This window comes from Palaemon carinicauda, chromosome 2 (assembly GCF_036898095.1).
Source record: "Palaemon carinicauda isolate YSFRI2023 chromosome 2, ASM3689809v2, whole genome shotgun sequence".
NCBI classification, from domain to species: Eukaryota; Metazoa; Arthropoda; class Malacostraca; order Decapoda; family Palaemonidae; genus Palaemon; species Palaemon carinicauda.
The window spans coordinates 59,546,353-59,609,923 of NC_090726.1; the positions used below are offsets into that span (position 1 = coordinate 59,546,353).

The 63,571-nt window shown below is 47.7% G+C and overlaps 1 protein-coding gene across 1 annotated transcript; it reads left to right on the forward strand.

The window, feature by feature from the left end:
- The first annotated feature begins 2,192 nt into the window (after positions 1–2,192).
- On the forward strand, positions 2,193–51,941 carry LOC137625365 (uncharacterized). Its single transcript, XM_068356229.1, has 3 exons — positions 2,193–2,384; positions 37,576–37,689; positions 48,817–51,941. Exons 2-3 carry the CDS (start codon positions 37,590–37,592, stop codon positions 51,612–51,614), a joined length of 2,898 nt encoding a protein of 965 aa, XP_068212330.1. The 5' UTR covers positions 2,193–2,384; positions 37,576–37,589; the 3' UTR covers positions 51,615–51,941.
- The last annotated feature ends 11,630 nt before the right edge of the window (positions 51,942–63,571 follow it).

Genomic DNA, 63,571 nt, shown 5'->3' on the forward strand with positions numbered 1-63,571 from the left:
CATGAGGACAGAGGAAAATCTGTAAAGAATAGGGCAGACTATTCGGTGTATGTGTAGGCAAAGTGAAAAATGAACAGTAACCAGAGAGAAGGATCCAATGTATTGCTGTCTGGCCTGTCAAAGGACCCCGTAAGTCTCTAGCAGAGCATCATCTCAACAATTCTAATCATCTAATATGGGATTTCCTCTTCCTTAAGCACTTAAACATAATTTCTCTTGGGATTCTATCATAAGCCTTCTCTAGATCTACAAAACCTCAGAAGAGCTACTGGTTTTCTCTATCCTCTTTTCCTGTCTCTCATCTAGTACCCTCTCTAAAACTTTCAAACCATGCTCTGTTAATTCATTCCCCTATAGTTACCACATTTTATAACCACCATTTTCCTTAATTATACAGTATATAACATTAAACATTCCTTCCAGTCTTTAGGCATTATTTTCTCTTCCCATATCACTCTTAAATAAATCCACTATCCATTCTTCCCCCTCTGTAGCTAGTATCTCTCTTCATCTCTTTATGCCTTCATCCCTATGCAATATATTTTCATCTATATCTTTGATGACTTCCAGTTGCCCCAAATCCAGTCTTTACCTTTTCCTCAAGTTTGAATTCTTGTAGATATTATTTTCTCCTTCCCTTGTTCTTAGCCTTTCATTCATTTGCTCTACTCTTCTTCCAAGCGGTATATACTTATTTACCTCTTGAAGTTTTATTTGATAAATGTTTATACTTACTGGATTGAATTACCTGTTGATTATTATAGAAAAATTAGGCTAATGACCATCTGCAACTAACAACTAGCAGTAATGGCCAGTTATAAACTTCATTATCATGTGACTAAGATGCGAACCACTTTGTACCAAAATTACTGAGTAGAAATTCTGCATTCTGTAGACTCACCCATGACTAGATTTTGGGCCAACAAAAATAATGGCTATTTAGCTTGTGACCTCTGGAAAAAAATGTGAAAAGTTAAAAATTATTTCCCTTAGCAAATGGACTTAATGAAAGATATACAGGCATGGTGTGTGTGTGTGTGTGTGTGTGTGTGTGTGTGTGTGTGTGTGTGTTTGTGTGTAGAAGTATGAAAGATTTAAAGAGAAAAATGTGGAAGTAAACCATAAGGTAGCTGAGGCAAAAAGGGTGGCTGACTGTTTGGTAATTTCAGTGTTGTCACGTGTATGAGGACAGAGGAGAATATGCAAAGAATATGTCAGACTACTTCTAAGACTTTTCTAAGGGACACAAAAAGAGCAACATGGATAGAAGAGCAAACTAAAGTAGATGATATTCTAACGCGTAAGTAAAATAAAGGAATATGGACAGGATATATAATGAGAATGACAGATAATAGAGGGTCATTAAGAATAAAAGAATGGGTACCTAAAGATTACGAAAAGGCAGGGAGAAGGAAGAGAAGGCGATGGATGGACAAAATAGGAAAATTTGCAGGTGTAGACTGGTATAGAAAAACCATAAACAGGGTAAGTGGAAGGACATTTGAGGCCTTTGCTCTAATGGCTGATGGAACACACACACACACGAACTTGTGAAGTCCCTTATAACTAGAAACAGGTCTAAATATATGGAACTTTATATTCAGGCCTTTCAGTAAAGAAAGTATGGATCATACATACACACCAATTCCCCTTTTCCTTCTTTCACCACTAAGAACTCTAAGTTTGGTAATTGCTGGTTCAATGGACTTAATAGTAACTCATACCAGTGCCAAATATACCTGCCAATACCTGCTAGTTCTGTTATGAAATAATAGGTTAGTATCTATTTTCCATAGATATGGATGAAGATGTTATTAAAAAATTCTATTCTATTAGGCTTGAAGGTGGGCTTTTAACTGCTTGACTAGATTTTGTTCAAAGTACAGAATGATTCTTTTACTTGTATAAATAGTTTTTTTTCGTCTACAAATTGAGATAATTTTTTTACTAAGAACGTATAAAGATAACCTTTTGAACATTGAAGTATTTGCAGATCTTAATGCAAGGAACTGAAATAACTAATTAACTGGCAATTCTTAAGTTACGCTTGTAACGGGAATAATGTTTAGGATGGTTTAACCATATCAATCGGTTTACACATCAACATGTCTCACACTTTCGCAACATTCCCATATTCTGACTTTCTGAGCTATCCATTCATTTTTATATTTCCCGTTTTATCCCGCAGCCAAGTTCAAGAAAACAGCTGACAGAAGAAGAAGCGTTCCCACTTCCCAATGTAAACAAACCTTGAGTCCAGGAACCCAGAATGTTATCATATCATAGAAGCTAACACGTTCAAAATAAATATTCACCAATTACCTACCTTGCTCTATGCTGAATGATTTACTCCCACATGTGTCAGCATGTTTAGCTTGTGAATTGTAAGTATGGGACGTTGATGTTTTTAAGCTAGGTCATAGTCTGTTTATTAACCGTCTTCTGTGTCTATTATCATGTTCTACAAATTGATATAAATTGTTTATTAAAACCATCGAAACAAACAAATAACAACAAAAAATGAGGCAATAAAGCCACTCCTTTTTGTGTTATGATAGGTTAACTATAGTCTATTTTTGCAAACTGTATTGTCATAACAATTTAGACCTTATTCATAACAGACCACAAAAGGGAAACAGTGATGTTCTTGGTGTATTGTTAGGTATTTTTAATGATTTTGATAAAGATAACTTTTGGAAACCAGCAATTTTAAAAGTTATGGATCCTTTGTATATCAGGAGCCAGTTCCTCCCATTTGGATTAAAAATTGACATCAAGTAACCTAAATTTTCCCCCCTAACCTAATCTACAAGCCGTGTCCTTACTTACTTACCTAACAGGCAGGCTAACGCCCCTTGCGACCCCCCTTCCACTGCCGTATTCCAAGTTAGAATACAACATACATACAGGTGGCCGCTATCATACATATACCCCAAAGTTATAAAGTGGCCTAACAAATATAGTTCTCTTGCACCAATGCCAGTAATCTTTGGATAGTTTGTAGCAGGTTGGGTGCATCATATAATTTCATTCACTTTTAGGTTAGGTCAAATTAATTTGGTTATTACTTATAACTGTGACTCAACCTCCTACAGGATCTCCCAATCTTATGTTTAAAGGCAGTTTTTCTGGTTGTGTTTTGATTACCGGTATATCTTTACTTGTGCATTGGCAATAACGACATTGATCCCCTGAGCTTTACTATCTTACAATCTAATGTGAGACACTGTCTATACTCGAGAGGGAAGGGTAGAAGATGGTTGGCCTTAATGTATCTTGTACTTTTCTTAGCTGACTTCAGATGCTGTTTTCTCACCCATCAAACATGCAAATACCTCTGAAGGGCATACACTAATGTTATACCAAGTTTAATTTGTTCATAACAAATTGAATAAGTATTCTGTAGGAAACGCTTTGTTAATTGAGTACATACCTCTAGATATTAGTGTAAGCTTATGTCTGATAACAATGAGAGCTACAGTGAAAAAGATTTTTTTGAGTGTCGATCATGAAAGCTATTGATTTAATTGGATTTATCCTAACCTTATTTTAAATCTCTGGCACTAGAACTTACTTGACTTGATCACTACTCAGATGGTAGGTCATTAGGGATCATTGATTATTTAATGAAATGCAAGTATGGTGCATCCTATCCTAGTCTTTCTTTGTATTGTGTACTGAATTAGTTTATAACAGACTTGGATGGATCCTCTTCGGGTTCATAATTCATACAGAAATATCTGCTTATCTCTCATGGTTAATTGTTGCCATTTCGTACCAGAACGTGTTGTCCTTGACTTCCACCAACCTTGTCCATGGTTTCCTGTGGTCACTATTATTGTTAGACAAAGGACTTGGTTTTAATCTGTAGATGCAGTATTTGTGACACACATAAATACTAATTCATCAATTCCCATATAAAAAATGCTGAATATCAAATTAGTAATGACATCACTACTGTATAAGCAGCTGTGCTGTCATTTCAAGGATCACTGTTAGTGTAATATTTGGGAAGACGATCAAGGAGAAATTCTGTACCAGATGAAATGATTGAATAAGAAACATTTCAATAAAAAAAACTGAATGCCAAATTGGTCAATAAAATGTGAACAAATTTAAGTTGAATGCTCTTTGTATTTAACAGTTATTTCTTTAATTAATTCTTATACATATTAATTTTTATAGTATGGATCAATATGGAAATATTTATGCGTCTTAATACTTGTTATTTTATGCTCTTTTGGAAATGGAAATTAGCCATGAGGCACTGGATGCACTATCTTGTGCATATTTATATTTTGTGAAATTTATATCTTTTGTTTTGCTATATTCACATAAATTGTTATCTTATTTGTATTCATAGACATTTTTATCCTATTTTATACTGCCTGGCTATTGATATCACCCAATGTTTCCAAGTTGAATAGACTGGCTTAAGTCTCTCTTCATAGTTTATACAGTATATGACATTTCAACATTATTACTGATCTCAAGATATTTTATATTCTTTGTTTTTAACTACTCATATAGTTTATTTATTCCCTTACGTCCTTTCCTCTCTGGGCTAGATTTTGATAGCAATAATATTACTTATTATTGCTGCTACTACTACTAGCAAGGCTATAACCCTAGTTGGAAATGCAAGATGCTCTAACAGGGAAAAGTAACCTAGTGAAAAAAGGAAACAAGGAAATAAATAAACTGCAAAAGAAGAATAAGCAATCAAAATAAAATTTTTTCCGTAACCGAAATACAAACCAGGCTATTTACATAGGGTTTACTTTCGGCGTAGCTGAAATTGACGAGCCAATAGAATTTTAACGAGGGTTAACTACCCCCGCGCTAGTTAGTAGGGGGTAGGAGAGGGGTAGATTGCTACCCCTCCCCCCTCACACACCGGTGAAATGTCTCACTTCACTTTTGGCTCGGACGATGAACAGACGTGTCTGTCTCTTCGTCCTCGTTATTGACAGCCTTAATCTGTTTTTTCTTTCTCTTCAGCTTGTGTGTTTTGGAAGTTGGCCTCATCCTTCATCGCTATCATGCGCAAATGCCCTGGACTCTCCGGCCGCCCCTGTGGAACATTCATGTCGGCGGTCGAGACGGATCCTCACACCCTTTGTCCGCAGTGCCGAGGCCAACGGTGTGATAGGGAGTTAAATTGCAGTGAGTGTAGGGAGTGGTCTGCCTCCCAGTGGGAGAAGTTCGGCCGGCGGCGTAAGAAGAAGTCCAAGAGAGACCGTTCCCCTTCAAGGGCTGCCTTGAAGAAGGAAGGCTCTAAGGACTCTTCTTCCGCTGCCCGAAGCTCCTCCGAAGCTCCCACTCGATCGGTCTCTCGTGAGAGGCCGTCGAGTGGTAGCGCAGGCCCTAGTCGTGTTTCCCGACCTCGGGGTGCGGGAGAGGGCGTTGCCTCCCATAGCGAGGCAGCTCCCCCTCCTCCTCCGGGGGAGGACATTATTGAATTCAATGAATATGATCAGACTGTTTCTAATAATGATTTATTTCAGCTTTGGGCTTCCTTGGGGCTTAAGGGCACACCCTCCAAGGAAGCCCTGTTTGACTTGCTCCAGTTGGGGGCAGCTGTCAAACAGTCGCCGGTAATACCAGAGGTTCTCCCTCTGTCTATTGTCGACACTGTTATGGCAGAGGCTTCCGACGGGTCTGGTCAAACCTATGCTGCTGCCGTTGCGGATGTTGCTGAAGGCTCTCCTTCCCCATCTGAACATCCTTCGAGGGGAAAGATGAGTCCCACGGTCTCTCCTGCGGGTGTGTATCTCCCTCGGGGGAGCGCACTGACAGAGACCCCTCTTCGGAGGACTGACGATCCTGATGCCCTTCCTCGAGGTCGCCTGCGCCGTAAGGCTCGACCTCCCCTTCGACGTAAGGTCTTGAGCTTGATGAGGCAACTCAACAGGTTCAAGGACCCGGAGACCGCCCCTCGAGAAGGCAAGGATACGGTCCTAGACCAAGTCTATGGTACCCAGAAACCCCCAAGGGCCAGTGCATCCTTGCCTTGGTCCCAGGGGGTGAAGAGTACCAGGGACAAGGTTGAAGCTCAGCTCGCAGAACTCGCCTCCTCCAGCCCTGTAAGGGGGTTAGGAGGCGCCTCTTTGGGTCGTCTCTGCCGTCGCCTTCCCCTGCAGAGGATTCTTCTCGTCGGCAGCAGACCGTCGCAGCCACGTCCTTGGACCTCTCCGCAGATCGCTCGCGATCTCCTACGCCTGCCAGACCTTCCAGCCCTTTCGGCCGCCCATCGCCCCTGGATGCAGTTGCACAGCAGGCGCCTTCTGATACCATCGCCCGACGGGCACCAGTCCCTTCGGGGCAAAGGGATGTCTCCCACGGTGTGGGTAAATCCCTTGTGCTCCAAACTGTGCGTTCGCGCGCAGTAGCGCACATGCGCTCTCCTGTGCAGCAGTCTCCTGACTCTCCAGGGCCCTCCTGTTCGTCAGCGCACTCCTGCTCGTCGGCGCTCTCCTGATCACCAGCGCTCTCCTGTTAGTCATCGCTCTCCTGATCGCAAGCGCTCTCCTGCTCGTCAGCGCCCTCTTGCTCGTCGGCGCTCTCCTGATCGCCAGCGCTCTCCTGCTCGCCAGTGCTCTCATGATCGCCAGCGCTCTCCTGCTCGTCAGCGCTCTCCTGCTTGCCAGCGCTCTCCTGATCGTCAGCGCTCTCCTGCTAGCCGTCAGCGCCCTCCTGTTCCTGCTGTGCGCCATGTGCGCCAGCAGTCTCCTGAGCGCACTAGATCTCCTGCTCATCAGCGCACACCTGCGCACTTGGTTCCTGATAAGCGCTTTGCGCGCCAACACACACCTACGCGCCCTAGATCTTCGGATCTGGACGCAGGCAAGGATATTTCTCCTTCGCCTCGCCCTCGCGCACTTGTGCGCCCATCGCCGCGCGCGCACTTCAAGAGCTCCTGCGCGCTCACGCGCACACGAGACACCGTCGGACCCTGACCGCGAGCGTTCACCTCTGCGTACTTCCTCGCCATCCGATCCTGCGCCCCAGATGACTGCGCATCGTCACCCTCCTGCACGTCAGCGATCTCCTACGCGCCCGCGCGATCCTCCGCCTGCGCGCAAGCGATCTCCCAATCGCCAACGCCCCCATACTTCGGATCACCACCGGTCTCCGACGCGCATACAGGCAAAATCGCCTGCGCACTGTCGGTCACCTGCACGCATTGCGCGTCATTGTTCGCCAACGCTCCATCATGAGCCGTTGCGCCAACATTCACCAACGCGGCAGCGATCACCAACGCGACAGCAATCGCCTGCTCGCCGTCGCTCGCCAAATCACTATCGCTCGCCAAATCACTATCGCTTGCCAAAGCCCCATCGATCTTCAGTGCGCCGTCGATCTCCTGCACAACTTCAGCGATTTCCCCTGCGCGCCCATTCACCTGCACGCCCACGCGCACCTTCTGCGTGCCCACGCGCACCTTCTGCGTGCCCACGCGCACCTTCTGCGTGCCCACGCGCACCTTCTGCGTGCCCACGCGCACCTTCTGCGTGCCCACGCGCACCTTCTGCGTGCCCACGCGCACTTTCACCTGCGCGCCCACGCGCCCCCTCGCCAGCGCGCCCACTCGCCAGTGCGCCCACTCCCCCACGCGCGTACATCTCCGCGCGACTGCGCGCCCGCGCTCCAGGTTTTGCCCACGCGCAACCCTCCGATGGCTACATCGCGTGAACTGCAGCGCAAGCCCCATCGCGATCCCCACCCTCGTCGGGATCCGCAGCGCGTGCTTCCGCCAGGGGTACGTACTTCCAGATCGCCTTCAGGATCGCCACCTCGCAAACGCAGGACTTTCATCCAGGACCAGGAAGAATCTCAGGAGAGGTCCAAGCAACATTCTTCCCTTTATTTTCAGGCAGGCCCCATTGCGTCCACTCCAAAGGATCAGGAGATCCCTTTCCCTCCAGCGGGAATTACTGACACTGCGTCAGTCACTCGTCAGTCTTGGTTTGGCCACCTGATGAAAGCGGTGGTGCAGGCTGTGAAGCCGGCCCTCGCTGATCTGGGGCTCAGACCAAAGACAGACTCGCCCTCGCTGAAGAGAAAGAGAGGAGTGGACTTCGTGGTAACTTCTCCCAGGGAAAAGTTGGCTCCTAAGAGGTCCGGCAGGAAGGCTCCATCCCCTTCGCAGTCGTTTTCTCCTTCCCCTGTGGACGAAGCCTTTCCGTCCTCAGGAGATTCCACCGAGGCGAGGGATTCTCCCACGGCACCAATGGGAGGAACCCCACCTCGGGGAGGAGAAACGTCTCGCGCGGAAGGTACCTTCCAGACCTCTTTGCTAGAGTCCTGTATCCCGCCCAGGAGGGAACCCAAGGACTCAGAGACGATCCCCAAATCGTCTTCAAGGATCCGACCAGAGCCAACCATTCCCCGGGAGAACGTCCACGCATCTCCCCAAGAAGAACCTTTGGGGACAGGAGACTTAGCTGCCAGCCCACAGGGAGGAGAGCAGCACGAGTCGGAGCATGCCTTCTGGCAGGTCTTGAGCTTGATGAGGCAACTCAACAGGTTCAAGGACCCGGAGACCGCCCCTCGAGAAGGCAAGGATACGGTCCTAGACCAAGTCTATGGTACCCAGAAACCCCCAAGGGCCAGTGCATCCTTGCCTTGGTCCCAGGGGGTGAAGAGTGCCAGGGACAAGGTTGAAGCTCATCTCGCAGAACTCGCCTCCTCCAGCCGTTCTACTGCCGGGAACAGACTCCTCCCACCTCCTCGTTTACAGCAGAGGAGGTGTTTTGAGATCATGGGGGAGTCCAGCATGGGCCTTCCCCTTCACCACTCTGTGGAAGAGCTCGCCAGGGGAACTCCTCTAGAGAAGCTCTCCTCCCGGCAGGTGACGTTCTCGGCTTCGGAGATCCTCAGCCAAGAAAAGGTCGCGAAGTGTGCCATGCAGGCCACTTCGTGGCTGGACGTTTGGCTAGGTTCTCTGGGCATCCTATTGCGCTCTGAGGATTTGTCTAAGGAGAGCAATAGGAAGGCCCTGGAGACCTTCCTCCTCTCGGGCACTCGTTCCATCGAGTTCCTGGCTCATCAGGTTACCAACCTTTGGGCCAACTCGATATTAAAGCGACGGGACGCGGTGACTGAGAGGTTCCATCCGAAGGTCCCCGCCGTGGACGTCAGCAGGCTCAGACACTCCTCCATCCTTGGGGGAGCTTTGTTTGATCCCAAGGGCATAGAACGGACAGCTGAGAGGTGGAGGAAGTCGAATCATGATTCGCTCCTCCAAAGGGCCCTCACATCTTGGCCCTACAAGCCTCCAGCTCCACAGCAACCTCAACAGCAGCCTCGCAGGACACCGAAGCAGGCTCCGGCAGCTAAGAAGGTGTCTAAACCACAGCCCTTTCCTGTCAAAGACAAGAGGGGCGGAAAGTCCTCCAGGGGAGGCAGAAATCCTAGAGGGAGCGGCCGCGGCCGCAAACACTAGGATTGGCAGTCCCCCTGCGTGTCCACCTGTGGGGGGATGCCTTCAAAGTTGCGTGCACAGGTGGCAGCAACATGGGGCCGATTCCTGGACGGTCTCTGTGATTGGCCAAGGATATCGCATCCCATTCACAACATCTCAACCTCCCCTGATAGCGAATCCAGTGTCGTTGAGCTCCTATGCCATGGGATCGGCAAAGGGGCTAGCCCTTCGGGCAGAAGTCGAGACCATGCTCAAGAAGGATGCTTTCCAAGAGGTCGTGGACGGCTCCCCAGGCTTCTTCGGTCGACTCTTTCTTGTAAAGAAGGCTTCTGGAGGCTGGAGACCCGTCATCGATCTCTCAGCCCTGAACAAGTTTGTCAGGCAAACTTCGTTCAGCATGGAGACAGCAGACACGGTCAGACTTGCAGTGAGACCACAAGACTTCTTGTGCACACTGGATGTGAAGGACGCGTACTTCCAGATCCCAATCCATCCGTCTTCCAGGAAGTACTTGAGATTCAGCCTAGACAGCAAGACCTACCAGTTCAAGGTACTGTGTTTCGGTCTCTCCACAGCACCTCAGGTGTTCACCAAAGTGTTCACCCTTATTTCGTCGTGGGCTCACAGGAAAGGCATCTGTCTCCTCCGCTATCTGGACGACTGGCTGATCCTGGCAGACTCGGAGTCGACCCTTCTTCGACACCGAGACAGGCTTCTGAGACTTTGCCAAGATCTGGGGATCATGGTAAATCTCGAGAAGTCCTCTCTGCAGCCTACGCAACGACTGGTTTACCTAAGTATGTTATTAGACACCAATCTCCACAAAGCCTTTCCATCAGACAACAGGATAGCAAGGCTGAGGAGGGTTGCAGAGCCCTTCCTCAGGCGGGAAGAGCTTCCAGCCCAATCATGGTTACGTCTTTTAGGTCACCTAGCCTCCCTGGCCCGTCTGGTCCCGAACGGCCGTCTCAGGATGAGATCCCTGCAATGGCGGCTCAAGTCCCGGTGGAATCAGGGCACCGATTCCCCGGACTCTCTGGTCCCTATAGGACCCTTGGAACAGACGGACCTGCGGTGGTGGCTGATGGACGAAAACCTACGAAAGGGAGTAGATCTTCTCGTCCCTCCCCCGGATTTGACACTGTTCTCGGACGTGTCAAAAGAAGGGTGGGGGGCCCCCATTCTAAACCAGAGGGTCTCAGGCCTTTGGTCAGAATCAGAAAAGTACCTGCACATCAACCTGCTAGAGATGAAGGCCGTGTTTCTGGCCCTTCAAAAGTTCCAACGGACCCTGGCGGGCCACTCCATAGTGGTGATGAGCGACAACACCACGGTAGTGGCTTATATTAACAAGCAGGGAGGTACCTTTTCACAACAGCTATCCCATCTTGCAGTAGAGATTCTGAGGTGGTCCGATGTCCACTCGATAACACTATCAGCTCGCTTCATTCCTGGCAAGAGAAATGTGCTTGCCGACAGTCTGAGCAGAGCATCCCAGATAGTGAGTACCTAGTGGTCTTTGGATCCTCAGATAGCCAACAAAGTCCTGACTTTGTGGGGTTCCCCGACAGTGGACCTGTTCGCGACAGCCTTGAATTTCAAGCTGCCTCTGTACTGCTCCCCAGTCCCGAACCCCAAGGCTCTCTGGCAAGATGCCTTCCAACAACGGTGGGACAACATCGACGTGTACGCCTTCCCACCGTTTTGTCTGATGAGAAGGGTGCTCAACAAGACCAGGCTATCAGTCAACCTTTCAATGACCTTAATAGCTCCGCTATGGCATCACGCGGAATAGTTCCCGGACCTTCTGCAACTCCTAACGGAACCTCCGCGAGAACTTCCCCCACGACACGAGCTACTCAGACAACCACATTGCAACATCTACCACAAAGCCGTAGCCTCGCTTCGGCTTCACGCCTGGAGACTATCCAGCATCTCCTCACGGAGAGAGGCTTTTCGCAGCAGGTTGCGGAGAGAATGTAGCAACACCTGCGAAAGTCCTCCGCGGGAGTCTACCAGGCGAAGTGGAGAGTCTTCTGTGGTTGGTGTCGTGGGAGGGGTATCTCTCCACTCGATGCCACTATTCTAGCAATAGCGGAGTTCCTTGTTTATTTGCGGGAAGAAATGCGCCTTTCAGTCTCGGCGGTGAAAGGCTATCTCTCAGCATTAAGCCTGGCTTTTAGGCTGAAAGGAGTGGACATTTCCTCCTTGCTAGAACTCTCTTTACTCATACGCAGCTATGAACTTACCTGCCCTCAGTCGGAAGTGAGACCTCCTCCATGGAACGTGGTTCGAGTCCTCAGGGCTCTTAAGAGACCTCCGATCGAACCATTACGCCAGGCCTCTGATCGCCACCTGACTTGGAAGACGGCTTTCCTACTCGCGTTGGCCTCGGCCAAACGAGTTAGTGAACTTCATGGTCTCTCGTATGACATCACCCATTCAAGGGGATGGGGGGAGGTAACGTTCAGATTCGTCCCTGAGTTTGTTGCCAAGACTCAGAACCCTGGAGTGCCGGACCTACGGTTCGACTCCTTCGGGGTCACGAGTCTCCGTTCTGTAACAAGTGACCCAGACCATCTGCTATTATGCCCAGTGAGGAGTCTGAGGCGTTACTTGAAAAGAACAGCTGCAGTCCGTCCCCGCGTGCAAGCGTTGTTTGTAAGCACGGGAAGGACTAAGAGGAGGGTCACCAAGAACACCATCTCAGCTTGGATTCGAAGGGTTATCCATCACGCCTTGAATCCTGACCCTCCTCCGTCACATCGCCCCAGAGCACATGACCTCAGGGGCATCGCTATGTCCCTGGCCTTTAAGAGAAACTTCTCTGTGACGCAGGTACTACAAGCTGGGGTCTGGAAGCGTCAAACGACCTTCACAGCCCACTACCTGCAGGACGTGACCCACAGGAGCCTCGATACGTTTTCTATCGGCCCTGTGGTGGCTGCACAACAGCTGGTCTAACCTCAGGCTCCTTATTGGATAGGTAGCAGAAGGTTGAGGGCATTGTTACCCGGTCTCAGTCTGCGTGAATGAAGGAGTATGTCTGGCCCTTACTTCTTTCTTCATCCTCCCCTCTCTTGGGGAAAGCAGCATCCTGGTCTCTGCATAGCTGACCTCAACCTCTGCAGGTAAACCATGCTCCCTTGTGTTCCTAGTATTAAGTTAATACTGTCGTGTCCCCCATACCCTGACGAGGTGGTATTGGGAACGTCCTAACCTAGATTTCCATCTAAAGATCTCCAGGTCAACTTCCTAGGACGAGTCACACTTTATTCCTTCACACACAAGCTTATGTAGGCCACACGTTCCTTGCAGAGCAAGGAACTTGTGAGGCGCAGGGACTCCTTTTCTCGAAGTGCTGCTCACTCGGATTCTGAGTCCCCGGGTAAAGCCAAAGCCAGTAAGGCTGGGGACTTTCCACCCATCCTAAGGGGTAAGTCACCCTATGTAAATAGCGTGGTTTGTATTTCGGTTACGGAACAAATGACAAATTCGGAGATAATTTGTATTTTTCTTAACCATACAAACCTTAGCTATTCACACATATTTACCCGCCAGCCCTGTCCCCCAAGACAAGTCCTACCTCTAAGTGAAGTGAGACATTTCACCGGTGTGTGAGGAGGGAGGGGTAGCAAACTACCCCTCCCCTACCCCCTGCTAACTAGCTAACCCTCGTTAAAATTCTAGTTAACCCTCGTTAAAATTCTATTGGCTCGTCAATTTCAGCTACGCCTAAAGTAAACCCTATGTAAATAGCTAAGGTTTGTATGGTTAGGAAAAATACAAATTATCTCCGAATTTGTCATATTTAAATTAAACCCTTCATATATACTTTATAAAACCTTAAAAATAAAACAAGAGGAAGAGAAATAAGATAGACCAAAGTGCCTGAGTGTACTCCCAAGCAAGAGATCTCTAATCCAAGGCAGTGGAATGCCTTGGTACAGAGGCTATAGCACTACCCAAGACCTGAGAACAATGGTTTGATTTTGGAATGACCTTTTACTGGAAGAGCTGCTTACTATAGTTAAAGAGTCTCTTCTACCCTTGCCAAGAGGAAAGTAACCACTGAACAGTTACATTGCAGTAGTTAACCCCATGAGCAAAGAAGAATTGTTAGTAATGTCAGTGGTGTCAAGTGTATGAGGGCAGAGGAGAATGAGGAAAGAATAGGACAGACTATTTGGTCTATGTGTAGGCAAAGACAAAATGAGCCATAACCAGAGAGAAGGATCCAATGTAGTATTGTCTGGCCAGTCAAATGACCCAATAACTCTCTAGCGATAGTATCTCCACTGGTGGCTGGTGCCCTGGCCAACCTACTACCTACAAATAATCATTTGTTCCGTAACCGAAATACAAACCACGCTATTTACAAAGGGTTTACTTTTAGCGCAGCTGAAATGACGAGCCAATAGTTTTTAACGAGGGTTAATTACCCCCGCGCTAGTTAGCGGGGGGTGGGGAAGGGTAGCTTGCTACCCCTCCCCCCTCCACACACCGGTGACTTGCTTCTCTTCACTTTTGGCTCGGCGGTGATCAGACGTGTCTGTTCATCGCCTTCGCTGACAGCCTTTAATTTTCTTCTTTTTCTTTACAGCTTGTGTGATTGGTTGGAAGTTGACCTTCAGTTATTTTCTTTTATTTAATATGCGGACATGCCCTGGAGTTGCCGGCCGTCCTTGTGGGACTTTCATGTCGGACGTGAGTACGGATCCTCACACCCTCTGCCCTCAATGTCGGGGCCGACGGTGCGACCAGGATAACATGTGCCGTGAGTGTAGGGAGTGGTCTGCCTCCCAGTGGGAGAGGTTTGGCCGTCGGCGTAAGAAGAAGTCCAAGAGAGACCGTTCTCCTCCGGGGTTAGCCTTGAAGGAGGAAGGTTCTCGGGACTCTTCTTCCGCCGCCCAAACCTCCTCCGAAGCTCCCCCTCGTCCGCCTCCTAAGGAGAGTCGTCCGAGTGGGAGCGCAGGCCCTTGTTCTGTTTCCCTACCTTCGGTGGGGGGAGAGGGCGTCGCCTCCCATAGCGAGGCGGTTCCCCCTCCTCCTCCGGGGGAGGTTATTGATAATAATACTTTATCCAGTGATGATCTGTTGCAGATTTGGTCGTCCCTGGGGCTTAAGGGCTTGCCCTCCAGGGTCGCTCTTATTGACCTTGTCTCGTTGGGGGCCGCTGTTAAACAGTCGCCGGTGGTAGCGGAGGTAGACCCTCTGTCTATTGTCGACGTCGTGGTGACAGAGGCCTCCGACGTGGCTGGGCCTTCCGACGCAGGTGCTGTTGCTGGTGATGGTGCTCTAGGCTCTCCTCCTCCTTCCGTGCATCCTTCGAAGGGGGAAGTGAGTCCTTCGGTCTCGACTGCTGCCCAGCTTCCTTCTGAGGGAAGTGTTTTGAAGGAGACTCCCCTTCGGAGGACCGATGGTCCCGACGATCTCCCCCGAGGCCGCCTCCGCCGTAAGGCTCACCGCCCTCTACGCCACAAGGGCCTCCCTTCCCCTTACAGGGGGACTAAGAGGCGCCTTTTTGGATCTTCGTCCTCCGGGGGGGACTCTCCTCGTCAGCCTCAACCGACTACTCCGCCCTCCTTGAACCTCTCTGCGGACCGCTCTCCATCTCCTGCCGGATCTTCGCCTTCTGGAGAACTCGTCACCCGACGGGCAACGGTCCCTTCGGGGCTAAGGGATTCTTCCCTTACGCGAGCAGGGCCAGCGCACAAGCGCTCTTCTGCTCGCCAGCGATCTCCTGCTCGTCGACGATCTCCTGCTCGCCAAGACTCTCCTGCTCGCCGACGCTCACCTGCTCGTCGGCTCTCTCCTGAGGTTCGCCCCCCTCGCCAGCGCTCTCCTGCTCGTCAGCTCTCTTCCGAGCGTCAGCGCTCATTTGAGGACCATCGCCCTGCGGTCTCTGACCACCCTTTAGTTCCTGCTGAACTCCCTGCTCACCATCGTGTGTCAGAAACACATGTTCGCCAACGCGCCAGCGATCTTCCCGTTCCTGCTCGTGAACCTATCCTCTCACAGGACACGCGTCGACCTTCTGCTCGCCAGCGATCACCAGCTCGCCAGCGATCACCAGCTCGCCAGCGATCACCAGCTCGCCAGCGATCACCAGCTCGCCAGCGATCACCAGTTCGCCAGCGATCACCTTCACATGCTGCCCGCCATCGCACGAACCTGCATGATCGCCCGCTTACGCATGCTGCTCCTCATCGCAATACCCTGAACGATCGCCCTCCTGCGGATGCTGATCACCATCGCACAACCCTGCACGATCGCCCGCTTACGCATGCTGCTCGCCATCGCACAACCCTGCACGATCGCCCGCTTTCGCATGCTGCTCCTCATCGCAATACCCTGAACGATCGCCCTCCTGCGGATGCTGATCACCATCGCACCCTTTCACGCGATCATTCACCTGCGCATGCTGCTCGCCATCGCACAACCCTGCACGATCGCCCGCTTACGCATGCTGCTCCTCATCGCACAACCCTGAACGATCGCCTTCCTGCGGATGCTGATCACCATCGCACCCTTTCACGCGATCATTCACCTGCGCATGCTGCTCGCCATCGCACAACCCTGAACGATCGCCCGCTTACGCATGCTGCTCCTCATCGCTCAACCCTGAACGACCGCCCTCTTGCGCGCAATCATTCACCTTCACATGCTGCTCGCCATCGCTTACCATCACGTGATCATTATCGCCAGCGATCTTCTTCACCTACGCGGCAGCACGATCCCTCGCCGTCGCGCCATCGCTTGCGTTCGTCGCCTCGGACACGTGTTCCTTTACCTGCCCACCCTCACGCCCACTCGCCTGCGCGCCCGCGCGATCGCTCGCCTGCGCGCCCGCGCGATCGCTCGCCTGCGCGCCCGCGCGATCGCTCGCCTGCGCGCCCGCGCGACCGCTCGCCTGCGCGCCCGCGCGACCGCTCGCCTGCGCGCCCGCGCGACCGCTCGCCTGTACGCCCGCGCGATCACCCACGCAACCATTCGCCTTTGCGCGACCGTTCACCCTCGCGCGACCATAGTTCGCGGCGAATTCCACAGCCGGTGGTAGCAGCAGGGACGCGTGCTCCTAGACGGCACTCGGGATCACCTCCATCCAAGCACAGGTTGGTATTGCAGGACGAGGACAGGTCATTACAGCATTCTTCCCCACCTTCTTTTCAGGCAGGTACCGTCGTGTCCACTCCAAAGGATCGCCCGATCCCTTTCACCTTAGCGAGGATTTCGGACTCTGTGTCCTTTGAGCAGCAGACTTGGTTTGGTCCGCTGGCACGGGCGTTAGTGAGGGTTATGAAACCAGCACTCGCCGGCCAGGGTAACAAACCAGCGGCTGTCTCTCCTTCGCTGAAGAGAAAGAGAGGAGTGGACTTCGTGGTGACTTCCCCCAGGGCGAAGTTGGTTCCCAAGAGGTCGGTCTCGAGGGTCCCCTCTCCTGCACGAGTACTCTCTCCTTCTCCCGTGGACGAGGCCTTTCCGTCCTCAGGTGAGTCCAGTGGACCGGTAGTCTTCCCCCCGGCACCAGGGGGGGAGACTTCGCTTCAGGCAGGAGAATTGTCTCGTGAGGAAGGGGCCCCTCGAACCTCGTTGTTGGGATCCTGTATCCCTCCTAGGAGGGAGCCCAAGGATTCCAAGACCATCCCTAAATCCTCTGCAAGGATTCGACAGGAACCCATGACTACCCAGGGGAATGTCCACGTATCACCCCAGGAAGAGATTCCTGGGGCAGGAGACTTAGCTGCCAGCCCACAGGGAGGAGAACAGCAAGAGTCCGAACATGCCTTCTGGCAGGTCCTAAGCCTGATAAGGCAACTTAACAGTCTTACGGATCCAGTCATCCCCCCCCGTGAAGGCAAAGACACAATTCTGGATGAAGTGTTCGACGTTCGGAAGGCCCCTAAGACCAGTGCAGCTCTGCCCTGGTCTCGGGGGCTGAAGAGTGCCAGAGCTAGGGCCAATGCTCAGCTCGCACTTCTTGCCTCCTCCAGTCGTTCCACTGCCGGGAACAAACTCATCCCTCCTCCTCGCCTTCAGCAGAGGAGGTATTTCGAGATCCTGGGTGAGCACAACCTCGCTCTTCCGCTCCATCACTCTGTGGAGGAGCTGGCGAAGGGAGTTCCCTTGGAGAAACTCTCTGCCCGGCAGGTGTCGTTCTCGGCGGCAGAGATCCTTAACCACGAGAAGGTCGCTAAGTGTGCCATGCAGGCCACTTCGTGGCTGGACTTCTGGTTAGGATCTCTGGGCATCCTATTGCGATCTGAGGACTTGTCCAAGGAGACCAATAGGAAGGCCCTAGAGACCTTCTTGCTCTCGGGCACCCGCTCCATCGAGTTCTTGGCGCACCAGGTTACCACCCTGTGGGCCAACTCGGTGTTGAAGCGTCGCGATGCTGTGTCCGAGAGATTCCATCCGAAGGTCCCCGCCGTAGATGTGTGTAGGCTCCGACATGCCTCCCTCCTGGGGGAGAGCCTGTTTGAGCCTCAAGACTTGGAGCGAACGGCTGAGAGGTGGAGGAAATCCAGCACGGACTCCCTCCTCCACAGGGCCCTTACAACTCGGCCCTATAAGCCTCCAGCCCCGCCACAACAGCAGCAACAGCCTCGTAAGGCTCCAAAACAGGCACCGGCAGCTAAGAAAGTGGTGTCTAAGCCCCAGCCCTTTCCAGCCAAGGTCAAGAGGGGTGGTAAGTCCTCCAGGGGAGGCAAGACTTCTAGGGGTGGCGGCCGCGGCCGCAAGCCCTAGGGGTGGCAGTCCCCCTGCGTGTCCACCTGTGGGGGGATGCCTTCAGCGTTGCGTCCGCAGGTGGCAACATCTCGGGGCCGATGCTTGGACGATCTCGGTGATCGGCCAAGGTTATCGCGTCCCGTTCACGTCATCTCAACCTCCCCTGACAGCGAATCCAGTGTCGTTGAGCTCCTATGCCATGGGATCGGCAAAGGGGCTGGCCCTTCAGGCCGAAGTCAAGACCATGTTCGAGAAGGGTGCTCTCCAGGAGGTCGTGGACGGCTCTCCAGGCTTCTTCAGTCGACTCTTTCTTGTAAAGAAGGCTACTGGAGACTGGAGACCCGTCATCGATCTCTCGGCTCTGAACAGGTTTGTCAAACAAACCCGGTTCAGCATGGAGACAGCAGACACAGTCAGACTTGCGGTGAGACCACAAGACTTCATGTGTACACTGGATCTAAAGGACGCGTACTTCCAGATCCCAATCCATCCGTCTTCCAGGAAGTACCTGAGATTCTGCCTAGACAACAAGATCTACCAGTTCAAGGTGCTGTGTTTCGGTCTCTCCACAGCTCCTCAGGTGTTCACCAGAGTGTTCACCCTGATTTCGACTTGGGCGCACAGGAACGGCATTCGTCTCCTTCGTTACCTAGACGATTGGCTGATCCTAGCAGACTCGGAGTCGACCCTTCTTCGACACCGAGACAGGCTTCTAGATCTTTGCCAGGATCTGGGGATCGTGGTAAACCTCGAGAAGTCCTCTCTGCAGCCGTCCCAGCGACTGGTTTATCTAGGCATGCTAATAGACACCAATCTCCACAAAGCCTTTCCATCAGACGACCGGATAGCAAGGCTGAGGAGGGTGGCGGAACCTTTCCTCAGGCGAAAAGAACTCCCCGCCCAATCGTGGTTGCGTCTCTTGGGCCACCTATCCTCCCTGGCCCGTCTGGTTCCAAACAGCCGCCTCAGGATGAGATCCCTTCAATGGCGGCTCAAGTCCCGGTGGAATCAAGGATCCGATTCCCCGGACACTCTGATCCCAATGGGGTCTCTGGAACAGACGGACTTGCGGTGGTGGCTGGCCGACGAGAACCTGCGAAAGGGAGTGAGTCTTCTCGTCCTTCCCCCGGAATTGACTCTGTTTTCGGACGCGTCAAAAGAAGGGTGGGGGGCGCACGTTCTGAACCAGAGGGCCTCAGGCCTTTGGTCAGAATCAGAAAAGTGCCTACACATCAACCTGCTAGAATTGAAGGCCGTCTTTCTGGCCCTTCAACAGTTCCAACGGTTCCTGGCGGGTCACTCCGTGGTGGTGATGAGCGACAACACCACGGTAGTGGCTTATATCAACAAGCAGGGAGGCACTTTTTCGCAACAGCTATCCCATCTTGCAGTAGAGACTCTGAGGTGGACCGAAACCCACTCGATAACACTATCAGCTCGCTTCATTCCTGGCAAGAGGAATGTGCTCGCCGACAGTCTGAGCAGGGCTTCGCAGATAGTGAGTACCGAGTGGTCTTTGGATCCTCAGATAGCCAACAAAGTCCTGACTTTGTGGGGTTCCCCGACGGTGGACTTGTTCGCGACAGCCTTGAACTTCAAGCTGCCCCTGTACTGCTCACCAGTCCCGGACCCCAAGGCACTCTGGCAAGATGCTTTCCAGCAACGGTGGGACAACATCGACGTGTACGCCTTCCCACCATTCTGTCTGATGAGAAGGGTGCTCAACAGGACCAGACTATCGGTCAACTGTTCCATGACTCTAGTAGCTCCGCTATGGCATCACGCGGAATGGTTTCCGGACCTTCTGCAACTCCTGACGGAACTCCCAAGGGAGCTTCCTCCACGACACGAGCTTCTCAGACAACCCCACTCCGGTGTCCCTCACAGGGCCGTAGCCTCGCTTCGGCTTCACGCCTGGAGACTATCCAGCGTCTCCTCGCGGAGAGAGGCTTTTCGCAACAGGTTGCGGAGAGAATGTCTCGGCACCTGCGAAGGTCCTCTGAGGGAGTCTACCAAGCGAAGTGGAGAGTCTTTTGTGGTTGGTGTCGTGGAAGGGGTATCTCTCCACTCGATGCCACTATTCCAGCAATAGCGGACTTCCTTGTGTATCTGCGAGAAGAAATGCGCCTTTCTGTCTCGGCAGTGAAAGGCTATCGCTCAGCCTTAAGCTTGGCCTTCAGATTGAAGGGCGTGGATATTTCTTCATCGCTAGAACTCTCTTTACTCATACGTAGCTATGAGCTTACCTGCCCCCAGTCGGAAGTGAGACCCCCTCCTTGGAACGTGGTTCGAGTTCTCAGGTCTCTCAAGAGACCTCCCTTCGAGCCATTACGCCAGGCCTCCGATCGCCACCTGTCTTGGAAGACGGCTTTCCTACTCGCCTTGGCCTCGGCCAAGCGAGTTAGTGAACTTCATGGTCTCTCGTACGACATCGCCCATTCAAGGGGATGGGGGGAGGTAACGTTCAGGTTCGTCCCTGAGTTTGTGGCCAAGACTCAGAATCCTGGAGTGCCGGATCCTCGGTTCGACTCTTTCAGGATCGCGAGTCTCCGTTCTGTAACAAACGACCCAGACCAGCTGCTACTATGCCCAGTGAGGTGTCTGAGGTACTACTTGAAGAGAACGGCTGCAGTCCGTCCTCATGTGCGAGCTTTGTTTGTGAGCACAGGCAGGACAAAGAGGAGGGTCACAAGGAACACCATCTCTGCTTGGATTCGAAGGGTTATCCACCATGCCCTGAATCCTGACCCTCCTCCGTCACGTCGCCCCCGGGCCCACGATGTCAGGGGTATTGCTACATCCCTGGCCTTCAAGAGAAACTTCTCTGTGACGCAGGTACTTCAAGCGGGGGTCTGGAAGCGTCAAACGACCTTCACAGCCCACTACCTGCAAGACGTGACCCACAGGAGCCTCGATACGTTCTCTATCGGCCCTGTGGTGGCTGCACAACAGCTGGTCTAACCTCAGGCTCCTTTTTGGACAAGTAGCAGTAGGTTGAGGGCGTTGTTACCCGGTCTTAGTCTGTGTGAATGAAAGAGTATGTCTGACCCTTACTTCTTTCTTCATTCTCCCCTCTCTTGGGGAAGCAGCATCCTGGTCCTCGCATAGCTGACCTCGACCTCTGCAGGTAACCCATGCTTCTTTGTGCTCCTAGTATTAAGCTTAATACTGTTGCGTCTCCCATACCCTGACGAGGTGGTATGGGGAACGTCCTATCCTAGAATTCCTATCTGAAGGTCTCAAGGTCAACTTCATAGGACGAGTCACACTCTCCTCCTCACACTACTTATGTAGGCCACTCGTTCCTAGCGATGCTAGGAACCTGTGAGGTACAGGGGCTCCCTCTCTCTAGTGCTGCTCACTAAGGGATCGAGCCCCCGGGCAAGCCGAAGTCAGTAAGGCTGGGGACTTTCCACCCTTCCTAAGGGGTAAGTCACCCTTTGTAAATAGCGTGGTTTGTATTTCGGTTACGGAACAAATGACAAATTCGAAGATAATTTGTATTTTTCCTAACCATACAAACCTTAGCTATTTACACATATGTGCCCGCCATCCCTGACCCCCAAGTCAAGTCCTACCTCTAAGTGAAGTGAAGCAAGTCACCGGTGTGTGGAGGGGGGAGGGGTAGCAAGCTACCCTTCCCCACCCCCCGCTAACTAGCGCGGGGGTAATTAACCCTCGTTAAAAACTATTGGCTCGTCATTTCAGCTGCGCTAAAAGTAAACCCTTTGTAAATAGCTAAGGTTTGTATGGTTAGGAAAAATACAAATTATCTTCGAATTTGTCATATTGATAATAATAAAAAAGATTTTTTGAGATTGATATACTATATTGCTTAATTTTTTATTGAAGAAAATTACTAGAGATTAAGTTTGACAGGGGCTTTTGGTAGATTGTCTTTTTTTTTTGTACCATAGTTAAAAAGGTTTGCAAAATTATCCCTAATCCTTTACATGATTTGGTTTCAGATGATAAGTACAGTACTACTGTTTCTGATAAATACTGCAATACTGTTAAGTACAAATTACTCTTTAACTGAAATGATGGTGTTCCTGTTTTACATCACAATAATTCTTGTTTGTTCCGTAACCTAATACAAACCACGCTATTTACATGGGGTATTATTTTGGCGGAGCTGAAATGATGAGCCATTAAATTTTAACGAGGGTTAACTACAGTACCCCCTCGCTAGTTAGCAGGGGGTAGGGAAGGGGTAGCTAGCTACCCCTCCCCCCCTCACACACTGTGAATAGCTCAATTCACTTTTGGCTCGGGTGATGATCAGATGTTTCTGCTCTCACCCTCGCTTGACAGCCTTTAATCTTTTTCTGCTTTCTCTTTAAACAGTTTGTGTGTGAAGTTGGCCTCGACTCTAACAATGCGTACTTGCCCTGGACTTCCTAATCGCCCGTGCGGGACTTTTATGTCCTCTATGGATACGGATCCTCACGCCCTTTGCCCCCTTTGCCGAGGTCAACGGTGTGACAAGGAAAATGTGTGCAGTGAGTGCAGGGAGTGGTCTGCCTCCCAGTGGGAGAAGTTTGCCGTAGGCGCAAGAAGAAGTCCAAGAGAGACCGATCTCCTTCGAAGGTGACTTTGAAGAAGTAGGTCTCTAAGGACTCCCCTTGCGCCGCCCGAACCTCCTCCGAAGGTCTCCCTCATCCGGCTTCACCTGTGAAACCGCCGAGTGAGATCGCAGGCCCTAGTGGTTTTTGCTAACCTCGAGGTGGTGGAGAGGGCGTGGCCTCCCTTAGCGAGGTTGTTCCCTCTCCTCCCCCGGGGGAGGATATTTTATATTTTGATGATTTTGACTGTACGGTATCTAACCATGGTTTATTTCAGCTTTGGGCTTCCTTGGGGCTTAAGGGCACTCCCTCCAAGGAAGGCCTGTTTGACTTGTTGCAGCTGGGGGCTGCAGTCAAACAGTCGCCAATAATTCCGGAGGTTTATCCTTCGGACATTGTCGACGCTGTTTTGACTGTCCCTTCTGACGTGACAAGTCAAACCCTTGATCCTGCTGCCTCGGATGTTGCTGAAGACTCACCTCTCCCTTCCACGCAGCCTTCGAAGGGGAAGGTGGGTCCTCCAGTCTCTCCTGCGAGCTCGTCTCCCCCCCGGGGGAGCGCGCTTTCAGAGACACCTCTTCGAAGGACTGATGACCCTGACTCCTTACCCAGGGGTCGCATTCGACGTAAGGCCCGTAGGCCTCTTCGAGAGAGGGGGCTCCCTTTTCCCTATAAAGGAGTGAAGAGGCGCCTCTTTGGGTCTCCTTCTCCTCCCCCTGCGGAGGAACTACCTCGTCAGGATAAGGTCATACCTGCAACATCCCTTGACCTCTCTGCGGATCGTTCACGATCCCCTACTCCTGCTAGATCTTCAGTGCTGCCGTCACCTGTAATCCTACAGGCACCGTCCCCTTCGGGGGAAAAGGACTCAGGGGTTAAGTCCCTGGCCCCTGCGCGCTTGCGTGCAGTTGAGCGTAGGTCATCTTCGTCACCTACTCGTCAACGATCTCCTGTTCGCCAGCGCTCTCCAACGCGCCAGCGATCTCCTGTGCGCCAGCGCTCTCCTGCTTGTCAGCGCGCCCCTGGGGATGATCAACGCTCCCCAACGCTCCAGGGATCTCCTGCTCGCCAGCGCCTTTCTGGGCGCGCTCTTCAGCCTGTGAAGGACCAACGCGCCAGTGATCTCCTGCGCGCCAGTGCTCTCCTGCGCGCCAGCGCTCTCCTGCGCGCCAGCGCTCTCCTGGACATCCAGAGAAGGTACAACGCCTTCCAACGCGCCAGCGATCTCCTTCTCGCCAGAGCTCCCCTGCTCGCCAGCGCTCCTTAAGGCGCCCCCAGCCTTAGAAGCAACAACTTCCTGATGGGCACACTGCGCGCCATCACTCTCCTGCGCGCGCGCAAGCACGCACTAGTGCCTGTGCCTGTTGCACGCCCTGCGCGCCCACGCTCGCCAGCGCCCTCAAGATCTTCTGATTCAGACGCTCGCAAGGGTTCACCTTTGCCTCACTCGTCGATTCCTGCACTCCCAGTTGCTCCTGCGCGCCCTTCGATTACTGAGCGCCTCTTAAGTTTGGCGCACCCACGCCCACGATCTCCTACAGCTCGCCCTTCACGCCAACACGCTGTGGGGCCTGCAGGCTCTAAAGAAGGGGCCTCTCCTCCATGCACCCCAATCACTGACAGATCTGCGCGCCACCAGTTGAGGGAGACCAAGTCTTCTAGGAGACATCTCTCTCCCTTCCACCATCACCAGCGCTCTCCTAAGAGGTCGCGCGACCACTCGCCAGCTCATTCTCTGGAACGTTCTCCTACGTGTTCATATGCACGCTCTCCTACTCGACCTCGTGCATACCCTCCTGCGCGCCATTCACCTGCGTGCTCCCACGCGCGTTCACCTGCGCACCAATCACCTGCGCGCCACCACGCGCGGTCCTATGGTCGCCATTCTCCTACGCGCGAACGCTCACCCACAGGACGCTCGCCTACGCGCCATCGCGCTACCTCGCCTGCGCGCCCTATCGCCACGCTCACGTGCGCCCTCGCTCCCTCACACGCCCTCGTGCCCGCGCGCGCCCACGCCCGCGCGCGAAACTTCTTTCACGAGCTCTCCCGGGCATCGTACCCGCCCGTGTGGGTCATACGGATCGCAAGGATCATCAGCAGGACGCTCCTCCTGGGAGGCGTTCCCAGGATTCACCTCCGCGCAAGAGGAGGACAACGGCAGAACAAGAAAGATCGGCAGAGAGGTCTAGGCAATCATCTTTTTCTTTTCAGGAAGGCCCCGTGGTGTCCACTCCTAAGGGTCGCAAGATCCCCTTTTCTCCAGCGGGGATTGCTGACACAGCGTCAGTTACCCGTCTACCATTGTTCCGCCACATGATCAATGCTGTGGTCCAGGCTATTAAGCCTTCCAGCACTGATCAGGGACGGGACCCTGTGACGAGTTCTCCACCGTTGAAGAAAAGGAAAGGAGTGGGCTTCGTGGTGACTCCTCCCCGGGAAAAGCTGGTCTCCAGGAACCCCATCAGGCGGACCCCTTCTCCCTCTCCAACCTCTGCAGCTCCACCCCCTCCTGTAGATAAGTTTATCTCGTCCTCGGGGGATTCCTCTAACTCGGAGAATTCTCCCTTGGCACCAAGGGGAGAATTTTCTCTGGATAGAGGAGGGGTTGCACGTGAGGAGGGTCCTCCTCGGGCGTCTTTGTTGGAGTCCTACTTCCCTCCCAGGAGGGAATCGAAGGACACCAAGACTGTTCCAAAATCTTCATCGAGGATTCGTCATGAGCCAGCTATCCCTGGGGAGGACGTCCACGTTTCTCCCCAAGAAGACCTCTTGGGGATGGGAGACTTAGCTGCCAGTCCACCAAGAGGAGAGCACAGCGAGTCAGAACATGCGTTCTGGCAGGTCCTTGGATTGATGAGGGAGCTCAACAAAATCAAGGACCCGGAGACAGCCCCTCGCGAGGGGAAAGACACCGTGCTTGACGAGGTCTTTGGTGTCCAGAAGCCCCCCAAGACTAGTGCGGCTTTGCCCTGGTCTAAAGGGGTGAAAGGCGCCAGAGACAAGGTCAAAGCTCAACTCTCCGGTCTGGCCTTCTCAGGACGTTCTTCTGCCGGGTTCAAACTCCTCCCACCTCCTCTAGTCCAACAGAGGAGGTATTTCGAGATCGACGGGGAGTCTTGCATGTCTCTTCCACTCCATCATTCCGTGGAAGAACTAGCAAAGGGAACTTCTTTCGAGAAGCTCTCTACCCGGCAGGTGACGTTTGCAGCGTCAGAGACCCAAAACCTGGAAAAAGTCGCGAAGAGTGCCATGCAGGCAACTTCGTGGCTTGATCTCTGGCTTGGGTCTCTGGGCATCCTATTGCGATCCGAGGATCTGTCCAAGGAGAGCAATAGGAAAGCTTTGGAGACCTTCCTCCTCTCGGGCACTCGCTCTATTGAGTTTCTAGCCCACCAGGTCACTAACCTGTGGGCCAACATGATCCATCCTCAAAAGACGCGATTCAGTGTCCGAGAGGTTCCATCCGAAGATCCCCACTGCAGACGTCAGCAGGCTCAGGCACTCCTCTATTTTTGGAGGGGAGTTACTGGAGCCTCGTGACATTGAGCAGACGGCTGAGAGGTGGAGGAGATCGAACCAGGACTCTCTCCTCCAAAGGGCCCTGACATCTCGGCCCTATAAACCTCCAGCCCGTCAACAACAACGTCAACAGCAGCCTCGCAAGACACATAAGCAGGCTCCGGCAGCTAAGACAAGCGTGTCTAAGCCGCAGTCCTTTCAGCCGAAAGACAAGAAACGCGGCAAGTCCTCTAAGGGAGGTAGAACTCCTAGAGGAAGCGGCAAAGGTCGCAAACACTAGGAGTGGCAGTTCCCCCGCGTGTCCACCTGTGGGGGGATGCCTAAAAAGTTGCGTGCAGAGGTGGCAGCAACTCGGGGCTGACCCTTGGACGGTCTCTGTGATCAGTCAAGGGTATCGCGTCCCGTTCACAACATCTCTACCTCCCCTGACAGCGAATCCAGTGTCGTTGAACTCCTATGCCTTGGGATTGGCAAAGGGGTTGGCCCTCCGGGCAGAAGTCGAGACCATGCTCAAGAAGGATGCTCTCCAGGAGGTCGACGACGGCTCCCCAGGCTTCTTCAGTCGACTCTTTCTTGTAAAGAAGGCGTCTGGAGGCTGGAGACCGGTCATCGACCTCTCAGCACGAAACAAGTTTGTCGTACAAACTCGTTTCAGTATGGAGACAGCGGACACGGTCAGACTTGCAGTGAGACCACAAGACTTTATGTGCACTCTGGATCTGAAGGACGCGTAGTTCCAGATCCCCATCCATCCGTCTTCCAGGAAGTACTTAAGATTCAGCCTAGACGACAAGACCTACCAGTTCAAGTTGCTGTGTTTCGGTCTCTCCACGGCACCACCCCAGGTGTTCACCAAGGTGTTCACTCTGATCTCGTCGTGGGCTCACAGGAACGGCATCCGTCTCCTTCGTTATCTGGACGACTGGCCAATCCTGGCAGACTCGGAGTCGACCCTTCTGCGACACCGAGACAGGCTTCTGGAAGTTTGCCAAGATATAGGGATCTTGGTAAGTCTCGAGAAGTCCTCTCTGCGCCCTACGAAGAAACTGGTATACCTAGGCATGAAACTAGACACGATTCTCCACAAAGCCTTTCCATCCGACGAAAGGATAGCAAGGCTGAGGAAGGTAGCAGAACCTTTCCTCAGACGAGAAGAGCTTCCAGCCCAACTGTGGTTACGTCTCTTAGGCCATCTATCATCTTTGGTTCGTCTTGTTCCAAACGGCCGCCTCAGGATGAGATCCCTTCAGTGTCGGCTGAAGTCACGATGGAATCAGGGAAACGATTCCCCGGACTTCCTAGTTCCCATAGGGCCTTCGGAACGGGCGGATCTTCGATGGTGGCTGGACGACGAGAACCTACGGAAGGGAGCAGATCTTCTCGTCCTCCCCCCAGATTTGACTCTGTTTACGGACGCGTCAAATCAAGGGTGGGGGGCCCACATTCTGAACCAAAGAGCCTCAGGCCTTTGGTCAGAATTGGAAAGGTGCCTCCACATCAACCTGCTAGAATTGAAGGCCGTTTTTCTGGCTCTTCAACAGTTCCAACAAACCCTGGCGGGCTACTCCGTGGTGGTGATGAGCGACAACACCACAGTAGTGGCTCATATCAACAAGCAGGGAGGTACCTTCTCGCAACAGCTATCCCATCTTGCAGTAGAGATTCTGAGATGGTCCGAAACCCGCTCGATCTCACTGTCAGCTCGCTTCATTCCTGGCAAGAGGAATGTCCTCGCCGACAGCCTCAGGAGGGCGATGCAGATAGTGAGTACCGAGTGGTCTTTGGATCCTCAGATAGCCAACAAAGTCCTGACTTTGTAGGGTTCCCCGACTGTAGACCTGTTTGCGACAGCCTTGAATTTCAGGCTGCCCCTTTACTGCTCTCCAGTCCCGGACCCCAAGGCTCTCTGGCAGGATGCATTTCAACACAGGTGGGACAACATGGACGTTTACGCCTTCCCACCTTTTTGTCTGATGAGAAGGGTGCTCAACAAGGCCAACCTATCGGTCAACCTCTCCATGATTCTCATAGCTCCGCTATGGCATCATGCGGAATGGTTCCCGGACCTTCTGCAACTCCTAACGGAACCCCCAAGAGAACTCCCTCCACGTCACGAGCTACTCAGACAACCACATTGCAACATCTTCCACAAGGCCGTAGCTTCGCTTCGGCTTCACGCCTGGAGACTATCCAGCGACTCCTCATGGAGAGAGGATTTTCTCAACAGGTTGCGGAGAGGATGTCTCGACACCTGCGAGAATCCTCTGCCAGCGTCTACCAGGCGAAGTGGAAAGTCTTTTGTGGTTGGTGTCGTGGAAGGGGTATCTCTCAGCTCGATGCCACTATTCCAACAATAGCGGAGTTCCTTGTATATTTTCGGGAGGAAATGCGCCTTTCGGTCTCGGCGGTGAAAGGCTATCGCTCAGCCTTAAGCTTAGCCTTCAGGCTGAAAGGAGTGGATATTTCCTCTTCATTGGAACTTTCTCTACTCATACGCAACTACGAGCTTACTTGCCCCCAGTCGGAAGTCAGACCCCCTCCTTGGAACGTGGTTCAAGTGCTCAGGGCTTTGAAAAGAGCTCCCTTTGAACCATTACGCCAGGCGTCTGATTGCCACCCAACGTGGAAGACGGTATTCCTACTCGCGTTGGCCTCGGCCAAACGAGTAAGTGAACTTCATGGTCTCTCCTACGACGTTGCCCATTCAAGGGGATGGGGGGAGGTAACGTTCAAGTTCGTCCCTGAGTTCATTGCTAAGACTCAAAACCCTGGGGTGTCAGATCCAAGATTCGACTCCTTCAAGGTAACGAGTCTACGTTCTGTAACAAGTGACCCAGACCATCTGTTACTGTGCCCAGTCAGGAGTGTGAGGCGCTACCTCAAAAAAACACCTGCAGCTCGTCCTCATGTGCAAGCTTTGTTTGTGAGCACAGGGAGGACAAAGAGGAGGGTCACCAAGAACACCATCTTTTCATGGATTTGCAAGGTGATAAGCAGCACCTTGAATCCCGACTCTCCTCCATCACGTCGTCCCAGAGCTCACGACGTCAGGGGTGTTGCTACTTCCCTGGCCTTCAAGAGAAACTTCTCTGTGACGCAGGTTCTACAAACTGGGGTCTGGAAACGTCAGACGATGTTCACAGCCCACTACCTGCAGGACGTGACCCACAGGAACCTCGATACGTTTCTCTATCGGTCCTGTGGTGGCTGCACAACAGCTGGTCTAACCTCAGGCTCCTTATTGGACAAGTAGCAGAAGGTTGAGGGCATTGTTACCCGGTTTTAGTCTGCGTGAATGAAAGAGTATGTCTGGCCCTTACTTCTTTCTTCATTCTCCCCTCTCTTGGGGATAGCAGCATCCAGGTCTTTGCGCAGCTGACCTCAACCTCTGCAGGTAAACCATGCTTCCTTGTGCTCCTAGTATTAGCCTTAATACTGTCGCGTCCCCCATACCCTGACGAGGTGGTATTGGGAACGTCCTAGCCTAGAGTTCCACATAAAGAACTCCAGGTCAACTTCCTAGGACGAGTCATGTTATTCTCCTTCACACACACATCCTAGTAGGCTGCACGATGGTCAAACATGACAACGTGCGAGGGTTAGGGACTCCCGTTCCTTGAGTTCTACAACTCGGAATTGGAGTCCCCGGGTAAAGCCGAAGCCAGAAGGCTGGGGACTTTCCGCCCTTCCTAAGGGTAAGTCACCCCATGTAAATAGCGTGGTTTGTATTAGGTTACGGAACAAATGACAAATTTTGTAGATAATTTGTATTTTTCCTACCATACAAACCTTAGCTATTTACGCAAATGTTACCCGCCAGCCCTGACCCCCAAGTCAAGTCCTACCTTTAAGTGAATTGAGCTATTCACAGTGGGTGAGGGGGGGGAGGGGTAGCTAGCTACCCCTTCCCTACCCCCCGCTAACTAGCGAGGGGGTAGTTAACCCTCGTTAAAATTTAATGGCTCGTCATTTCAGCTCCGCCAAAATAATACCCCATGTAAATAGCTAAGGTTTGTATGGTAGGAAAAATACAAATTATCTACGAAATTTGTCATTTTTCCAAATGATAGCTTTATAAAGGGCACATTATTGGAATATATGTATGAAGTATCGGCAAAAGAAATAAGAAAAATATTATACAGTACTGTATGCCAGTTATAAGGAATTCAAACTTAGGGATAGTTTTGTAAATGCAAACATGTGAAAGCATTAGAATTTTTCTACCAGAAATTTCATGTATATCTGCCTATTCTAATTTGCAATTGATAGTCAGGAATTTAACCAAAGTGTAAGTTGGAAAGTACCTGTAATAGAGGTGTTTTTTATTATTATTTGATAATGATAGAATAAATTGTTTTTAATTCATTAAATTTATCTTTGAAATCACAAATTAATTTCCTGGAAAATGTCAGGAGACGATCAGGGAACTTATTAAAAATTCTTTTTTATATCATTTAATTTCGATATACCTGTATATTTATATCCTTGTCAGTTTTCAGTTAGAACCCAAATATTTTCCCTATTAAAAGCAAAATGTAATATATATTAATTTTCAATATTAAACTTACCCGATAATCATGTAGCTGTCAACTCCGTTGCCCGACAGAATTCTACGGGAGGGATACACCAGCTATCACAATACTAGAAGGGGGTGTACTCACCAGCGCCACCTGTGGCCAGGTACTACAGTACTTCTTGTTGACACCTCCTCAATTTTTCCTCTGTCGTGCTTCCGGCAAGACGTTCTGGGATACGCTTATGATCTTGGAGTATTTTCACGGCTTTTGGTGAAGTATTTCTCTCAGATTTCGGCTGTCGCTTTACTGGAAAACTTCTATATTAGCTTAGATAGCTATTATTTAGTTCTGATTAATGGTTAACGATCTTTTTGCTTGATTTGGAATCCCCACTTGGCTAACTCTTTGATTCAAGATGTCTGACATTTCACAAGCCCCACCCCATAGACGATGTAGGTCTTGTAATAGGCGTATTCCGAAGGCCTCGGTAGATCCTCACACCGCTTGTTCTGACTGTAGGGAAAGACCCTGTCAGTTGGAAGATCGATGTGAGGAATGCGCCGGACTTTCGGAACTTGATTTTGTCCGATTTCTTAAGTATTCAACCAAGTTAGAGAGAGAGAGAGTTAGGAGGAGTTCTTCTCGCTCTTCACTTTTTTCCTCACCTCATGATCCCCTACCTTTTCCTCCCCCTGTAGTGGCTACCCCCGAACCTACTATTTGCCCTCAACCTGATATGTCTGTTGTTTTGCGTGCCATTCAGGCTTTAGGTGACAAAGTGGAGTCGGTGGTTAGTGATCATAAGTCTCTTATGGCCGAAGTCAAGGAACTTAAGGTCAAGAGTGCAGTGGGTGGTAATAGTGCCAGTGCTGTGACGAGTGCTAGTGTCAGTGCAGTGCCAAGTGCTAGTGTCAGTGTCAGTGTGGTGCGTGAGGGTACTTCTGTGCGTGCCAGTCGTCCTCCCAGTCCGGGACCTCTTGCAAGCTCCCAAGCCCAGGGGAGAAGCAATGTCGAAGGGCAAAAGGGTTCGGCAGGCCTTGATCGGCGCACAGAAGTATCCTCGGTGGTTGCGGGCGTGTCTTCCAGAGACCGTCACTCCCACCCGCAGACGATTGAGCCCGTCTTTTACTCGTCTGCTGAAGAATTGTCAGGGAGGAAACGTTGGACTCAGGTCTCAAGACCTCTCAAACGCAGAGTCCAGACCTCAAGAGCTCTACAACCTGGCTGCAGTCATTGGATCAGCTCTGACTCACCGCAGTCATCAGTTGAAGGCACTCCTCCTAAGAGGAGTAAGGTGCTGCCGCAACAGATCACTTCTGTTAAGGCTTTGCCTCAGCAGACCTTAGTGTCTGCCGACCCCAAGTTGACTCTACTGCAGTCCATGCAGTCACAACTTGCGGTCTTGATGCGTGAGTGTCAGGCTGAGAAGGTTACACCTCCTCCTGCGATCGCTCCGCCTAACCGCAGTCCTGCCTGCCAGGCGTACGATGTTGAGGCTCCTCAGGATACCTTACCACGTACTGAGTTACCAGTTTCCAGTGGTGTGCAGCTACCTCCGCCTTCCTTAAGGCAACCTCAGCAATGGGAACAGGAAGCTTATACCTTACTTCCTCCGCTTCCACTTGCGGTTCCACCAGTGAGGCAACACTCTCTTGAGGTACAACAACCTCTCCCATCCATGAGGCAGACACCTCAGCTCTCGCTGCAGCGACCTCAACCCTCCTCAAGGCGAGAGCCTCAACACCTTAGCCTTGCGCCTCAGGAACCTCAACTCGCGAGACAAGTTATGCGTTCTGCGCAGCCTCTACCCCAACTCTCGCAGCTCACACCTCAGGAACCTCAACTCGTTCCTCAGGAACTTGCTACTGCGCATCCGCTCACCTTACAGCAAGCGCAACCCTTGAGGCAAGACACTCATTCCAGGAGTCAGCCTCCTCCACCCATGCGCCTACCTTCTGCTACTTCTTTTGACCAGCCTTTGCAGCCTGAACCTCAGGTGTTCCCTCAACAGAGACTTGAGGAGGAAACCACAAGCGTTTTTGCTCCAGCTCGTGCAGATTCTGCTGTTCAGCATACCTTACCTCTCACTTCGCTACTCTCTGGTGATGAGGTTTCTGATGATGAGGCTGCACACCTGGACCCCTCATCAGACGTGGATGAATCCAAGTCTTCTCCGCCTCCTATTGACTTTCGTAAGGTCTTGGCTCTTTTCAGAGAGGTATACCCAGACCATTTTGTCTCTGCTACCCCCCGCTCTCCGCCTTCTGAGTTTTCGCTGGGCATGCAGCCAGCCAAGTCAACGTATACTAAGCTCGTCTTTGCAAGGTCCTCTAAGAGAGCGTTAAGGATTTTAGGGGAGTGGTTGCAGTCTAAGCAACAACTAGGAAAGACTTCCTTTATGTTTCCTCCGACTAAGCTCACCTCTAAAGCGGGCGTTTGGTATGCCACAGGAGAGGAACCAGGCTTGGGAGTACCTGCCTCTGCCCAGGCTGACTTCTCAAGTTTGGTAGACTCTCCTCGTAGAACAGCAATGAGGCGCTCTAAGGTTTGCTGGACCTTCTCAGATCTTGATCACTTCCTAAAGGGTGTATTTAGAGCCTTTGAGATGTTCAATTTCCTAGACTGGTGCCTGGGGGCCCTTAGCAAGAAGACCTCCCCTGCGGACAAGGACTCAGCCATGCTCTTAATGTCCTGCATGGATAAGGCTATTAGGGATGGATCTGGCGAGCTTGCTTCGATGTTTGTGTCAGGAGTGCTTAAGAAAAGGGAGCAGCTTTGTACCTTCCTTTCCTCCAGCATCACACCTTGTCAAAGGTCTCAACTCCTTTTCGCTCCGCTCTCTAAGTTCCTGTTTCCCGAAGAGCTTGTTAAGGACTTGTCTGCGGCCCTGATACAAAAGGACACCCATGATCTTGTGGCCTCATCAGCTCGTAAGACTAAGGTTGCTACCTCAGTCCCCAGGACTTATCGCACCCCAGTGGCTGATACTCCTGCTACGAGGTTTATTCCGCCCTTTCGTGGTAGAGCCCCCAGCCGAGGAAGCTCCCGTCCAGACTCTTCCAGGAGCAAGTCTAGGAAAGGTTCCAAGACTTCTAAAGGCAAAAACTGACTCTCCTCATCTCCAGACAGCAGTAGGAGCCAGACTCAAGATCTTCTGGCAAGCCTGGGAAAAGAGAGGTGCAGACGCCCAGTCTGTCAGTTGGCTGAGGGAGGGTTACAGGATACCATTCTGCCGCAAACCCCCTCTGACCACATCTCCCATCAACCTCTCTCCCAACTACAAAGAAAAGGACAAGAGGCTAGCGTTGCACCAGGAGGTGTCGCTCCTTTTACAGAAGAAGGCAGTGGTTATAGTCCGGGACCATCAATCCCCGGGCTTCTACAACCGTCTCTTTCTGGTGGCCAAGAAGACAGGAGGTTGGAGACCGGTGCTGGACGTCAGCGCGCTCAATGCTTATGTCACCAAGCAGACGTTCACGATGGAGACGACGAAGTCGGTCCTAGCAGCGGTCAGGCAGGAGGACTGGATGGTCTCGTTGGACCTGAAAGATGCTTACTTTCACGTACATATTCATCCAGACTCCCAACCTTTCCTGAGATTCGTTTTCGGAAAGGTTGTCTACCAATTCCAAGCCCTGTGTTTTGGCCTAAGCACAGCTCCTATGGTGTTTACGCATCTGATGAGGAATATAGCAAAATTCCTCCACTTATCGGACATCAGAGCCTCCCTTTATTTAGACGACTGGCTGTTGAGAGCCTCCACGAGTCGTCGCTGTCTGGAGAGTCTCAACTGGACTTTGGACTTGATCAAAGAACTGGGTCTGTTAGTCAATCTAGAAAAGTCTCAGCTCATTCCCTCCCAATCCATTGTGTACCTGGGAATGGAGATTCGGAGTCAGGATTTTCGGGCTTTTCCATCGGCCCCAAGGATAAGCCAAGCCCTAGATTGCATCCTGAGCATGCTGAAGAGGAGCAGTTGCTCGGTGAGACAGTGGATGAGTCTCACAGGGACCCTTTCTTCGTTGGCCCTGTTCGTCGAGCTAGGGAGACTCCACCTCCGCCCTCTTCAATTCCATCTTGCAGCTCATTGGGACAAGGGTTTGACTCTCGAAGCAGTCTCTATCCCAGTCACCAAAGAGATGAAGACCACTCTCTTGTGGTGGAAGACCAATCTCCTTCTCAGGGAGGGCCTATCGTTGGCGATTCAGACCCCCAATCTTCATCTCTTCTCGGATGCATCGGACTCGGGCTGGGGCGCGACCTTGAACGGACAGGAGTGCTCGGGAACGTGGAACGAGGAACAGGAAACGCTCCACATCAACTGCAAGGAGCTACTAGCAGTTCATTTAGCCCTATTGAACTTCAAGTCCCTCCTGCTAGGCAAGGTGGTGGAGGTGAACTCCGACAACACCACAGCCTTGGCTTACATCTCCAAGCAAGGAGGGACCCATTCGAGGAGCCTATACGAGATCGCAAGGGACCTCCTCATTTGGTCAAGAAGTCTAAACCTCACCCTAGTTACGAGGTTCATTCATGGCAACATGAACGTCTCAGCAGATCGCCTAAGCAGAAGGGATCAGGTCATTCCCACGGAATGGACCCTCCACAAGAGCGTGTGCAACAGACTTTGGACCTTGTGGGGTCAGCCGACCATCGATCTGTTTGCCACCTCCATGACCAAGAGACTTCCTTTGTACTGTTCCCCAGTTCCAGACCCAGCAGCAGTTCATGTGGATGCTTTTCTGCTGAACTGGTCCCATCTCGACCTTTACGCATTTCCACCGTTCAAGATCATAAACAAAGTCCTTCAGAAGTTCATCTCGCACGAAGGGACACGGCTGACGCTGGTTGCTCCCCTTTGGCCTGCAAGAGAATGGTTCACAGAGGTACTACAATGGCTGGTCGACGTCCCCAGGACTCTCCCTCTAAGAGTGGACCTTCTACGTCAACCTCACGTAGACAGGTTGCACCCAAACCTCCACGCTCTTCGGCTGACTGCCTTCAGACTGTCGAAAGATTCGCTAGAGCTAGAGGCTTTTCGAAGGAGGCAGCCAGTGCGATTGCCAGAGCAAGGAGGGTATCCACTCGTAGAGTCTACCAATCCAAGTGGGAAGTCTTCCGGAGCTGGTGTAGAGCCAATGCAGTTTCCTCTACCAATACCTCTGTGACCCAAATAGCTGACTTCCTATTACATCTTAGGAATGAGAGATCCCTTTCAGCTCCTACGATTAAAGGGTACAGGAGTATGTTGGCTTCAGTTCTCCGCCACAGAGGTTTGGACCTTTCTTCCAACAAGGACCTTCAAGACATCCTTAAGTCTTTTGAGACTTCTAAAGAGCGTCGTCTACCCACTCCAGGCTGGAACCTAGACGTAGTCTTAAGGTTCCTTATGTCACCTAGGTTCGAACCTCTCCAGTCAGCTTCCTTCAAGGACCTTACCCTCAAGACTCTTTTTCTCGTCTGCCTTGCGACAGCTAAAAGAGTCAGTGAGGTTCATGCCTTCAGCAAGAACATTGGGTTCACGTCCGAATCTGCAACATGTTCTTTACAGCTCGGATTCTTAGCTAAGAATGAACTTCCTTCACGTCCTTGGCCTAGATCGTTTGAAATACCTAGCCTCTCCAACATGGTAGGTAACGAGCTAGAAAGAGTTCTTTGCCCTGTCAGAGCTCTGAAATATTATCTTAATAGGTCAAAACCTATTCGAGGACAGTCAGAAGCCTTATGGTGTGCCATCAAGAAACCTTCGAGGCCCATGTCCAAAAACGGGGTTTCGTATTATATAAGGCTTCTGATTAGAGAAGCCCATTCTCACTTAAAGGAGGAAGACCTTGCTTTGCTGAAGGTAAGGACCCACGAAGTGAGAGCCGTAGCTACTTCGATGGCCTTTAATAAAAACCGTTCTCTGCAGAGCATAATGGATGCAACCTATTGGAGGAGCAAGTCAGTTTTTGCATCATTTTATCTTAAAGATGTCCAGTCTCTTTACGAGAACTGCTACACCCTGGGACCATTCGTAGCAGCGAGTGCAGTAGTAGGTGAGGGCTCAGCCACTACATTCCCTTAATCCCATAACCTTTTTTAACCTTTCTCTTGAATGCTTTTATTGTTGTTTTTATGGTTGTTACGGTAGGCTAAGAAGCCTTCCGCATCCTTTTGATTTGGCGGGTGGTCAATTCATTCTTGAGAAGCGCCTGGGTTAGAGGTTGTGTAGAGGTCTTTTAGTAGGGGTTGCAGCCCTATATACTTTAGCACCTTTGAGTTGATTCAGCCTCCTAAGAGGAACGCTGCGCTCAGTAAGGAAGACGAACTTAAAAAAGAGGCAGAGTAACGGTTCAAGTCGACTTCCTTACCAGGTACTTATTATTTCATTGTTATTTTGAGATACAGTAACTGTTATATGAAATACGGGATACTTAGCTATCCTTTAATCTTGTACACTGGTTTTCACCCACCCCCCTGGGTGTGAATCAGCTACATGATTATCGGGTAAGTTTAATATTGAAAAATGTTATTTTTATTAGTAAAATAAATTTCTGAATATACTTACCCGATAATCATGATTTAATTGACCCTCCCTTCCTCCCCATAGAGAACCAGTGGACCGAGGAAAAATTGAGGAGGTGTCAACAAGAAGTACTGTAGTACCTGGCCACAGGTGGCGCTGGTGAGTACACCCCCTTCTAGTATTGTGATAGCTGGCGTATCCCTCCCGTAGAATTCTGTCGGGCAACGGAGTTGACAGCTACATGATTATCGGGTAAGTATATTCAAAAATTTATTTTACTAATAAAAATAAAATTTTTCCTTAAAGGAGAAAGTAAACCAATGGACATGGAAGCAAGACGTCAGAAGGAGGTTCCCTGTAAACGCCAGGTTGAGGCAACTAATGTTTCTCGCCACTTGGAAGCAGTATGCACATCATCAGGTATGGGAAACAGGTCTTTAGTGGAGCTGTAGTTCTAACAAAACAAATTGAATTGAAATTTGTCTATGGATTGATGTTTTTACTTGATGCAAGTCTTAATTTCAAACTGCTAATCTCAGTAGTTGGTCTGTTGTCTAAAATGAAGTGACCCTGAATATGGTATTACCTACAGATAGTGCTAAGGCAATGTTTTTCTCATGTGTCATACTTTTTCTTTTTGATCTGTTGTAAAATTCATTAGGATCAACTATTTCTTGCATTTAATTTAGCAAATAATAAAGTGGCTGAACCACATACAAGCCATTGCTTCTTATAGCTATGGTCTTTTATCAAGCTGAGGCAAGTCGGACAAAATCCTGAATCTAATTTACCTGAGTACAAGTCTAAAGTTGAAGGATTCCTAAATTAGTTGTAAAATATGGTTTTAAATATTTAACTTAGCCGGTGAATATATAATAGCTGAGCCTCCGGCGGCTCGACAGAAAAACACACAAAACTCGCGAGGGATCGCTATGAAGGTTGCGGGTGTGCCCACTAGCGCCAACTATCGGCCAGATACCGCATATACATGTAAACAGACTCAATTTTTCTCTGTCGGCCTTAACGACAAGACGTATCAATACTCGCTGTATAACCTGGAGTTTTCTCAACATATTTGGTGAAGTACTTCCTTTTGGTTTGAGCTTTCGCAGTACAGGTGTTTTATCTTCAACTTAAATCTTGAACTCGTTTTTGGATAGATTTAATTTTTGATGACTTTGGATTGTTTTTTGGACTTTCTTTGACTTTTAAATGGCCGACCCTTCCCTTAGTACGGAAGTGTGTTTTAGGCTTTTAGCAATTATCTTATCACGTTATAAATTGTTGTTGTTAATTATAGATTTTCCTCTATATATTTTATATCTCAACCGCCTTTATTAGGCCTCTTCGATTAGCTTTCCATTTATAATAAACATCAAGATAAATTTTAATGATTTGTTTATATGCGACCTTTCCTATTCCTCCTCTAATCCGAGAGTAGGCGGTCCTAACTTGGAAACCGAAGTTAAACAACGTTGAGCCCTTTCAATCGTAAATAACTTTTACAGAGCAAATGATTTAAAACTTATTAAATGAATATTTTTTAGTAGATATTTTATGAAAGATTTTCTTTGAATAGTCTTCGTACTGTTTCAAAGATGAACTAACGTTTAGTTTATTTATGCTACGCAGTTTGCGCTCTATCGTTACGATAGAGAGAGAGAGAATCACGGTTTCACTTTGCAGAAAGAGTAAATCGATTCTGACGTTTTGTTCATTCTTCTTTCAAACTTAAATGTTTTAAATACTATTTTAAAGGAACTTGTTAATTGAAAAACCTTTCAGTTTTTTCCTTTGGTCATATAACCTGTTTATTGACGAAAGGTAAGTGGGCTCTTCTCTTCGGTGCGAAATCAAGAGAGAGAGAGAGAGAGAGAGAGAGAGAGAGAGAGAGAGAGAGAGAGAGAGAGAGAGAGAGAGACGGAGAGAGAGAGAGGAAGAGAGAACGGTCCGATCTTTATTCTCGTCCCAAGCGAGTAACGTTGTTCTCGAGTCAGTTTTTTTTTTACTCTCGTCCCTAGTCTCTGTACGGGGAGAAAGGATAAAACGTTTTTAGTTTTTATTTTCGTCCCAGGGCACTGTACGGTGAGAGATTGAAAACGTAGTTTTGAATGAACTAGTGTTTAGTCTCCTTCCCAGCCACTGATCTTTTTATCTTAATATATGTTTACTGTTTTTTGCTTGTATTAATGTGCTTACATTATACGACTGATTTCGCAATTATAACCTTTTGATGAGGGTAGAATTGCGTGCTTCAGGTAGAAATCAGTTTTATTCATACCTAATGTGAATTGTTGTAAAATTCGATTTCAGTGAAGTAAGTGCAAAACAGAAAATCGTAGTGATAAAGTGATAATTGCGCAAAGTGTTATCAGTGTTGCGACCGAGGGTTCGTCTGTTCGTGCCTGTCGTTCGCCTAGTCCGAGACCTCTTGCAAGCTCCCAAGCCCAGGGGAGAAGTAATGTCGTACGACTTATGGGTTCGAGAGGACTTGATCAGCGAACAGACGTTCCCTCTATGGTTTCAGGCGTGTCTCATCAACACCGCCCCTACCATAAGACGAGCGAGACGATTTTCTCCTCGTCATCCGAAGGCTTTTCGCATAAGAAACCGTGGAACAAGGTTTCGAGGCCCTTTAAGCGAAAGTCAGTCCTTTCAGGACAGGTCCAGCGTCCTGGTTGTAACCATTAGGACAGCTCTGACCCTATGCAGTCATCGGAAGACTGCTCGCCGCCTAAACAAAAGCGTAACACAGGCTCCGAGAGTCTTTTTGTAGGCAAGGTTTTGCAGTCACAGACGTTACCCTCGTCTCTTACCGCAACCATTCCCGTTGATCCTAAATGGGTTGTACGGCAAGACATGCAGAATAAGCTTGCCTCTCTTATGGAGGACTATTCTGTTGAGCAGGTTCACGATGATCCTCGCCGCTTAGCTGATCGAGATCTTGGCCGTCAGCCGCCCAAACGAGCCTTTGCTCGTCCTGTTGACATTGACGTTACAAAGTCACGTCAATCGTGTTTTGTAGAGCCTCACTCGATGCAGTCCCGTGTTGACTCTCAGCCGCTTGTGGACGTTCAGCCGCTGCCGCTTGCTCTTGTTGACGTTCAGGACGTTCACCAACCAGCATAGTTGACTTGTTTTGACGTTGAGCGTCAAGCACCGCAGTCAAGAGTTGTTTTGACTGCTCAGTCTAAGCAGTCAAGGCAGTCTCGAGTTGACGTCGAACGTCCTCCCGCACCTGTTGTTGTTACTGGTCAGTCCTTTAAGCAGTTACATGACATAGCGTCCTTGACTGCTACTGTTGCTCCTTTGCGTGTGGACTCTGCTTGTCAAGCATTGCCACCACGGCAGGTCTCTCCCTTACTTGAGACTCGGCTATTGTCGGACAAGGTTCCTTCAGATGAGGAAGTTGCTGATCCCCCTCCTACTGATATTCCCTTGAGGACTCTGTCAGACGGAGAGGAGCCTAAAGCTGCTCAGCCCTCTATGGACTTTAAATAAATCATGCTGATTTTTAAGGATCTTTGTCCGGATCTTTTTGTAACTGCTGCTCCTCGTTCGCCTAAACGTCAGAGTTTACACTAGGCCTAGCTACTTCGAAGCCGTTGTTTTATAAGCTAGTGCTCTCTCGCTCTTCTAAGAGAGCTTTACGTTTGCTAGGCGACTGGTTAATCACCAGGAGGAGTTTGGGGGAGACAGCCTTTGCTTTCCCTACTTTTAAGCTGGCTTATAGAGCGAGAGTCTGATATGACACGGGAGAAGTTCTCGGCTTGGGAGTTCCTGCCTCTGCCCAGATAGACTTCTCAAACCTCATAGACTCTCCCTGGCGCCTGGCCATGAGACGCTCCAAGATTTTATGGTCGACTTCAGAGCTAGACCATCTCCTGTTAGGAGTTTTTTCGAGCGTTTGAAGTTTTGCTGTACAATTATGTCATGCATAAACAAGGCTTTCAGGGATGGCTCCAATGATCTGACAGCCACGTTCTCTGCAGGAACAAGTCCCTCAGGGATGGCTCCAATGATCTGGCAGCCATGTTCACTGCAGGAGTACGTAAGAGGCAAGTGCGCTCAATGTGTTCATTGTCAAGACAAACTTCACGATGAAGTCTACCAGGCTGTCTTGACAGCATTAATGGAAGGCGACTGGATGGTCTCTCTCGACCTTCAGGAGGCATACTTCCACATTCCTATACACCCGGATTCCCAACCGTTTCTGAGGTTTGTTTACAGGAATGTGGGGTACCAGTTTCGAGCCCTGTGCTTTGGCCTCAGTCCTGCTCCTCTCGTGTTTACGAGGCTCATGAGGAATGTGGCAAAATCCCTCCATCTATCGGGGATCCGAGCCTCCCTGTACTTGGACGACTGGCTTCTCAGAGCATCGTCCAGTCTTCGCTGTCTGCAGGATCTACATTGGACGTTGAGTCTGGCCAGGGAGTTGGGACTTTTGGTCAACCTAAAAGTCCCAACTGATCCCATCCCAGATTATTCTATATTTGGGGATGGAGATTCGCAGTCCAGTTTTTTCGGGCTTTTCCGTCTGCCACCCGAATAGAACAAGCCCTGCTCGAAGTCCAACTAATGCTGATAAGAGAACGTTTGTTCAGTCAGGAGTTGGAACAGTCTCGTAGGGACTCTCTCATCCCTGGAGCAGTTTGTCTCACTAGGGAGACTACACCTTCTGCCTCTCCGATTCCATCTAGCCTCTCACTGGAACTAGGACAAGACGTTAGAGACGGTATCATTCCCAGTCTCCGAACCAGTAAAGGCATGCCTGAAATGGTGGGACAGCAATATCAGTCTGAGAGAGGGACTATCCCTAGCAGTCAAGAACCCAAACCACGTGTTGTTCTCAGACGCGTCGGATTTGGGTTGGGGTGCGACCCTGGACGGTCGGGAATGCTCGGGTCTGTGGACCTCAAGTCAGAAGAGCATGCACATCAACGGCAAGGAGCTATTAGCAGTCCACTTGGCCTTGATGATATTCGAAAGCTTCTTCGAAACTAAGTGGTAGAGGTCAACTCAGACAACACCACAGCTTTAGCGTACATCTCCAAGCAAGGAGGCACACTCCTTCACGCTGCTCGAGATCGCAAGGGACCTTCTCTTATGGTCAAGAAATCGAGGCATCTCCCTGTTGACGAGATTCATCCAGGGGGACTTGAACGTCTTGGCAGACTGTCTCAGTCGGAGGGGTCAGGTGATACCCACGGAATGGACCCTCCACAAGGACGTGGGCAAGAGTCTTTGGGCTACTTGGGGTCAACCCACCATAGACCTCTTTGCCTCCTCGTTGACCAAAAGGTTACCAATCTATTGCTCTCCAGTCCTAGATACAGAAGCAATCCACATAGACGCGTTTCTACTGGATTGGTCTCTTCTGGACTTATATGCATTCCCACCATTCAAGATAGTCAACAAGGTACTGCAGAAGTTCGCCTCTCACGAAGGGACAAGGTTGACGTTGGTTGCTACCCTCTGGCCCGCGAGAGAGTGGTTCACCGAGGTACTTCAATGGCTGGTAGACTTTCCAAGAAGTCTTCCTCTAAGGGTAGATCTGTTACGTCAGCCCCACGTAAAGAATGTCCATCAAAGCCTCCCCGCTCTTCGTCTGACTTCCTTCAGACTATCGAAAGACTCTCAAGAGCTCGAGGCTTTTCGAAGGAGGCAGCCAGTGCGATTGCAAGAGCGAGGAGAGCTTCTACCATTAGAGTATACCAGTCGAAGTGGGAAGTCTTTCGAGACTGGTGCAAGTTAGCATCTGTGTCCTCGTCCAGTACCTCTGTAGCCCAAATCGCAGATTTTCTTTTACATCTGAGAAAGGTTCGCTCCCTTTCAGCTCCCACGATTAAGGGCTACAGGAGCATGTTGGCTTCGGTCTTTCAACATAGAGGCTTAGATCTTTCCAACAATAAAGATCTCCAAGATCTCCTTAAGTCTTTCGAGACCTCTAAGGAACGTCGTTTGGCAACTCCTGGATGGAACTTAGACGTGGTCCTAAGGTTCCTCATGTCAGACAGGTTTGAGCCATTACATTCAGCCTCCCTGAAGGATCTCACCCTCAAGACACTTTTCCTAGTGTGCTTGGCTTCGGCTAAAAGGGTCAGTGAACTTCATGCCTTCAGTAAGAACATCGGCTTTTCTACAGAAAAAGCCACTTGTTCACTTCAACTTGGTTTCCTGGCCAAAAATGAACTGCCTTCTCGTCCTTGGCCTAAATCTTTTGATATTCCTTGCTTATCAGAGATCGTAGGCAACGAACTGGAAAGAGTATTATGTCCTGTTAGAGCTCTTAAGTTCTATTTAGCTCGTACTAAGTCATTACGAGGTAAATCTGAGGCATTATGGTGCTCAGTTAAGAAACCATCATTGCCTATGTCAAAGAATGCTTTGTCATATTTTATCAGATTTTTAATACAAGAAGCTCATTCTCACTTGAATGAGAAAGACCGATGTTTGCTTAAGGTTAAGACGCACAAAGTTAGAGCTATAGCAACATCCGTGGCCTTCAAGCAAAATAAATCTCTGCAAAGTATTATGGACGCGACTTTTTGGAGAAGCAAGTCAGTGTTCGCGTCATTTTACTTAAAAGATGTCCAGACTCTTTACGAGGACTGCTACACACTGGGTCCATTCGTTGCAGCGAGTGCAGTAGTGGGTGAGGGTTCTACCACTACATTACCCTAATTCCAATATCCTTTTTAATCTGTCTCTTGAAATGTTTTTAATATTGTTTTTTGGGTTGTACGGAAGGCTAAGAAGCCTTTCGCATCCTGATTGATTTGGCTGGTGGTCAAAGTCATTTCTTGAGAGCGCCCAGATTAGGGGTTTGATGAGGTCCTGTTGTATGGGTTGCAGCCCTTAATACTTCAGCTCCTGGGAGTCTTTCAGCATCCTAAGAGGATCGCTGGGCTTCGTGAGGAAGACAGACTAATAAGGCAGAGTAATCGTCTAAGTCGACTTCCTTACCAGGTACCTTTATATATTTGGGTTTTGTTATGATATAACTGTCAAAAACTCTAAGCATATACGCTGTAAACTTAATTAACTCTGGTCTCTACCCACCACCATGGGTGTGAATCAGCTATTATATATTCACCGGCTAAGTTAAATATTTAAAAATGATATTTTAATTATAAAATAAATTTTTGAATATACTTACCCGGTGAATATATAAATTAAAGGCCCCCCCTTCCTCCCCGATAGAGACCCAGCGGGATGAGAAAAATTGGGTCTGTTTACATGTATATGCGGTATCTGGCCGATAGTTGGCGCTAGTGGGCACACCCGCAACCTTCATAGCGATCGCTCGCGAGTTTTTGTGTGTTTTTCTGTCGAGCCGCCGGAGGCTCAGCTATTATATATTCACCGGGTAAGTATATTCAAAAATTAATTTTATAATTAAAATATCATTTTGTATTACAGTGTGAAGGGTAGACAGGGTGAGACTTTTCTATGCTTCTAGACTCCTTCCAGAGTGTGAGAGATGATTACAAAATTATTCTGTTCTCTCAGATTGTGAGAGGTGCTCACCTATTGATAACATCCATTTTCCCATCCCAAATTTGATATGAAACTCTACTGATGATTTGCTTACTTTTCTCTTAGTCAGAAAAGGCAGAAGGGAGTTAAATATGCATACTGTAATGTAATTGTTTTGGTATCGAAGACACTTCGGTCTCCCCCTTAGAGATTCCGAAGTCCGTAGGGCTAAGGAACCTCCCGTGTACTTGCCAGCAGTAGACTCAACACATTCTTCTTGTTCAAGCTACTTTGGTAGAAAGGCAAGAGAAGTTGTTGACGAGTACCCCGTGTGGTTTCTTGTCGGAGAATTCCTTCGAGGTGAACCCAGAAACTGGCTGTGGCCAGGTTTCGCCTGTTGCTTTCCATGCCCGCCGTCAGCCTGAGCCTTCTCAGCAGGTTGAGGATATGCAAAGTTCGGCTGTCACGTCCACAAGTTCGACGCCCTTTTCTTGATTGGTCACCGCCTTGAGGTTATTGCAAGCGAGTATGAGACTCCTCCATGCCGCCTCCAAGCTCTTCAGACCATAGCTTGTCAGAATGAGATGATGAAGGGGTTTGGTGGCTGTTTACATCTCCCGCCCCTTGCCATCGTGTCCGTAGGAGACAGCAGAATGTTTACTGTTCTGCTAGGCCTACTTCTATGGGAGTAGCGCCTAAGATTTTTACTGACTGAATAAAACCTTCTTCTCTGCAGTCACGTCAGCATGAACCTTATCAGTCAGTGTCTAGTTCGTCTCACTATGAGCAAACTGACACAAATTCTCACCTTGCTGGAGAGTTCGCCCGTCCATCTACTCTTAACGGGGGGGGGGTCAACTCCTTTGCTTGGCGAGAGTTTTAACCCCTTCGCAATCTTCTGACTAGTCCAGAGTAGCGAGTTTGCCAAACCATTCTTGCCCCCTCGCAAGTCTTCGGCTTTGACAATTTCCCTAGTATGCTGCGCGCAATCATTGAGGTCACAAAACACCTTACTTGAGTATACTCTCAGACAGGTAGCAGGAAGTTACACTTGCCTCGTTATCGTCGGTCAACTTGTCAGCGCTCACCTCGCCAGCACTCACCTTGCCAGCCTTCACCTCGCCATCGTTTATTTCATCGGTGTTTACCTCACCAGCAGTTCGCCAACGTTCACCTCACCAGCAGTTCGCCAACGTTCACCTCACCAGCGTTCACCTCGACAGCGCTCACTTTGCCAGCGTTCACCTCGACAGCGCTCACTTTGCCAGCGTTCACCTCGACAGAGGTCTCTCCACATCATCGCTCGCCTCGCTAGTATTCAGGTTGAAAGATGTCTCTTCATCAACGCTCACCTTGCCAGGGTTCGCTTCATCAATGCTCTTCTGGCTGGCCACTGCTTGCCAAGCCAGCGTTCACCTCGCGACCGCTCTCCTTGACAGTATTCACCTCGCCAGCGGTCTTGCCAACGCTCTCCTAAACAGAATTCGCCTTGCCAATGATCGTCTCATCAACATTCTTCAAGCCAGCACTCCCCGCTCCCGTGTTCATCTTGCCAACGTTCGTCTCACCAAAAACGTTCTCACTGCCAACGTTTGCCTTGTCAACATTCGAGGCGAATGTTCTTCTAGTTCATTTGATTATATAACCAGGCAATGAACAGTAGGCAGTTAGAGCAAACGAATACACCAATTGAATGCAGCATTCCAGGCAGCTGGCCTACACCTTCCTTTGAGACACCTCTGAAGGCAAGAAATCTTCCTTAGAAGATTTCTTTGGAAGCTCGAACCTTTTGCAAAGGACAACTGGTTTGCAAACCTGGTAGCAGTGGCACGACATGAATTCCCAAAGGCGACTCATGAGCCTCCAACAGCCCCTCTTCTGGGCACTCCCATGATTCCTCTTGAAGACTTGAGATCTTCCAGCTCTCCAAGCCCTCTAGACCCAAGGTGTAACAGTGCTCCAGCAAAACAGAGCCCCCTACGATGGACATCTCACCGGAGCTCTACTAAGGATATCAGACTGCAACACAGCTTAGAGATCGTGCGGCTCAACCCACGGAGGAAGAGGAGACGTCTATCGGCTCCACCTGTAGGAGACCCCTAGTCATAATGACGAGCAGAGGCTTGAGATCTCCAAAGAAGACCTCATTTACTTACTGCTATCGGCTGTCTCCGATATACCTGGACACCAGTCCTCCTCCCGTTGCTCCAGAAGTCCAGCAGAGGAAGGAAACAATTCAGAGGAAAGCTCTTGTCTCTTCTTGATGGTTTCATCAGCCAACCAAGGGAAAGGAAGGATCTCAAGACCATTCCAAAGAAATGGCACTTGGGGCAGAGTCATCAACTTCTTTGCCCGGTCCTTCCGTCTCCAAGTCTACAGCTACAGGACCAAAAAGCTGCGGCCCTCCCAGATCTCGTTCCATGGCCAGTCATTCCGTTGACAACCCTGACCCTCCCCAAGCTCCTATGGAGTTGAGTATGGGTACGGAAGACCCTTTATACGACGGATTGGAATATTCCGAAGGTTTGTTACTAACTTCTGCCAGCCCTAAGATCTCCCTTTTAGAGCAGAAAGACTCAGACCAGGTCTTTCTCTAGGTTCTTGCCTGTATCAGGAAGATCAACTCCTTGGGATAACCAGATTAAGTTCCCATGGAGTGAAAAAAACAACGTTCTTGACCTTCTGTACGACACTCCTCGACTCACCCAGACTAAGGTAATCTTGCTTTAGTCTAGAGGGATTAAGGGTGCAAAGAAGAGGGCATATGCCCAGATGGCGGGAACTTCGTCGTTCCTGCGTTCTGTTATTTCCTCTCGTTTACTTCCCCCTCCATATGTGAGACACAGAAAGTACTACGAGATATCAGAGAAAGATCCATCATCGCTACCTCTGCATCCAGCAGTACTGGCTCTAACCTAGAACATGCCATTAGACAATCTGGAAGCTCTACCAGTGACGTTCTTGGCTGCTGACACTGCAAACATGGAGAGGGTTGTAAAGTACTCTTTGCAGGCCACTTCATGGTTGGACTTTTGGTTGGGAACGGTGGGTTATCTCTTCAAGAACAAAAATTTTTCCTCCGACCAGAATAAGGGGGCGATGTTGGCATTTCTCCTGTTGGGTGCCAGGATGATGGGATTCCTCACCCACAACACAATGTCCTCAACTAATGGGTCAACTGCAGGTGGCGGAGATGGGGTTTTCACCAGGACAAACCTTGGTCAGACTCTGTCTTCCGAGCAAGATACCTCGTCCCATTCACGCTCTCTCCCTCTCGTCTAACCCGCAATCTAGCATCGGTGAGCTCCTATGCAATGGGATCAATAAAGAAGCAAAATCCATGTTTAGAAGATAAGCACCCAGTTTGCATCAGTATTACCATCAAGAACCTCAATCTGTTTTTCTGGTAGTTAAACTTAATATTTCAAGTTTCAGATTGGATGAACAATTGCACTGTACTTTGACCACAAGATTAGTGATAGTAAATTTTTCAGCCAAAGGCCCAGCAACAAATTGGAATTTCTAATTTCTGGTCCAAGTACATGCCAGTTTTATAATTAGTGTCATCCTTCAGTTATGTAAATTAGCGTCTACATCTTTTCTTCCACTTACTAATTAGTCAGCCCGACATATAAAAGAGTTTATTTTCTATTTACTTTATCAACTCTTTAAATCTGTTTTATAGCAGATTTTGTTACTTTTAGGGTTGTCAATTCAGAAAACTTGGTGTGTACTGTACTCTTATTTCTGGCTTAGCCATTTGTCTAAGTAATATCATGTATGTATGAAAAAATGTTAGTTTCCACTTTGTTTTTAAATTCTTTATAAAACTGTAAAACAGTGCCATTATTGTAAATACAATATATTTATAATCAGGGTATATAGAGTTTACCAACTTTTTTTGTTTAAAGAAACCAGCTATTTCAACTGTTCAGTAGCTCGGTATTGCTTCACCTATAGGAACATGTTGTAAACATTACATATGTTTTATATTTAAGCTGAATATTAGCTGTTTTATCATTCTTTTAATTGTGTATTTTCCTATAAAGTAAATTGTTTGTCCCACAGATATGTCTGAGGTTGGTCTACCACTAGTTGAAGAGTCTAAAGTGATATCACCAGAAAATAAATCTCCTTCAATGAGTGACTGCCCTACACATATTTCAAATAACACCGATTCAAGTGACTTCAAAAAGGAAAATAATGATGAAAATATTACTGAGGAAACTTGTAAAACACAGTATTATAATCATCAGTCTTGCTTCCTCTGCAATACACCATTTATTGGTGGTTTAAAGGTGGTGCATCTAGTTTTGAGTAGGCCTATGCGATGGAGTTCTCTCAGTCCCCTGTCTCTCATGCGGTGCTTTGGAATGCAAGTGCCTTCATTAGAAAGGAGAAGAGGCTGTGATATCTGTCCAGTAGATGTCTGTGGTTCTTGTTATATTGTAATATCAGATTGTGACATATTGTATCCTCATATATGCTCTCTTGTTTCCAAGATACTTAGTATGTGGCCGGAAAAACTGATAGGATTTAAGATGTTATGCCTTAACATATCCTTTCCAGATGATGGTAGTAAGAATTTTCAAAGGGTACCTGTACAGAGTGACAGCAGTGTAACCCCCTTAGTTACAAGGAAATACAAAAGTAACCAATGTCGTAGGAAAAAACTGAATTCATCTCAAGAACTTAGTTTTTTGTACTCACATTTGCCATCAGGATTATCAGTTGAAATGAATAATATCAATGTTGGTAATGGTAATGGATATATTGTTGAGGAATTTAATGATAAGATTAAGTTAAATGAGTTATTTACCTGTGGATTTTGTGGGATGCCATTTAGCAGTGAACTTGAATGGAGTGGTCATTCCACCGGTATTCATAAGATAATAGAGAAATGGCTGTATTATGAAAGGCAAATGGTTTTAAAACGAAATATTATGAATGAAGTTAGTGAAATAAATATGTGTAAGACTAAATCTAGGGGCAGAAAACATCTAGATAGCCTTTCAATAGTGGAGAGTTGCAAGTGTCATGCTTGTGATACTGATTTGGACAGTAAGGCAGAACTTGTACAACATCTCCATAATGTTCATGATATCACTGTAGAAAGCTGTGTTAAAGAAAAACATGATGAAAAAAGTGATCATCAAACTCATTGTAAAGATGAGGTATCAGAATCTTTGGCTGACCGTACTGAAGAAGAAATCAGGACAGATGAAAACTCTGGTGTGAAAAGTAATCGTGGAAAATCAAAATTGACGTCAGAATTACAACAAAATTCAAAGAATATTGAAATTGCAGGCTTGAAATTACCGGGAAGTAAAGGCAGTGTGAAAAAGGATTATGCCCCTCATTGGCGTTGTAGAATATGTGGGATGTTATTTTCAAGTCAAATTGTTTTGACAAAGCATAAACAGCAAACTCATCCTGATACTGCTAGAATTATAAAAAGAAAAATTCATAGTGATTACAGCCTGGAAGTAGATAAAGAATTATCCTTTGATTATAAAGAAGCCTCTAATGCTTCAAGGAAACGAAAGCATGTTAAAGCATCTGGTCAGCTGGTGAATAATGATTTGGGTTACTGCGTAGTTTTGAAGGGAGACGGACTGGGTGGGGTTATCGACCATCGTGTGAAGTTAAGTGAAGATTCTGTCCAGGCAAAGGTAGATACAGAAACTGTTCAAGACTGTAAATCAAGGAAGAAATCTGTAAAAGATGTGGTCACATGTGGAATGTGTGGGGAAGAATTTGGAAATCATGTTTTAATTGCAGAACACAGCTGTCCAGGCTATGAAAATTCTAGTACACACGAAAGCAATGAAGTTGTTTTGCTAGAGTGTAAATTTTGTGGCAGACGATTACAAGGAGTCAATTCCATGCGAACACATATGGCTAGGTCACATAGTTACCCTTTCAAAAAGAGGGACCGCAAATACCAATGTAAAGTATGTCCATTCAAGACACTTGTGAGAAGTCAATTTTCTCAACATATGAGAGAGAGGCATAAAAGAGATGTGGAGCCTCCTGTGAAGTGTACCAAGTGTGACAAGATGTATAGTGCTCAGTATATTGCCCGACATATAGCTATAATTCATGGGTCTTCAGATAATAAGAAGTATTCCTGTAAGTTCTGTAGCATGAAGTATCATGATCTCAACTATTTAAAACGTCACATTTATTTTGATCATGCCAACACTAAATGGAAGTGCCACATATGTGGATTAGAATTTGATAAGTATCATCGTTTACAGCAACATAGAGTTAATGCTCATGGAACTGAAGTTCACAAGTGTGCAGACTGCGACAAGGCATTTAAACGAAAAGGAGATTTGACTGCTCACATCAAACGGAGTCATGTGACAAAAATTCCTTCTGTTTGTACGTTTTGTTCTAAAGCTTACGCTGAACCTACAAATTTAAGGACTCACTTAATGAAAAAACATGGTGTAGCATGGGAGGATACTTTATCCAAGCGGTATGCTCGTCATCAACAGGAGAGTCAGTGTCTCCGCCGTCGTGATGCCAAAGAACTACAGCTGATCCAGAGCGGCAAGAAACACTATCTTCAAGATCAGCAAAATAAAATTCCTAAAGATAACATGAAATGTGTGAAACAAGTGCTTGGTCAGAAAGATTTTGAAGGTAATTTTATGCAGACTGAACAATGTTTTGATTCTCCCCAGGGTTTCTCCCAGGGAGAGAGCGTTGATGGAAATCACGAGAGCATTGATATGTGTGATATTCCTGAACCGCAGTATGATGTGGAGATTACTGTGGGAGTGGACAACATGACCAAGGTAGAAGAAATCACAAATACAGGGACAGATAGTTTCATTGTTATTGAGGCTCCTGAATGAACTTAGCAAGTGGAAATATGCTTCCTTTTCCATTTTCAATGCAAGTTAATCACTTCAAACACTTTGCCTCTTATGAATTTTACAACAATGGCTGTCGGAAATTGAAATTTTTTATTATAAATATTTGAACATTTCATAGAATACATGATTTTATTAAATAAATTCTGAATTTATATCTTTAATATCTCACAATTTGTAAACGTTCTAGTTATAGAAAAAAATTTATATGAAACTTATTTCAACATTGTAGAGGTAGATGTTGTAAATTGAAATTTGTTTAAAACCATCTTACTAAATATTTGTATTTTTCATAGAATACATGTTTTTTCAGTATTAAACTTACCCGATAATCATGTAGCTGTCAACTCCGTTGCCCGACAGAATTCTATGGAGGGATACGCCAGCTATCACAATACTAGAAGGGGGTGTACTTACCAGCGCCACCTGTGGCCAGGTACTATAGTACTTCTTGTTGACACCTCCTCAATTTTTCCTCTGTCGTGCTTCCGGCAAGACGTTCTGGGATACGCTTATGATCTTCGAGTATTTTCACGGCTTTTGGTGAAGTATTCTCTCAGATTTCGGCTGTCGCTTTACTGGAAAACTTCTATATTAGCTTAGATAGCTATTATTTAGTCCTGATTAAACGGTTAACGATCTTTTGCTTGATTTTGAAACCCCACTTGGCTAACTCTTTTGATTCAAGATGTCTGACATTTCACAAGCCCCCACCCATAGACGATGTAGGTCTTGTAATAGGCGTATTCCGAAGGCCTCGGTAGATCCTCACACCGCTTGTTCTGACTGTAGGGAAAGACCCTGTCAGTTAGAAGATCGATGTGAGGAATGCGCCGGACTTTCGGAACTTGATTTTGTCCGTCTTCTTAAGTATTCAACCAAGTTAGAGAGAGAGAGAGTTAGGAGGAGTTCTTCTCACTCTTCACTTTTTTCCTCACCTCATGATCCCCTACCTTTTCCTACCCCTGTAGTGGCTACCCCCGAACCTACTATTTGCCCTCAGCCTGATATGTCTGTTGTTTTGCGTGCCATTCAGGCCTTAGGCGATAAAGTAGAGTCAGTGGTTAGTGATCATAAGTCTCTTATGGCCGAAGTCAAGGAACTTAAGGTCAAGAGTGCAGTGGGTGGAATTAGTGCCAGTGCTGTGACGAGTGCTAGTGTCAGTGCAGTGCCAAGTGCTAGTGTCAGTGTCAGTGTGGTGCGTGAGGATACTTCTGTGCGTGCCAGTCGTCCTCCCAGTCCGGGACCTCTTGCAAGCTCCCAAGCCCAGGGGAGAAGCAATGTCGAAGGGCAAAAGGGTTCGGCAGGCCTTGATCGGCGCACAGAAGTATCCTCGGTGGTTGCGGGCGTGTCTTCTAGAGACCGTCACTCCCACCTGCAGACGATTGAGCCCGTCTTTTACTCGTCTGCTGATCAATTGTCAGGGAAGAAACGCTGGACTCAGGTCTCAAGACCACTCAAACGCAGAGTCCAGACCTCAAGAACTCAACCGGGCTGCAGTCATTGGATCAGCTCTGACTCGCCGCAGTCATCAGTTGAATGCACTCCGCCTAAGAGGAGTAAGGTTCTGCCACAACAGATCTCTGCTGTTAAGGCTTTACCTCAGCAGACCTTAGTGTCTGCCGACCCCAAGTTGACTCTACTGCAGTCCATGCAGTCACAACTTGCGGTCTTGATGCGTGAGTGTCAGGCTGAGAAGGTTACACCTCCTCCTGCGATCGCTCCGCCTGACCGCAGTACTGCCTGCCAGGCGTACGATGTTGAGGCTCCTCAGGATACCTTACCACGTTCTGAGTTTACTGTTTCCAGTGGTGTGCAGCTCCCTCCGCCTTCCTTAAGGCAACCTCAGCAATGGGAACAGGAAGCTTATACCTTACTTCCTCCGCTTCCACTTGCAGTTCCACCAGTGAGGCAACACTCTCTTGAGGTACAACAACCTCTCCCATCCATGAGTCAGTCTCCTCAGCTCTCGCTGCAGCGAGCTCAACCCTCCTCAAGGCAAGCACAACACCTTAGCCTTGCGCCTCAGGAACCTCAACTCGCGAGACAATTTCTGTGTTCTGCGCAGCCACTACCTCATCGCTCACAGCTCACACCTCAGGAACCTCAACTCGTTCCTCAGGAACTTGCTACTGCGCATCCGCCAACCACTCAGCAAGCGCAACCCTTGAGTTCAGACACTCATGCTAGGAGTCAGCCTCCTCCACCCATGCGCCTACCTTCTGCTACTTCTTTTGATCAGCCTTTGCAGTCTGAGCCTCAGGTGTTCCCTCAACAGAGTCTTGAAGAGGAAACCACAAATATTGTTGTTCCAGCTCGTGCTGACTCTGCTGTTCAGCATACCTTTCCGATCTCTTCGCTACACTCTGGTGATGAGGCGTCTGATGATGAGGCGGCACACCTGGATCCCTCATCAGACGTGGATGAATCCAAGTCTTCTCCACCTTCTATTGACTTTCGTAAGGTCTTGGCTCTGTTTAGGGAGGTATACCCAGACCACTTTGTCTCTGCTATCCCCCGCTCTCCGCCATCTGAGTTTTCGCTGGGCATGCAGCCAGCTAAGTCTACTTATACTAAGCTAGTCCTAGCAAGGTCCTCTAAGAGAGCGTTAAGGATCTTAGGGGAGTGGTTGCAGACTAAGCAACACCTTGGAAAGACTTCGTTCGTGTTTCCTCCGACTAAGCTCACTTCTAAAGCGGGCGTTTGGTATGCCACAGGAGAGGAACCAGGCTTGGGAGTACCTGCCTCTGCCCAGGCTGACTTCTCAAGTCTGGTAGACTCGCCTCGTAGAACAGCAATGAGGCGCTCTAAGGTTTGCTGGACCTTCTCAGACCTTGATCACTTCCTGAAGGGTGTTTTTAGAGCATTTGAGATGTTCAACTTCCTAGACTGGTGCCTGGGGGCCCTCAGCAAGAAGACCTCCCCTGCGGACAAGGATTCTGCCATGCTATTAATGTCCTGCATGGATAAGGCCATTAGAGATGGATCTGGCGAGCTTGCTTCGATGTTTGTGTCAGGGGTTCTTAAGAAAAGGGAACAGCTATGTACCTTCCTTTCCTCCAGCATCACACCTTGTCAAAGGTCTCAACTCCTTTTCGCTCCGCTCTCGAAGTTCCTCTTCCCCGAAGAGCTTGTTAAGGACTTGTCTGCTGCCCTGATACAAAAGGACACACATGATCTTGTGGCCTCATCGGCTCGTAAGACTAAGGTTGCTACCTCAGTCCCCAGGACCTATCGCACCCCAGTGGCTGATACTCCTGCTACGAGGTTCATACCGCCCTTTCGTGGTAGAGCCCCCAGCCGAGGAAGCTCCCGTCCAGACTCTTCCAGGAGCAAGTCTAGGAAAAGTTCCAAGGCTTCTAAAGGAAAAAACTGACTCTCCGCATCTCCAGACAGCAGTAGGAGCCAGACTCAAGATCTTCTGGCAAGCCTGGGAAAAGAGAGGTGCAGACGCACAGTCTGTCAGTTGGCTGAGGGAGGGTTACAGGATACCATTCTGCCGCAAACCCCCTCTGACCACATCTCCCATCAACCTCTCTCCCAACTACAAAGAAGAGGACAAGAGGCTAGCGTTGCACCAGGAGGTGTCGCTCCTTGTACAGAAGAAGGCAGTGGTTATAGTCCGGGACCATCAATCCCCGGGCTTCTACAACCGTCTCTTTCTGGTGGCCAAGAAGACAGGAGGTTGGAGACCGGTGCTGGACGTCAGCGCGCTCAATGCGTATGTCACCAAGCAGACGTTCACGATGGAGACGACGAAGTCGGTCCTAGCAGCAGTCAGGCAGGAGGACTGGATGGTTTCGTTGGACCTGAAAGATGCCTACTTTCACGTTCCTATTCATCCAGACTCTCAACCTTTCCTGAGATTCGTTTTTGGAAAGGTTGTCTACCAATTCCAAGCCCTGTGTTTTGGCCTAAGCACAGCTCATATGGTGTTTACGCATCTGATGAGGAATATAGCAAAATTCCTCCACTTATCGGACATCAGAGCCTCCCTCTACTTAGACGACTGGCTGTTGAGAGCCTCCACGAGTCGTCGCTGTCTGGAGAGTCTCAACTGGACTTTGGACTTAATCAGAGAACTGGGTCTGTTAGTCAACATAGAGAAGTCTCAGCTCATTCCCTCCCAATCCATTGTGTACCTGGGAATGGAGATTCGGAGTCAGGTTTTTCGGGCTTTTCCATCGGCCCCAAGGATAAGCCAAGCCCTAGATTGCATCATGAGCATGCTGAAGAGGAGCAGTTGCTCGGTGAGACAGTGGATGAGTCTCACAGGCCCTGTTCGTCGAGCTAGGGAGACTCCACCTCCGCCCTCTTCAATTCCATCTTGCAGCTCATTGGGACAAGGGTTTGACTCTCGAAGCAGTCTCTATCCCAGTCACCAAAGAGATGAAGGCCACTCTCTTGTGGTGGAAGACCAATCTCCTTCTCAGGGAGGGCCTATCGTTGGCTATTCAGACCCCAAATCTTCATCTCTTCTCAGATGCATCGGACTCGGGCTGGGGTGCGACCTTGAACGGACGGGAATGCTCGGGAACGTGGAACGAGGAACAGGGAACGCTCCACATCAACTGCAAGGAGCTACTAGCAGTTCATTTAGCCCTGCTGAACTTCAAGTCCCTCCTGCTAGGCAAGGTGGTGGAGGTGAACTCAGACAACACCACAGCCTTGGCTTACATCTCCAAGCAAGGAGGGACCCATTCGAGGAGCCTATACGAGATTGCAAGGGACCTCCTCATTTGGTCAAGAAGTCAAAACCTCACTTTAGTCACGAGGTTCATTCAGGGCAACATGAACGTCTCAGCAGATCGCCTAAGCAGAAGGAATCAGGTCATTCCCACGGAATGGACCCTCCACAAGAGTGTGTGCAACAGACTTTGGACCTTGTGGGTTCAGCCTACCATAGATCTGTTTGCCACCTCCATGACCAAGAGACTTCCGCTGTACTGTTCCCCAGTTCCAGACCCTGCAGCAGTTCATGTGGATGCTTTTTTGCTGAACTGGTCCCATCTCGACCTTTACGCATTTCCACCGTTCAAGATAATAAACAAAGTCCTTCAGAAGTTCATCTCGCACGAAGGGACACGGCTGACGCTGGTTGCTCCCCTTTGGCCTGCAAGAGAATGGTTCACAGAGGTACTTCAATGGCTAGTCGACGTCCCCAGGACTCTACCTCTAAGAGTGGACCTTCTACGTCAACCTCACGTAGACAGGTTGCACCCAAACCTCCACGCTCTTCGGCTGACTGCCTTCAGACTGTCGAAAGATTCGCTAGAGCTAGAGGCTTTTCGAAGGAGGCAGCCAGTGCGATTGCCAGAGCAAGAAGGGTTTCCACTCGTAGAGTCTACCAATCTAAGTGGGAAGTCTTCCGGAGCTGGTGTAGAGCCAATGCAGTATCCTCTACCAATACCTCTGTGACCCAAATAGCTGACTTCCTATTACATCTTAGGAATGAGAGATCCCTTTCAGCCCCTACGATTAAAGGGTACAGGAGTATGTTGGCTTCAGTTCTCCGCCACAGAGGTTTGGACCTTTCTTCCAACAAGGACCTTCAAGACATCCTTAAGTCTTTTGAGACTTCTAAAGAGCGTCGTCTATCCACTCCAGGCTGGAACCTAGACGTAGTCTTAAGGTTCCTTATGTCACCTAGGTTCGAACCTCTCCAGTCAGCTTCCTTCAAGGACCTTACCCTCAAGACTCTTTTTCTCGTCTGCCTTGCAACAGCTAAGAGAGTCAGTGAGGTTCATGCCTTCAGCAAGAACATTGGTTTCACGACCGAATCTGCAACATGTTCTTTTCAGCTCGGATTCTTAGCTAAGAACGAACTTCCTTCACGTCCTTGGCCTAGATCGTTTGAAATACCTAGCCTCTCCAACATGGTAGGTAACGAACTAGAGAGAGTTCTTTGCCCTGTCAGAGCTCTCAAGTATTATCTTAATAGGTCTAAACCTATTCGAGGACAGTCAGAAGCCTTATGGTGTGCCATCAAGAAACCTTCGAGGCCCATGTCCAAGAACGGGGTTTCGTATTATATAAGGCTTCTGATCAGAGAAGCCCATTCTCACTTAAAGGAGGAAGACCTTGCGTTGCTGAAGGTAAGGACCCACGAAGTAAGAGCCGTAGCTACTTTGATGGCCTTTAATAAAAACCGTTCTCTGCAGAGCATAATGGATGCAACCTATTGGAGGAGCAAGTCAGTGTTTGCATCATTTTATCTTAAAGATGTCCAGTCTCTTTACGAGAACTGCTACACCCTGGGACCATTCGTAGCAGCGAGTGCAGTAGTAGGTGAGGGCTCAGCCACTACATTCCCTTAATCCCATAACCTTTTTTAACCTTTCTCTTGAATGCTTTTATTGTTGTTTTTATGGTTGTTACGGTAGGCTAAGAAGCCTTCCGCATCCTTTTGATTTGGCGGGTGGTCAATTCATTCTTGAGAAGCGCCTGGGTTAGAGGTTGTGTAGAGGTCCTTTAGTAGGGGTTGCAGCCCTATATACTTTAGCACCTTTGAGTTGATTCAGCCTCCAAGAGGAACGCTGCGCTCAGTAAGGAAGACGAACTTAAAAAAGAGGCAGAGTAACGGTTCAATTCGACTTCCTTACCAGGTACTTATTATTTCATTGTTATTTGAGATAACTGTTATATGAAATATGGGATACTTAGCTATCCTTTAATCTTGTACACTGGTTTTCACCCACCCCCCTGGGTGTGAATCAGCTACATGATTATCGGGTAAGTTTAATATTGAAAAATGTTATTTTTATTAGTAAAATAAATTTTTGAATATACTTACCCGATAATCATGATTTAATTGACCCTCCCTTCCTCCCCATAGAGAACCAGTGGACCGAGGAAAAATTGAGGAGGTGTCAACAAGAAGTACTATAGTACCTGGCCACAGGTGGCGCTGGTAAGTACACCCCCTTCTAGTATTGTGATAGCTGGCGTATCCCTCCATAGAATTCTGTCGGGCAACGGAGTTGACAGCTACATGATTATCGGGTAAGTATATTCAAAAATTTATTTTACTAATAAAAATAACATTTTATTAAAAAAAAGCTTGGTTTTTTGTGCTCTCCATTTTATAGTTTTTTTTTTTTATTTTATTTTGGAGAAGTTAAGAATTATAGAAATTAATTTTTCTAAATACTTCAATAGCAGAATACTACAGTGTCTCAGAGTAAGATACTTCTTTTGCACTACATTTCTAGATGCTGTATGACTAACTTGAAGAATTTGTTTATAAGGGAAAGGTAAGAAGTATTTAAAAGTTTCATGATAACAAATTCATAACTGGTTGGATTAAAGAGGTAAGATACTAGATTTAATCTTGGATATCAAAGAAGATGAAATTGAATTAAAATGGGGAATGTAAGTACAGTACTGTAATGTAAAGTTTTAAAGACCAAAGGGAACTGATGAGAAACAAAGGCAGTAAGCAATGTAGATAAATATGTAAGTGATACTGCAAAGAAATTCTGAGAGTTGTTTAAATTGTCCTGTGCATAGCATTTTTTTTTAGGAGAGAGGCTCCTACAACAAGGACGTGAGTAATGTTTGGAGGGTGCGGTTAATCAAGTGCAATTTTTTGATTGATTGAAAGGTTTTCCAAGTTATTCTCTTAGGCGAGCAATCCTCTCACCACCACATAAAGGCTTCTGTACATCTTCTTTTTTCTTCTTTTTGTTCTTTTTTTTATTCTTCTTAGCTGTAACCCATTCCTATATGTGGTTGCCGTTATGAATGAGTTGTCTGCATCGATTTCTGTTCTATGCTTTGTTTTTGTCCCCTACACAGTCACGCCCTCTCTCTCTTAGTCTTCTTTCTACCCCGAACTTCCATCTCTATCATATGTCTTCCAACATGATGTTCATCTCTAAATAATGCGTCCATTCCATGTAAGCCTTCCTTCCTTTAATTTCTTTGATATTTCAAGTACATTTGTTGATCGTCCTTCCTTGTTACTTCTGACATTCATCTCTGTATTCTCATAAGTTTACAATACTGTTTAGGGATCTTTGGTTCCTCGTAGTGGGTGACTATCTGATATACCAGTAATGGATGCCTTGCAGTCCCATGAGAGTGGGGATGGTATCACCGACATAGACAATAAATACAAAGGAAAAGTTTGGGATTGGCCAGAATGATCGGCCTGATTGAGAAAGAGACTGAGATGTCTGAAGAAATCTGGTAGAGCCCCTTTATGTTTCACATTGTTGGAAGTGTCTGCTAGTTTTCCTAATCCTCTTCATCTGGTAAAGATTAAGCATAGTAAATTCAAATCAGCCCCAGAGTAGCAGATCAATGTTTCAGTGTTCTCTAATTCTGGGAAGAAAGCAATTATTGTTTGAACTATGACAAGGTGTCCTTGTACGATTATTGGCAACAATGACTTGCCTTTCATGTCAAAGTGTGAGTTTTGCAACTTGCTTCAGCAAGAGCTTATTTTGTGAATGGGAAACAATTGGTCAATATCAGATAAAATTAACCCAAGACATTTAAGAAAGAGAGTTAACTTCAATAAAAAAAGACAGGAAATCTTAGAAACTGTAGACAAGTTACCAGTCAAGGATGCAGCAAAGACAGTCAAGGCTGGTGTGGAGACACTTGTTATAATGGGAATGTTATTGCTGAAACCATACATGAGTCACCGATCAAAGGTTCAGTTGAGGCAGTCTAGATCAGGGTGAAGATCATGTGTGAATCCAGCAAAGATAGAAGTAAATCTGTATAATTAAGATCATGACCATGAGAGTAAGGTCATATCTGACATTTTGTCATTTGGTTTATGAATGATGTTTGTATTTTCTCTGTACTGTATATAATTTCGTACGCATTGATTTTGTTATCGTTAATGTTAAGTCCGTTCTAAGTTATGTTTAATATTGTCCCTTTCTAAGTTTGAAGAAAGCTATATATTTTTTTAATTCATATTCTGCCTGGAGATACCGAGCAAAATCCTGGATCAGTGCATCCCAGACTGTGTCACTGTCGACTAGTGTACAGTATTACAATGTCCGTGGACTACGTGATATTAGCATGTCAAGAGGCACTCATCTGAGTTGCTCATTCCAGGTTTTAAGAACTCATTAATTTTTAGATGGGGTGTCATTCTTAGGGCAAGGAAGGTAGCAGTGTAAATTAAGACTGAGTACCCTGCTTCTCATAAGTCCTGGTTTGAACTAATCCTGCAAATTTTTTTCTAGGGAAAATCGATGCCATTTATTTATGGATTCAACTCAGAACCTGTTAGGAGCCAAGACAAAACTTTCCCTCAGATGTAACTTTGATTATATTTCCTATCAGAACTTGTATAGTAAAGACGAGCCACAACTTATGTTGACAGCAGAATTAGTTGCAAAGGGAACCATGTCAAACCTAAATTTTACAATTATTTAATTAAAATAGTTTTATAGTCTTTGTTAAAACCCTACGTATTCGTCGTAAAATGTTACGTGCCACAAGATTCTATACACTTATTTGTTATTAAGATGATGTTATCATTTGAAATGAATTTAAAATGAATGGTAATTTATTTTGAAAAAAGTCCCAGCAACCTCTGATGGAGAGAGTAGACATGGAATTAATGAACCTTCCTTCTAATGAAAACCCAAATACTTGAACACAATTTATTATTTATCTATTATTAGCCATGTTTGGTGATCGCTGATAATCCTGGTTATTTTGGGCAAGGAAATTTAGTATTTGGTACAGCTAGGATAAAGGTCATTGGAATGTTTTACTCTTGATAATGCCTCTGTCATTTCCTAGCAGATGACTTGGAGGATAGGATTTTGATTATGTCGACCTCAACTCAGAAATGATTGTATTCAGGATTAAAAGTTTGAAGGTTTAAAGGTCGCTCAGGAATGACAGAGGCAAGGGACAGTGACAATGCCCTAGCTAGCTTAGACAATGCCTTAGAGACTGACCATATATACGTATGATCAGCACCCAAGCTAGGACCGTGGAGGGCCAGTTAATGGCTGCTGAGGACTCAGTTGGACTCAGTTTGGGGAGACACTCGGTTTACCTGCTGAGTCATCAGCAGCCATTGCCTGGCCCTCCCTGGTCTAGCTTGATGGAGAGGAGGCTTGGGTTTCAATCATATGCATATATATTCAGTCTCTCTGGAGTTGTCCTGTCCCATACCTCTGCTTATCTTACCTTTAAAGTGGTCCAGAAATGACTTAGGCAAATTTCAAATTGTAAAACCTTTTCACCAAAACTTCCTTTTCCATTTTCAATGCAAGTTAATCACTTCAAACACTAAACTTCTACCACATCTTTGTCTTATCACTGCATTTAATTTTTTCAATTTTGCTTACTTCATACAGTAAATGAGAATGATACATTATGACATTTATTCATCTACTTTTAAAAAGACTTCAACTCGAGACAAGAATTGGTATAGGTCTAGTTGTATTTGCATATATATATATATATATATATATATATATATATATATATATATATATATATATATATATATATATATATATATATATATCCATATATATATGTATATATATATATATATATATATATATATAAATATGTATATATATATGTATGTATATATATATATATATATATATATATATATATATATATATTATATATATATACATATATATATATACATATATATATATATATACTATATATATATATATATATATATATATATATAATATATATATATATTTAAATATATATGTATATAAATATATGTATATATATGTATATATACATATATATATGTATATTTATACATATACATATATATAGGCCTATATATATATATATATATATATATATATATATATATATATATATATATATATATATATATATATATACATGATCAGACCGAAATGGAGGAAATTCTAAGGAAAGGAAGAAGCAGCAAATTAATGAAAAGAAGACTTGGAATGGGGGCCCAACAGATATTTGTTTGAAAGGATGAAAAGGGAAATATAAAAAGAGAGATGGAGTAATAAAAATTGCAGACTATTTCTATACAATGATATACAATACTGGTAGAAGAAATAACTTTGCCGATAAAAGTAATGAAATACTTGAATCGGTACTAAGTAGAAGTAAAGAAAGCATTAAAAAGTATGCGAAGAGTAATAGCAGCAGGAGAAGATGGCCTGAAAATTCATTTGAAAATAGGTGACGGAGATTTCTTGCTAGTGAAACTTTGAACTTTATACAGAATGTTTGCAAAAAAGCTCTATACCTACAGCCTAGAATAACTTTTATCTTTGAACTAAATCACAAAAGGAAACAAAAGAACTGAACAATTACCACCCAATAATCTTACTTTCAGTGATATATAATATATTTAGAAAGATCATGTTAGGCCGAATGAAAGACGGTTAAAAATCAATCAAGCAAGAGAGCAGATTGTCTTTAGAAGTAGGCTACTAGTATGCATTAAACAACTGACCATAAACAGCACATGAAAAAATCAACAGTATGACAAACTACTATAAATGGCATTTATTGACTATGAAAAAGCTTTTAATTTTGTCAAAATTTCAGCAGTAATGAAAGCTCTTCAAAGATAAGGAATAGATGAATATTATGTCAGAACACTTGAAGATATCTATACAGAAGCACAGCAATCCTAAAACTACATAGAGACAGCGAGAAAATTCCGATTGAGAAAAGAATTAGACAGGGAGACACAATCCCTCCTAAATTATTCACAGCATGTCTACAAGAATTTTTAAGAATTCAGATTAGGAAAATGCAGGAATTAACATTAATGGGCCATACCTTAACAACTTGACATTTTCAGATGACGTAGTTGTTATTAGAGAATCGTGGGAGTAATTACAAGAAATACTAACAGATTTAAATAGAGAAAGCAGAAATGTGGGACTGAAAATAAATATGAGTAAAACAACAAACAAGGGTTCTGTACGCAT

Excerpts from the sequence above, each read along its gene's own strand:
- LOC137625365 (XM_068356229.1), top strand. The coding sequence starts at position 37,590 with ATGGACATGGAAGCAAGACGTCAGAAGGAGGTTCCCTGTAAACGCCAG. Across the intron at positions 37,690-48,816 it reads AGCAGTATGCACATCATCAG|ATATGTCTGAGGTTGGTCTA; the intron begins GTATGGGAAACA and ends TTTGTCCCACAG.